General features: G+C 47.8%; 2 long non-coding RNA genes across 2 annotated transcripts; both read right to left on the reverse strand.

Annotated features, from left to right (window-relative positions):
• Positions 1 to 16,190: 16,190 nt before the first annotated feature.
• Positions 16,191 to 32,508, reverse strand: LOC130709423 (uncharacterized). The gene is made up of 4 exons (XR_009009977.1): positions 32,041 to 32,508; positions 24,612 to 24,750; positions 22,493 to 22,647; positions 16,191 to 16,466 (listed from the first exon to the last, which is right to left on the reverse strand). It is a non-coding gene; the product is annotated as an uncharacterized LOC130709423 (long non-coding RNA).
• A 14,241-nt stretch (positions 32,509 to 46,749) lies between these two features.
• LOC130709416 (uncharacterized) lies at positions 46,750 to 51,671 on the reverse strand. Its single transcript, XR_009009959.1, has 3 exons — positions 51,610 to 51,671; positions 51,322 to 51,442; positions 46,750 to 47,963 (listed from the first exon to the last, which is right to left on the reverse strand). It is a non-coding gene; the product is annotated as an uncharacterized LOC130709416 (long non-coding RNA).
• Positions 51,672 to 71,653: the final 19,982 nt, after the last annotated feature.

Raw genomic sequence — 71,653 nt, forward strand, 5'->3', positions numbered from 1 at the left:
AGAATTGCAGGTCTCTCAGGGTCACAATTCCCTGGCCCCAGAAAGGGAAATTCCCAACCAGTCCTCTGCCATAGAAAAAGCCAATGCAATAGGGAAGGATACCCTGGTGTTGTCAGAGACCAGAGATGTCTCAACCAGCCAACACAAGCACTGATATACACACAAAGACAAACAACAAATATGGTCCCACAAACAAAAGATAACACAAGGTGTAGCCCCAAGATTCCACTTTGACTCCAAGACGGAGGCTTCCAGAGTGTCTTGGCTCCTGAAAGAGAATGGGCCCAGAGTGACTTGCAATGAGCCCTGGATGGCTCACTCCCTGAAAGTGAAGTGAGCCCTAGATGGAGCAAGTAGAATTTTCCCATCCTGCGCAAGCCAGAGTGGCTCACCCCAAAATGATACACACAAAAACACAAACAACAAATAAGGTATGGCCATACAGAAAATCAGAGGAGGTGTAGTCTAAAAATTCCACTTCCACTCCCAGATGGAGGCCTCCAGATTGGCCCAGCTCTTGAAAGAGAATGAACCCAGAGTGGCTAGCCCAGAGTGGCTCACTTCCCACAAGAGTGAGCCCAGAAGGAGTGGAGAGAATTCCCAGCCTGCATGCAAACTGGAGCTACTCACCCCCAAGCGGCACCGAAAGTGAACTGTAGCTTAGGACGTTCCTTGAACTCCCTGATAGTTTCTGGGGAGAAGTTTTTATAGACAAAATTTGGGATGACAGTTGGCAGGGTGTGTGACTTTCTTCTGATTGGTTGGTGGTGAGGTAACAGGGTAATGCTCAGCCTGAAGTTGCCATCCTCCACCTCGGTGGGAGCCTTAGTTCCTACAGAAGAGCTCAAAGGTATTGTTATGTGTATCCCTTCAGGAGGAACCAGGATCCTGCCCCAGGGTTGCACTATTGTTTCTTGATTGCTCCTTCTTTGTTTCTGCATCCCTCCCCTTCCCTGATTAGCAACTGTTTGAATCTGCCCTTTGGAACTCAGGGAAGGTCCAGGAGGCTGAATGAAGCCTATTTCCTACAAACAAGAAATGGGGGACATGGAAAGGCTTTTGTGTCCAAGAGCCCCACAGGGTCCTGCTCAGTTTCCAGGATGTGGCCTCCTAGCGGCCACAAGCCCATGACGTTGGACCTTCGGCTTTCCAGCCCATCAAACCTTGGTGCTGAGCTTGGTACATCACGAGTGCTCTATACACCCTTTTCCAATAAATAGCAGAGCTCACAACTCGTAACCAGGCAGTAAGTGGTCAGTGCCACCTCTGCAGAAGCCCTGGTGCCAGAGGAACTCAGAGGAGGGACCCAGGCTTTTTTCCTATGACTCCTTCTCTAGTGACATGCAGTCCGGTCAGCCCATATCAACCACTGGAGGGGCCCACACGATTTGTCTGCACTTTCTCTGAGATATCCAACACTCCCACCAAATCCAGGCCCCTGCCATTTCCACCTATTTCTGGGGGGGAGTGACCCTGCCTTGAACTGGTGGCACTAGGCAAGGAGCAAGGTTTTGTGCTCAAAGTGGGGCTAAGTTTGCTTTGAGCGTCTTAATCACCCTTCTTGGGCCAGCAAGGATTATGAGTTATGGCAAAGGAGGGAGGGGGCCTATCACCTGCGAAGAAACTCTGGCTCCCAGCTAGCCTTCCAGACCACGTTCCGACTAGCAAGTACCTGCCACGGCCTGAGAGTACTTTGAAAGGTTACTGAGACAGCTGAGGCCTCATCGTGGGAAGGGGTGAGGGCAATGAAGAAGGCAATGGGGGGGGGAGGGCGGTGGGGATTTGGACTAATTTCCTTTGGAGTCACGTCCTCCTCTAGAACTGGGCTTACATAATTTGTTGCTTGAGAGCTTTTCAAGAGTTTAGAGTCATGGTTCTCAAAGGGCAGTCTCTGGGTCAGCTGTCTCCACGCCACCTGGGAACTTGTTTGAAATGCAAATTATCAGGCCACCCCAGACCTCTGGAGGTGGAAGCCAGCCCTCTGCGTTTTAAAAAGCCTTCTGGGTGACTGTGATGTAGGCTGAAGTTTGAGAAACTGTAGAAAGTGACTCCTTAAAAACATTCCCCACCAGCTCACTCCTGATCACCTCGTCTCTCTCTCACACACACGCACGCACGGACGCACCCGACTGGGAAAGAGCCAGAGCGTGCATCTGTGAGATGAGGAGCCCGGGTCGCTCCGAAGCTGACTTAAAGAATCGCAAGGCGTCCCTCCCCCTAGCTCGCCAACAGGAGCCCTTTGCTTCCGCCACGACTTTCACACACTCCGTATTCAACTCTTTGTGCCGACCTTGCTTTTGCATTCCAGCTGGGCACAAAGCTGAGGCCTGTTTTCCCATTGTCTGTCAGATGAATGCTTGGATTGGTGTCCGGCTGCCCGGTCGTGCTTGGTAATCCGAAACAGAGACCTGGAAGTCTCAGGGCCAATTCAGGCTTCCTGCCGGGGAGCCAGCTGGAAGCCTGTTGGAGAAGAAAGGACGTTGGTGCCACAGCGCCACCCTGTGGCGGGGAGGGAAAGAGCCACTCTGCCCGGCGGTCTGCATTGGGCTTGGAGTCTGCAGAGACCTTAAACCTCATCAAATCCAAACATAACAAAACGCCCATTTAAAGAGCATTTACTGTGTGTTAAGCACGGTTATCATCGCCTCAGAGTTTCCTACGCGGTAGATAAGGTCACACAGCTGCTAAAAGTGAGCCAGGCTATGAGTCCCCAAAAGTCTATAGAGAGGTGACACAACTAAGTACCAATCTGTCCTTTCATGCTCTTCCAAGTTCCAGTGGGGAATGCTCTTTATAGCCCTGCTTCTCAAACCCACAAGTGCAGGCAGCACCTGGGGATCTTGTTACAATGCAGATCCTGATTCAGCAGATCTGGGTAGGCACCCAAGATCCTGCATTTCTAAGGGCTCCCAAGTGATGCTGATGCTGGATCATGGACCACACTAAGAGGCAAGACCCAGAGCAGTGCTGTCCGGTAGAACACGGAAGGGTCTAACCGCGTGGTGTCCAACACATTGGCCACTAGCCACCTGTGGCCATCGAGCACTTGAAATATGGCTACTGCAACTGAGAAACTAAAATTTTCATCAATTTCAACTACTTTAAATGTAAATAGCCCCTCTGTGGCTAGTGTATCCCATACTGGACAGAGCAGGGTCCCTCATGAGGTGGGGCTTAGGCTAGCTTGTTATTGAAGAGCCAAAATTCCATGGCAGGTTAAAGCGGGATTATTGATTAACAGATTTTTAGAGCCATGGGAGATTAATAGACTCCAACCTTGAAGATGTGGTATATATATATAATGGAATATTATTCGATCAAAAAAAAAATGAAATAATGCCATATGCAGCAACATGGATGGACCTAGAGATTATCATACTAAGTAAAGCAAGCCAAAGACAAATATCATATGCTGTCGCTTATATGTGGAACCTAAAAAAATGCACAAATGAACTTATTTACAAAACAGAAATAGATTCACAGACAGAGAAAACAAGGTTACCAAAGGAGAAAGGAGGGAGGGATAAATTAGGACTTTGGTATTAAAATATACATACCACTATATATAAAATAGATAACCAACAAGGACTTACTGTATAGTACAGGGAACTCTACTCAATATCTTGTAATAACCTATAAGGGGAAAGATTCTGACAAAGAATATATATACTCTTCTTCAACATGGCTGTTGCCAGGAGGCCACAGGTGGGTCTCTCGATAGGGCTGCTCATGACAACATTGCCCCCAAGAGCAAATGATGAGAGAGCCAGAGAGAGTACCTAGGATGGAAGCTGCAGCCTTTCGTAACCTCAACATGATGTGCTATACCATCAATTCTGCTGCATTCTGTTGACCACAGAGTAACCCTGTTGCATTGTGGGAAAGGACTGCACAGGTGTGAGTACCAGGAGTACCAGGGCCACTGGGGGTCATTTTGGAGGCTGCTCATCACAAAAATGAAAATGAAGATAAAACTCACCTGAACCCTCACTCTCCATAAATGATCACTGTAGCACCGAGAGGTAATTCCTGTATGTCACATGTATATTTATATGTGTGTATATGGCAGATTTTTTTTCTGACTCTTAACTCATATATTAGTCTCTGTATTTTTCCTCCATTTCCCTTTCAGCTGGAAATCCAGGCTTTGTTTAACCTCCTTCCTGCATGGAAGATATGCACTCAATTTTTATTATTCTACTGGATACCCTAAATTTCGAACATGCTTATTTGATGCAACAAAATATAAAGTGAATCAATGTCTTTATTCTCCTCCTAAACAATTCAATGATATTAAAACATTAAATCAGATCATTACGCTCCCATTTTATAATTACTGTTGTCTAGTGTTTTAGTCCTATCTCATTTTTACATATCCTAAATTAGTTTTATAAATTATTATTATTGTTTTTAGATTTACCCCCTGGTTTACCTGTTTCTTTACTCACCAATGCTTCTTTCATCCCAAAGCAAGATGAAGTCTTGGCACCTGAAGGTTTCTTTATTTCTTCCTTTCTTTTTTTTTTCTTGAAAGCTCAGCATTTCTAGGAGTTTGTAATAGGAGAATTTTCAAATCATCTAATTCCCATGTTGCTGGTAATCCCTTTATTCAAGTATTGTAGCAGGGCTAATATACTTCTTCCTTTTGAAAAACTGAAACCCATTGAAGAGATTATGCGTCTGAAGGGGGCAGGCTGAGAGAAGACTTGAGGCAGCAGGGAGTTAGGGATGAAGGGAGAAAGGAAAGGCAGGTATTTGAGGAGGGAGGTGGCAAGACCTCAGAGGTGATACTTCAGAGGGTGGGTCTGAGGAAGCCAGTCTCCAGGCTTTCCAAGATTCCTGCACCCAGGCCAGGCACTAAAGCCCACGGGGACTGAGTGGACAGGGGAGGGAGAAGGCTGCAGTGGGATCTGTGCTTATATATGGTCAAAAATCACAGGAGCATACTGGTGTTTTGCTGCTGTGGACCAAGGACCCCAGCACAACTGTGGTGATGGGGAGACCTGAGAATCAGTGAAGGCAGATTCCCACCAGGACAAGTGAGGGTTAGGAAGCAGAATTAAATTGAGTAAAAGGAAATAAAGGACTTAAATATTTCTTGCTCATATAGTTTGCAGGCTGAGATTCGTACATGCTACACACACACACACACACACACACACACACACACACACACACAATTTAAACTGTAGTCTAGTTGTACTTTTGTATCCTGCTTTTTCACCTAGCTTATATTATGGACATGATGCAATGTGATTATCTACACTCCCCAACCATGTCCACAAAGTTTCCATGGAGAGAGCCAGACATCAGGGCATGTCCTGCTTCACTGGCTGTGAGGGCAAAGTGCAAGGTCACATTCCTTTCACTCTTCAAAGACCCCACGTCCCAGAGAATCTATCAGGAGAAGCCCTCTCTTCGCTCCCTGGGAGACCTTGGCCCTATTATAACCTACTATAACCCCAATCCCTCAACCCCGTGCCTCTCAGCCCAGCAGGCGAGGCCTGTTCTGGTGACTCTCACCTGGAGGCTGGGACACCTTCTCCTCCCCCGCTAGTAGGTGGCTGCTTCTTGGCTGTCACAAGATGTCACCAGCGACTTGGCAGGTGGACGCATTTCCTGTCCTTAAGGGTGGCAGCGACCCAGGCTATTTCCTCAACCCTGAAACGAAGCTATTAGTTACCATTACAGGTTTTATGTGAATTCAATGAAAAACAAAAGGTTAAAAGTACTGCGGTGATCACTAAGGCTGACACCCGTGCTCTCATTCTCCCCCTTCTGGAAATGTGGTGGAATTGCACTTCCTTACCCTCAGTGAGGCCTCTCTTGAGTTTTGGGAGCCAAAGAAAAGTGGGTGAGGGGCTTCCCTGGTGGCGCAGTGGTTCAGGGTCTGCCTGCCAATGCAGGGGACGCGGGTTCGAGACCTGGTCTGGGAGGATCCCACATGCCACGGAGCAACTGGGCCCATGAGCCACAACTACTGAGCCTGCGCGTCTGGAGCCTGTGCTCCGCAACGGGAGAGGCCGCGATGGTGAGAGGCCCGCGCACCGCGATGAAGAGTGGCCCCCACTTGCCGCAACTAGAGAAAGCCCTTGCACAGAAACAAAGACCCAACACAGCCAAAAATAAAATATAAGTAAATAAATAAATTTAAAAAAAAAAGTGGGTGAAAGTGACCCATGTCACTTTGACCCTATGAGCCAATCCATAACTTGTCACATTTTCCTTCTTCCTGCCACTGCTGCTGTCACCATTCCACACGGTGGCTACTCCATCAGCTGTGGTCCCTGAATGAGACCCATGGAGGAGAGGCCCCAGCCACCTCAAGATAGGCAGGTGGAATGAATATAAAATAAATCTTTGTTGTCCTGAGCACTGAGATCTGGACATCATTTGTTACCACAGCATAACCTAACCTACCCTAACTGGTTAAATTTTTTTAAAAGGATGAACCTACTCAAGGTTACAGAGGCTTAATATTAAAGCAGAAGAGAGGAGAGGATGCAGACAAGCCAGGCCATTTTAGGGCTCTTCCCCACTCCTCACTCACCGACAGGGGCTTACAGCTGCCTTGAGACGGGACAGCTTCAATGCCTGGACATTGCATAGAACGCTCTCCTTTCCATCCCTGGCTGAGTCCAGCTCATTATTTTGAGGACATCTCTGCCAGGCCTCCATCTTGCCTGTGAAATAGATGGCCCTGGTGGAGATCGAATTCCCATTCTGCCCTTGGGCTTTACGAGGGTCCTGACAGCCTGGGCACCACACCCGGGGCCTTGGTGTTGTTGACCTGCATCTTCTTTTGACCCTTGTTGTTGTGCTTCTTGGCAAAGTGCATGTTTCTGAGGAACTTGGGTCCATCCCCTTAAGAGATTCAGATCTTTTTGATCAGGGTTTCTTGATGCCATGTGTACATGGCGTGGTTCTTGGCCTCAGCCATGTCTGCAAGGAAGCCGAAGGCTCCTGAAGCACCTTGAACCAGAGGAGAAATGTAATTTCTTTTTTAAATTAGGAGGAAAAAAGTGAACTTTTAAGTTGGACAAAATGTTTTAATGTATAATATTAAAATGATCGCCTTTTGGGACTTCCCTGGTGGTCCAGCGGGTAAGACTCCATACTCCCAATGCAGGGAGTCTGGGTTCGATCCCTGGTCAGGGAACTAGATCCCGCATGCATGCCGCAACTAAGAGCCCACATGCCGCAACTAAAAGAAAAAAAAAGATCCTGCATGCCACAACTAAGACAGGGTGCAGCCAAAATAAATAAATAAATATTTTAAAATAAATAAATAAATAAAATGATCACCTTTATACCAACTCAGTAACCTCCTTCTTCTATAGTAATAGAACCTCTGTGTTTAGCTGGGTACCAGAATAATGGCTCCATTCCCCATCGTTCCTTGCAGCTAGGTGTGGCCGTGTTGCTAGTTCTGGGCCATTGGGATGTGAGTGGACGTTATACCCTTAGAAGGAAGGGCTTCCTGTCCTCCCTGACCCTCTTTCCCCATTCTGCCAGCAGGACTCTGCAGACAAGGGCCACACCCTGGGGACGGTGGAGGAAGGAGACCGGAGGGGTGGAGGTCCCGACACCGAGGTGCTGCCCCGCCGGCCCTGGGCTGCTCAGGCCTGGACGCTGACGTGACAGATGAGTAAACTCTCACCTTTGAAGCTTCCATAATTTGGGGTCTTCATAACAGTCAAGCCTACTTTCTTTTTTCTTTTCTTTTTTTTTTAAATAAATTTATTTATTTTATTTATTTTTATTTTTGGCTGCGTTGGGTCTTCGTTGCTGTGCACAGGCTTTCTCTAGTTGTGGCGAGCAGTGGCTACTCTTCGTTGCAGTGCGTGGGCTTCTCATTGCTGTGGCTTCTCTTGTTGCAGAGCATGGGCTCTAGGCTCGTGGGCTCAGTAGTTGTGGCACGTGGGCTCAGTAGTTGTGGCGCACGGGCTTAGTTGCTCTGTGGCATGTGGGATCTTCTCAAACCAGGGTTTGAACCCGTGTCCCCTGCATTGGCAGGCGGATTCTTAGCCACCGCACCACAAGGGAAGCCCCAAGCCTACTTTCTAATAATAAAGGGGGAAGAAGGTTCTTCACTTTTTTGTGTGTAATGAATTATGAATGCGTTCCAAGGTCAATCGGAAGAAACCAGGAGAAGGAGAGGTTGAAAGCAAAGAGTGATCCAGGATGATGGTTAAGTGCAAGGGTCCTGAGAAGGCAGGATGAAAGGGGGTGCAGAGCCCAGCTGGAGGGGCCTGGCCCTGATGGTGGGAGGGACACCACTCCACTCAGATTAAGGGGAATGGCAGATGAGGGGATCTGCGAGCAGGAGACCTGAGATTTGGGAGCAGGAGTTTGAGGCAGTCCCTTCCTTTTCTCAGGGAAGCAGGAGGGGAGAGAGAAGTAAGAGAGTCAAGCCGGGAGAGTTTATGTAAGTGTTCAGGGGTGGGAGAGTGGGCCATGCCTCCTCTCCATCGCTGCTGTGTTGTGTTCTCTAAAAGTACAAGAACTAAAAACCAGACACAATTTAACTCACTCTGTCAAGTACCACACAAGGCCATCCCTGAATAGGACTGGAGAAGAAAAAGTTTTTTCTATGATTCAATCATTAAAAACAAGAATATAGAACAGGTTGGTGGTCTATCCAAAATATTCAATTTATCCAAAAGTTTCAAGCCAAAATGTATTCACTGTCTGTAGTTATCAAATTAAAATAGATCCTTTTGATAAAAATATCAGGATAACTGAGACCCAAATAAAACACATAAGTGTGGCCATTTCAGCTGTGAATCAGGCATGGCCAGACACCACGCTAAGCTTCTCACATGGCTTAGCTCTCGATTCTGTGAAACAGGTATTTTTATCCTTGTTTTATAGATGAGAAAACTGAAGCCAGGAAAGATTAAATAACTGCCCTAAACCATACAGCTACCAAAAGAGGATGCCAGAATTTGAACCAAGATGGATCTGACTCAAAAACTCTGCTCTTAACCACTGCCCACTGCCTTCTCTTATCCCAGGAGGAGTGAGCCAGGACCTGTCAGTCCCAAAGTCTTGCTGCCCTTCTAGAAAGCTATGGAGACTTTATGGAAACAGAACTTCTGGAGGTTGGCCTGATAGCTCAGAGTAGCCAGTTGAGAAATCAGGTTAGACACACCCTCTACTCCCTCACCAGCCCAGCAACTGTGCTACAGTAAAAGTCATCTAGCTGGTCGGCAGCCTTGCACTTTCTTCTAGTGGATGTCATACCTGGTGGCCAAATGAACATTAATAAGTCATGGTTTTTGTCATGTCACTCTCCTACTCCCCACTGACCCACAGGATAAAGTCCAGACTCCTTGGCCTGGTACTCAGGGATTCCCCCCCCACCCCGCCCTTCCCCAATAATCTAGGCAGGCTACTGCAGTTAGGAACAAATTCAGCTGTATGTGATAGAAAACCCAAAATAACCATGATGTAAACAAGATAGAAGTTTCTCCCTAGTACCTAAATGAAAGTCAACAGATTGGCAGTCCAGGGATAGTACGGCAGCTCCACAGTTATAGGGGCTACAGTTTCATCACTACATCATCTCTAAAGTGTGGCCCTTGTAGTCGTTGTCTCAGATAATGCTAGAGGACCAGTCATCACATATATCTCCCAGACATCAAGATGGAGGAAGGGAGGAAGAAGGGTTAAAGAGGAACTTGTTCTATTTTAAGAGGTTTTCCCAGAAGTTTCTACAAAACATCTCTGCTTACATTTCATTGGCCCACACCAAGTCACATGAAAACACATAGCTGAAAGGGAGACTGGGGCAGGTAAGCATTACTGCGGGAAGGCTTTAACTAAGGAATAGGGTAGAACGGATATAGGGGTTGACCATAGCAGCCTCTGGCATTTCTAGAGCTGCCCCATCACTAGGTGCTACCTTGGGAACCCTCTCCAGCTGTCTGGTCCATTCCTGCCTCCTAAATATGAGCCATGCAGGGACTCCCTAGTCCTGTCCCCTGGGAGCATACCAATCCCTATTTCTGTGCTCAGGTCAAGACTTGATCTCTTTCTTAAGCCTTTCCTGGCCACCCTGACTTCCGGTGACCTCCCTTCTTCCTTCTACAGGACCTCTTGGGAAAGGAAGCAGAGCAGTGGAAAGTGCCCAGACTTTAGAGTCTCGTGGTGGCTCTTCTCTCACCCGCTGTGTGATCCTGGGCAGTTTATTCATCTTCCATGAGTCTCAACTATCTCTTCTTAACTTCAACAACCTGGAATAGGGAGCATAGTGAGGTAAGGTCTGAATTAATTTTTAAGTCACTGACTCCTTCTCTGTAGAGTTAGGAGAGAGTCATGTTGGATCAAGGCTTTTTATTATGAGAGGAGCTGCTATTTGCCCCTTTTAGTTAAAAAAATTTTTTTTGGCAAACAGCGCCTCCCCTGCCCTGGGTGTAAGATCTTTGTCTTTGACAATTAAAAGGAATAACAGGACTTTTTGCTTGATTTAGCAAGGCAACCCTTCGCTAAGACCCCTTGTTAGGCAGAGTTCTGAAAAGGGAGGGACACATTTGCAAAACCATCTCAGAGTCTTAAAGGAGGGAAGGAACGAAGACCCCTTTACCCCAAGCTCTCCGAGATTTAAACTTACAAAAGCTCGTTGGGATGTCATTGACCAAAGTCTGATAGCAGGAAAGGACACCCGGGGCCACAAAGGGGAAGTTTGAGGGAGGTTATGGGGATTCTGGGATGGTGACCTTCATACAAATACGTAATGGCAATCCAGAGGCAGCCACTCTGGCACAGGGTCAGGCTTTGGGAATACATACGTGTGCTCTTTCTTTTCCTTTGGCTGCACTGAGCAGCATGGGGGATCTTAATTCCCAGACCAGGGATTGAACCCCCGCCCTGTGCATTGGAAGCACAGACTCTTAACCACTGGACCGCCAGGGAAGTCCCACATATGTGTACTAATAAAAAGTATTGCCACCTTAAAAGCTGGAATGTGGCACTACCGTGGCTGGCAAGGGACCTGTACGGGCAAGGGCATCGCCAAAATCTAGAGCACGTGCTGTGCTGACCTACGCAAAACCAGTCTTCAACAGCGACACCTTGTGGCGGAAATCGAAACAACAGCACTGGTGAGCTGGTTTGGCTCATAATACTGACCTCTTCGACTAAAAATATAGGATTCTTGGAAAGTTTAAAGGGATGGCTCTCAATAGGTAGATGATTAGATTTTCCACTAATAAAAGTAGATGGGAGTTATTAATGGTAAAAATAAGAAATGTGACTATATTTGTACCCCAAAGGAGACATACATCATACTTGTGTAGAGTGTCACCCCTGGCTCTGTCCCCAGAACAGGAAACAGAACTTGGAAAGAAGGGTTTCAGCTGGCTGTCTCTCCTGGACTGCCTGCCTTGTTGTGTCCTGTCTCCCAGAACTTCTTCAGCTCCATTTACAGCCTGGCTTCTGGACCTTGTGATCCCAGCAGTGACAGGGCAGGGAGCATAGGACGGCCCCAGAAGGAGGAATCAGCCCCAGAAGCAGGCACTAAGTCTTCAACTAATGGAATCCTTTTCAGGGTAATGAAATTGCAGTTAATGCAACTTGCTGGCTAGTTCCTCTCAAACTGTGGCTTGGTCCGTTTGTGGCTTCTTGTCATAACCCTGGCAGGAAAGGCCGCTTCTCTGTAATCAGATTGTAGAGCCATGGGGCCTCTTCTAAAACAGGAAGCAAGCTCTTTTTAGAGTGTTCATTTTATTTGTTGTACATTTTAGCAGATTAAGCACTTAGGGTTGGGATTTTTAAAATATTTATTCTTTGGGCCAAAGGAGCATTTTAATAAAGCTAAGTTCTTTGTATAAAGCTTCTCCAAACACTGACTTATTAATTCCTAAAGAAGCAGCACGTGGTCCTCGATTACTGGCAGCCCCTCCTTCTACAGGAGAATACCAGGGAGAGTGCCAACAACAGCAAAGGGGCCCCGAACGGTGACCCTTGCACTGAACTGGCCCACCAGATGTGTTTTGTTCGGGACATTTCACATGAAAATCCAGATTTATTACTCCTTTTGGACAAATGGGCTTGAATTCTCAGAACGCAATAAAGAGCAGCTGCAGCCTTCCAAGGGGCGCGGTGGGTGTCCTGTTCTGCCAAAGCTGCCGACACCCTGATTGTCTTACACTTGCCCACGTACATGAACCTGCCTGGCTGCCGTGGGGATTTGCATTTGCTCCCCCTTGACTGGCGTGAGCTCTACACGAGCTTCTCTTGTACTGCTCAGCAGACAGCAAGAGCCTGGAAGACAGGAGGCGCGTCCATTTCTTTTCCTGCTCTATCACTAGCGCTGAGCGTGGATTCTCAGTAAATGTTGAATAAAAGAATAAAGGAGGGCTTCCCTGGTGGCGCAGTGGTTGGGAGTCTGCCTGCTAGTGCGGGGGACACGGGTTCGAGCCCTGGTCTGGGAGGATCCCACATGCCGCGGAGCGGCTGGGCCCGTGAGCCACACCTACTGAGCCTGCGCGTCTGGAGCCTGTGCTCCGCAACAAGAGGGGCCACGACGGTGGGAGGCCCGCGCACCGTGATGAGGAGTGGCCCCCGCTTGCCACAACTGGAGAAGGCCCTCGCACAGAAACGAGGACCCAACACAGCCAAAAATAAATAATAAATAAAAAAGATTTAAAAAAAAAAAAAAAAAAAAAGAATAAAGGAGTAAATGGGCAGATATCCCATGTGCCAGGTATGGAGCTAGGCACCAAAGGGCCACAAAGGTGTGATAAGCCATGATATCAAGGAGTTTATAGCATAAAGCGATAACAAGATTGTGTGTGTGGGGGGGTGTGTCTGGTATTTTAAACAAACACAATGCATAAGCAATCAAAAGGACAACTTTGCCAGCCCCTGGTGAAAACTCCAGCAGGCTGTGGATTGTCCTCCCACTCTAGGGAATTGGCAGTGTTACAGCCCCTAGCCCCTTTAAGGCCCAAGCACAGTCACCTGTGGGTAGAATGTTCATCCTATATAATCAAAACTCTGAACTTGATGTGGCCTTACATTTTCTTCCATCTCCCCGGCGACCTGAGAAGGGAGGTGGGGTGGCTTTTCTCCTCCCCGCCCCCTTTCCCACCAGCAGGCCAACAGGGTCCCTGCCCACAGGGAGAAAGGGCAGAATCCAAGATGGTACCCTTGTCTCCAGACCCCAGGGTCCTCTGAATGGCAGGTGGGTTAAGGTAACTCTTGAGCTCATGGGCGCTCTGGGGGTTCCTCAAAGATCCCCCAAACCAGGGCTTACCCGCAGTTCCCAGGACTCTGTCACTGCAGAACATGGAATCTGGAGGTTCCCACTTCCTTTTGGCTGCCCCCTACCATCCTGACCATATTGGATGGGATTTAAGATGTTCCCACAGTGGCTTCCTTGGACACTTTTCTTGGTCTACAAGGAAAACAACACTCCCCTTGCTGTTCCCTGGGTGGAGGGCAGTTCCTTCCCTCTCTATCCCTGGCCCCAGGCTGCTTCAGCTCTCTCAGGCAGGCATGAATCTGGCCCTGGTCCATAGAGGCCCCCAGCTGCAAAGACCCCACATTAAGCTCTCAAGCAACCACTGAAGCCCAATCTCTCTGGGCTTGAGGGGAAAGAAGTGACACTCCCATTTGGTCTCACCTTTCTCTCTCCAGGTTTACAACACAGCCCGCTCCTAAGAAATTCTAAAAAAAATCCTATCAACCATTTTATAGCCCCAAGGTAACCAGGGAAAGTCCAAAGGTCTTGAAACCTAAATTCTGCATTTAATGATCTCTCAAACTCACTTTAGGGTCTGATATCTCTTTAACAAAATTGTAAAAACCAAAGAAGAAAGAGTTCCATTTAACATCCCATTCTCATAAATAACAGGTGCCCTTAGAAGGCTCAGACAAACACTCCTATGAGAGTTTAAAGGAGCAGAAGGTTCCTTCCATATAGGGAAAGAACCAAGAAAGACTGCCTGGAGGAAGCAGCATCAGCATCAGAGAGAACTTGTAAGAAATGCAGATTCTCAGACAGCACTCAGAGCCTCTGAATCAGAAAAGAAACTCAGGGGTCAGTTAGCATTCTTTGTTTTAACACACCTTCCAGGTGATTCTCATCCACAGGGAAGTTTGAAAACCTCTGCCATGGAGAATTTCTGGAAGGATATGCAAAAAACTAATAAGAGGGGTTATTTCTAGGAAAAATAACGGGGTGCTGGAGCCCAAAGTTAGAGGGTGGGGGAGATTTCGTAATTGGGTCCCTTGTGCATGTATGACCTATTCAAATAATCCAAGAATCATGAGACTCCCGGCCCCCCCCATCTACTTCCCTCCCCCCATAGCTGTCCCAGCACCCCCCTCCTCACACTGCCTCTCCCCCAGGCAACCTGGCTTGCTTTTCTCCTCTCCCCATTCTTCTCTTGTTTGGTCTTTATTACTTCGTCTTCTAACCCTCATAAGGAGAGTTGAGGGAAGGAGTAGAGAAACTGGGCTAGCACTTACAGAATTCCCCTTGAGGAGTTGGAGGGGCAGGAAGTCTATGCACCCGAGCATGCTAATAATTTCTGCTGGGTCCCCCTCTACTAAGGAATTAAGAGAAAGCCTGTCTCCATCCTCTTTCCAGTAGTCAAATAGGCATTGTTTTCTTCTTCTGTTGTGCTTTTGTTTCTGTTCCACTCTCATCCTGACTCAGCCCTCAGAAGCCTGAACTCTCAGCCTAATTCCAGCCACACAGAAACCATGGAGAGGGTTGCTCAGCGTCTGGAAGACGTTTTGCAGCTGAAACATGTCGACCAAGAAACACAGAAGGCTGCGAATTAGAAGAGAGTTACTGTGGAATTAGGAATTGCAATTTGGGAGATACTGGTTCAGGTAAAACCGAAAGAGTGTTCCAGGGAAGAGAAAGAGTCAGGGGCTTATAAAGGTAAAAGCCACAAAGTTGTTGAGTTGTCTGGTAAGAACTAGGATTGACCCTGATGCAAGAAAGGAAATATTTGTCCTTAAGGGATAGGTTGTCATGGGTTATTTTAGGGTAAGGGTCTGATAAGTATCTTGAGTTTCTGGAACATGGGGCAGATGTTCTGGATGCCTGCATTAAGACAATAAGTGGTCAGAGCTCAGATTCCATCCAGGCTGAGGCGTGTGTAAATCATACTTCTTCCACGGTCTCTCAGCTCCATTTTAGAGAACGCTCTTAGCAACGCTGACTCCACGTTGACTTTCATCTCACAAACAGGAGCAAGAAGAACCTTCTAACAGGTCACCCACACCCCAAAGACAGCCACATGGAAATGGACGATGTTGCAAGAATATGTATCCAGGGAAGTAGGGCGAATGCCCATGGTGCCCAAACATCCCTGCTGATCCAGTGAGTGGCCCTTGGCTTGTGGTCTGGGACTGAGTTTACAGATACCACCTCCACCCCAGGAACTCAGTGCCTTCGATGCAGTGATAAGCTAGTAAGTTAACTTTTAAAAAAGTCCTGATTAATGGTGTTTGCCGATTCCCGTCGTGTAAATACTCATGCCCCAGCCAATTTCAAGTTACCAGTGTGAAGCGCTGGGAAGAGATCCACACAACAGAGGGTAGAGTTAGCGGGCTTCCCAGAGGGAGTGACTGAACCACATGCACCCCTGGGGGCACAGAACTCCACTGCTGGGCAGGACTGACGTGTATGGTGCCCAGTGCCTGTCCCCTAGGAAGAGGCCAACATCTCTGTGTTACCTTCCAGTGTGGCAGATAGCACACAGCAAGCCTTAAGAGTCTTTGACTGGGCTTCCCTGGTGGCGCAGTGGTTGAGAATCCGCCTGCTAATGCAGGGGACACGGGCTCGAGCCCTGGTCTGGGAAGATCCCACATGCCGCAGAGCAACTAGGCCCGTGAGCCACAACTACTGAGCCTGCACGTCTGGAGTCTGTGCTCCGCAACAAGAGAGGCCGCGATGGTGAGAGGCCCGCGCACCGCGATGAGGAGTGGCCCCCGCTTGCTGCAACTAGAGGAAGCCCTCGCACAGAAACGAAGACTCAACACAGCCCAAAAAATAAATAAATAAATAAATAAATAATAAATCCATATGTCTAAAAAAAAAAAAATCAATATTTCTAAAAAAAAAAAAAAGAGTCTTTGACTAACATTGTTGAAATGTTATATTCATTGGGACAGCTGATTTTACTGATTTTTTTCTGAGATCTATAAAAAAAAACAAGCATTAGTTATGGTTTCTCCCTTCTCCAGGATTAGTCATGCAGTGAAGGATCAGAAGAGGTGTCACTCATTACACATGTCCTAATATGAGTCGCGTGGGTACATTGTTATTAACGACACTCTTAACCATCAGTGTTGATAACAGGACTGCTTCCTGCCAGGCCCTGTGGTAAGTGTTTCACTCACGGTGTCCCAGCCGTTTGGTTCTCTCAACAGCTTCTCCCCGTGGGAAGTAGGTACCTGTATTTCACCAGCAATTGTCACCTGTGTCATAATTTTATGCTTGCCTAAAAAAGAAAAAAGAAAGCCAATTAATCGACACAAGAGTTTCTTAGTACTTACAAGTTTTATTTTGTACTTACTGAAAGAGCTCTTTGAGATTTATTTTAAGATATTTGCCATACATCACTCCTGTGCATAGATCAAAAGCAAAATACAAGTGAAATAAATTGGTTATGGTATTTCCAAACTTCCTCACACTTGGGGTCCACTCTTCTCATCACGCTTTGACTCAGAGTCATGGTGGCCTGTGTTTTTCCCCACATTGTTGTCCTGGGTGCCAAGAGCTTGGTGACACAGCATCATTAAAAGGAGGCTCCACTACTGTCTCTGGGGTTTTCTCCCTGGCAACTGACAGCTGGTCAGCAAGTTTTGATGTCCAGTGACACCAAGGCACTGACAACAAGGCAGTTGATGGCAGTGACAACAAGGTCCCGACTTCAGCCTGCCTGACATACAGGTTAAGACACATCCTGGGCTTCCCTGGTGGCGCAGTGGTTAAGAACCCACCTGTTAATGCAGGGGACATGGGTTCGAGCCCTGGTCCAGGAAGACCCACATGCCGTGGAGCAACCAAGCCCGTGTGCCACAACTACTGAGCCTGCGCTCTAGAGCCCGCGAGCCACAACTACTGAAGCCCACGTGTCACAACTACTGAAGCCTGTGCGCCTAGAGCCCGTGCTCCGCAACAAGAGAAGCCACCGCAATGAGAAGCCCGCGCACCACAACGAAGAGTAGACCCCGCTCGCCGCAACTAGAGAAAGCCCGCGTGCAGCAGCGAAGACCCAACGCAGCCAAAAATTAAATAAATGAATAAATTTTTTTAAAAAGGCACATCTTGATTTCAGAGATGGTAAGATGTGAAAGGGGTGTTTCTTAGAGTCCTTGAAAGACAGCGACTCTACTTAAATGACTCCCATCTAATAAATGAGGTGTAGGAAGGTTTAGTAACTTGCCCGGGGTCACCCTAGCTAAGATGTGGCAGAACCAGGATTGGGACTCCCATCCACTTGGCTCTTGCTCAGCACCTGCTGCGGTGTCCTGGGTCACGAGCGTCTCCAGGCCAGTTCCCGAAGGAGGGAACAGGAGAAGCAGAACCACAGACCATCTCCTGCTGGCCTAACGCAGAGAGAGTCTATGTGGTTCGCCACAAAGAGCAAAGACAAAGGGTGGCTATTTTCATGGTTAAAGGATGGATGAACCACAATGAAATACCTCTACTCACTTAAGGAGGGCTGTAATAAAAACTAACAGACAATAACAAGTGCTGGTGAGGATGTGGGAAAATTGAAAACCTCATACATTGCTTTTGGGAATATAAAATAGTTGCTGCTGCTGTGAAGAATAGCCTGGCAGCTTCTCAAAAGGTTAAACAAAGATCTGCCATATGACCCAGCGATTCCACTACCTGAAAGAACTGAAAACATAGATTCACACAAAAACTTGTACAGGAATGTTCATAGCAGCATTATTAATTATGGTTAAAAAATGGAAACAACCCAAATGTTCATCAACAGATGAATGGATAAACCAGAGTGGTATATCCAGACAACAGAGTATGATTTAGCCACAAAAAGGAATGAAGTCCTGATACGTACTCTAACACAGATGAACACTGAAGATATTCTAAGTAAAAGAAGCCTGTCACAAAAGGCCACATACTGTATGATTCCCTTTACATGAAATGTCCAGAATAGGCAAATCTATAGAGGCAGAAAGCAGATTAGTGGTTTCCAGGGGCTGGATCGGGGGCTGTGTGGGTGGGAATGGGAACTGATCGCTCACAGGCACGGGTTTCTATTGGGGATGATAAAAATGTCCTGGAATTAGGTAGTGGTGATGGTTGTACAACGTTATGAATATACTAAAAACCACTCATTTATACACTTTAAAGTGGTAATTTTACGTTATGAGAATTATATCACAATAAAAATATCGTTTTAATAAAAGAACTGATTTACTTCTCCACCTACACTCCTGTGGGATAATAAAAATGTAACCGGTTGCCCATCAAATGGAAAACACTGATGTGGACAAGACCCCTCGGGCAGGGGCGGTACAGAGGCTGAGCTTTTAAAATTCACACTCTGTGTGATCTCCAAGGACCTTATGAAAGTGGTGTTTGTTTCTATTTCCTTACCTCCAGTTACTTGCCATATTTTGATACTGCTCTAAATTACAGGACCCAGAACTGGTCTTTAATTACAGAGTGCTTTAATAGGGCTTTGCTGGCAAATACCATAGAATTAAAGGAGCCACTAATGAAATACAGCATCGTTTTATCTGTGCTCCGGTGGCCGCTTTTAAAACGCAATTAGTGCCATGCAAGATATTTATTTAGGATTTTATCTCATTTATTCATTCCATCTCCAAAGGAGCGTTGTGCTTGCAGCTGTTTTTTACTCCTTCACACGACTATTTTCTCATTTTCAATCCACTCCTTTCTTCCCTCTTAGACTCCAGGGAGCCAGAATGTCAGCGGCCTAGGGGGCTGATTAAGGGAAGCCAACATCTTAAAGATTTTCACCCATTCCGCCCCCTGCTCTTCCCTGGCATGGAGGGAGGGGAATCAAGCTAAAACACTTGCTGGGTGCCCAAACGTCACCTCCAGGAAAGCAGCACATCTCCTGGGCGAGGCATGACAAGGTCTGTCCAGCCTGGTCCTGCCCCTCCACCTCACCTCCAGGCACACTTGCCATGCCAAACACTCGCCACTCTCAGAGGGGACTAGGCACTTCCTCGCCTCTCAGTTATGCCTCAAATGCCCACGATAGTGTCATATCCTCTGTAAAGCCCTCTTGACTCACCTTCCCCCCCTAATCACTCAACCTACCTTCCCACCCTAATCACTCAACCTGCCTTCCCACCCCAAACAGAATCCATTCCTTCTGGGTCCCAGAGTCCATATCCAGTAATTCCCATTTTGGTCCCCTGATAGGCTGTCAGCAGTGTGTGTGTCTTCCCCTCCATGGTGGGACCCTCGAGGGCAGAGGAACGATTTCATCTTTGTATGCCCCAGTGCCACAGGCCACTTCATGCTGCACACAGGAAATGCCCAACAAATATTTGCTCTATGAAATCATTTCAGGTCTTTCCTGTGCACAGGAGCCCTCAATCAATCAGTGTCTCTTAAACCTCTCGTCCTCCTGAAGACCCTGGGTTGATTTGGCTATGGCCTGCGGCTAGGCTGCTTCGGAACAAGCAGGGTTGACCAGTTGCACAAGTGCCCACAGCGTTAGGTGCAGTGGACATCACAGAGACCAGGAAAACATGGCCCTGCTTGCAAGGAGTTCATAATCCAGCCGTGGGAGACAAGTATCCATACTGAGAATGACAACGGGGGAAAGCTGGCTATTTAGAACTCACCTGCCTTGTAAGGCGAGCAGACTGTGCCCGATGGGGGCCCTTTGTTCTTCCGAGCTCCCTGAAGAAGCCAGATGTGCGAGTTTGAGGGAAGGAGCTGGGAGAGCTGAATTTTTTCCACCATGAAGAGAGAAAAACTGGAGCTCCCCAAGGAACCCATGAGGGAGGGGATCAAGTACAGAGGTGGGAGGAGGAAAAGGAAAGCAATGAGACAAAGTGGTAGAAGACTGCAGTGTGAGCCCACCTCACCAGGACTGTCTACGTGAGGGGCTGTAGAAACCAACGAAGAACTGAGCTTCACACCAGCCATGACTTGGCAGAACAACTAAACTGCTCTTAGAGGTGGGAGCCCTTGAGGCAGAAATGTCCATGAGAAATGAAAACCTCTTCCCTGCTTCCCCAAATTTGTAGAAATGGGGTGGGGGCTTTGGATAGCCATGGACGTTGGAATCCATGTGTCTGTGTGTGTTTGGTGTTTCGGGGAGATCAATGTGATTTCATATAGAAAACTTCTTTAAAATCTCCCAGATCTGCTCCCCTCTCTCCTCCTCCATAACCTCTCACCAGAACTAGTCCACTAGCACCTCCATAACTCCAACCACCCCAGCTCCCCACTAACCCATTTCCACCTTGCAGCTAGAGTTCAGGGCAATCCTGTGATGCAGATCTGATCATGTCACCCTCTTCTTGGACTCTCTCTGCTTATACCTTGTAATGACTTTCCACTCTTCTTGGGTAAATTTGGTCCTGAGGGTCAGAAAGCCCTACCAAATCAGGCTTAAAATACAAGGCAATTTCTTGGCTTCCTAACAGGTAACTGGAGTAGAGTAAGCTTCAGGCACTGCACAATCAGGACACTAGCACCATATTCTGCTATTCTCTTAGCTCTGCCTTCCTCCCTAGGTGTCAGCTTTATCCACAGCCCAGCTTCCTTTCAATCAGCATCAAGTGGAACACCCCCAGGGAAAAAAAAAAAAAAAGAACATCTTGCCCGGCCACAAAATAAAATTCCTTCCCTTCAGCCTGAGTGAGCCAACTGAGACCATGTGCTCATTCCCGACCAAAAAAATTCCTAGTGATATGCCTATCCACTGAATCCTTTCCTTCCCTGCTCCTGGTGGGAAATGGGTCCTTTTGTATAAAAACACATTGAAATGATGCTAAAAGATACAATTGGTATTAAACCTAGAAAGTTTTACTTTAATGATGCTCAACTATGAAAAAAACGAAAGAACTAACTATCAACCTTGAAGTTCTCCACTGTCCTTGATGAAGGATCTGAGACCAGAAGTCCCCAGGGCCTTGACCTCAAGGTAGTGAGCCGTAAGGGCAGAGGGCTAGAGCCTGGAGGAGGGAAGACAACAGGGGACCAGGGGCTGCTGGCCTCATAAGAGATGGATTTTGAATGGATGGGATGGAAGAGATAAGAAAATGTTGCTGTAGCATCTTCTGCACCCTGGGTGGGATCTCATTCGGCTTAGTTTTTTCTTTCTGAAAATGAACTTAGCCAACAAAAGAATTGAAATTAGGGACTCAAACAGCCGCCGAAGTTCAGAACAACATTATCCACGGTAGCCAAAAGGTAGAAACAAACCAAATTTCCACTGATGGATGAATGGATACACAAAATGTGTAGATACATACAATGGAATATTATTCAGCTTTTAAAAGGAATGGAATTCTGACACATGGATGAACCTTAAAGATATGCTAAGTAAAATAAGCCAGATACAAAAGAAAATACTGATTCCACTTATATAAGATTCCTAGAATAACCAAATTCATAGAGACAGAAAGTAGAATAGTGGTTGCTAGGGGCTGGGGGGATGGGTACAGAATGGGGAGTTATGTGTAGAGTTTCAGAATATGGGAAGACGAACAAATTCTGAAGATGGACGGTGGTGACAGTTACACAACAATGTGAATGCATTTAATGGTACTGAGTTGTGCAGTTAAAAATGGGTTAAAATGGCAAATTTTATGTTATGTATATTTTACCACAATAAAAAAAAGGGACTTAGTTCACCTGTCCAGGCGTTGGGGGCACAACAAAGGGGTGACAGGAGATTCTCAAAGAATGACTGTTGGTTGATTGGGCTATCTGGATAAAAGACACATTGTTAGTGATACGCTTTCCTTTTGGTTCCATGATGCTGATTATGATGACCAAGATGATGATGAGAGGCGGGCCTCCCACAGAGGAAGCCTTGAGGCAGCCCAGAGTGAGAACGGGCTTCTCCCACCCCTGCACAGACTAATCCCTAGCACACCCAGTCTCTCTGAATCAGGGCAGGCTCTTTTTGAGATGGGTGTGTTTCCCACTTCTGTTCTCTGCAGGGAAGAGGCTGCAGGGTGGCGGGAGGGAGGAGAGGTGGTAGGGGGAATTTCCTTCTGTCGGGCAGGAAAATAGCGCAAGGAAACAGAGCTATCCCTACTCTTTGAATGGAAAATGTGTCTTTCAGACCTCCTTTTAGAGAGTCCCCTCCTGCCGTCTTACCAGAGGGATGATGGAACAGCTGTCACCAGTTGGGTCTGACTCATTCGTTGATCATCTCTTCCCACCCCTCTCCCTAACCCCCTCCCTCCAAACCCACCCACCCCGAAAATGCCTGAGCACAGTTGACTATTTTAAGAACTGAATTCCCTGTCGGCATGGCAACTTCGGCTGTACCTCTTGTCACTGCTGCCTGGATGGAAGAAAAGCCACCTTTCACCAGGATTCCTGCAGCCAACAGAAGAGATGGTTCACAGATCACACATGGCCACAGGGTGGACATCTAGTTTCTGTCGCATATTCTTCTTTGTGTGTTTGCTTGTTTTATAGCCCTTTAAGAATGTAAAAAAACATTCTTAGCTGACTGGCCATACAAAAACAGGCCCTGGGCCAGAAATGGCCCAAGGACTGTAGTTTACCCAACCTTTGTTTAGGACAAGAGCAGCAGGTGTTCGCACTGCCTGGGTTTCTCATTGTGGAAGTTTTAAAGGTTGTGAAGGGTGAGGGGGCTGCTGGGGAAAAGATGGGAAGGCGTTGTGGAAGGACAGCATGATTAATTGATTTTTTAAAATTTCCCCCTACTATCTATACTTTATTATACTTTAAAGGTTTATTTATATTCTTCTTGTGCTTCAAAGCTAAAATGTTAGGCTATGCCATTTTCACCATAGCCCTAATAAGGATTAAGGCTTACAATCTATGATTTCCTTTTGTAGATAATGGTGTTTATTTCATAACCTCTTATCATTCTTCACAAAGACCAGATTTTCTTCAAAAATGTTGAAAGAACATTTTGAATGTTTCTTTTCTGTTTGAAAATTTTTTAGAAAAAAATTTTTTTTAATTTTAATTTAAAATGAATTATTACACAAATAAGAATACTAAAATAAACTCCCATGTACCTGAAGGGCGTTTCTGCATAAATTAAAGAAACAGTTTCTACTTTCTTAAAACATGGATTGAAAGGGGGAAATGATACCTTTGCAAATAGTATTTGTATGGAATCCAGTTCTAGGTCATATCTGAAAGTGACTATTGGGGGGAGGGGTGGGAGAAACATCTGTGGGAATGAAAAGGGGATCATTCTTTGATGGTTACCATGGAAACCACTAGGTTAAGATGGTTGAGTTTGCTTATGGGGCAGTGAGGTTCCTGCTAATGGACTCTGGGTCAGAACTGTAGGAGAGCCCTTAGGCTGGTCCCCAAGGATACCTTGCTGTCTCTGAAGCTCCCTCCCAACCCCCAATAGTGTATGAGGATACTCTCATTCTGAATTTCTAGGGTTTGATGAAAAGAAAGACACTGTAGTGTTTCGTTCCTCAATTTTAGAGCTTTGTTTTGTATTGAGTAAGCTAGGGTCAAAGTGTTCATCTGCATACCCACTTTGAGGTGTTCTGGGATTTTATGATAGACCACTCCTGTCCTGTTTGTAATAGGAGGGCCCCTATGTCCCTGGAAAAAAGCCCTAGAAGGACTGGTGGGGGTCTTGTGGTATTGATGCCCACCTCAGAATGCGGAAAGTACGACCATGAGCCCCGGAGGAGCAAGGAATCCAACCTAAGCCAATGAGATTCAGAGGGTCCAGACGCACTTCCCCCTTCCTGAAAGAACTTGACCCCAACGTAGAATATCCCTCAGTCACCAATATCCAGAGCTGCTTTAGACATCAGATAATTTGCTCTTAGGCATATCAATAAGAAGTGGAACTTTGGCATCGGACTCCTTGAACTCGGATCCGTTATTTCTACCGTGGCGTACTCTGTCACCTGATGGCATTGGCGGTGGGGAAGGAATCCACAAGATGCCTAGCATCCATAAAGGGCAGGCACAGAGGCAGAAGCGGGCTGGACTTAGTCACCAAGGGGTAAACGTGCGCAGAGTGACAAACAAGAGGCCGCGGAGGACCGACGTAGATCCTAAGCGATGGGGCCATAGCGCGGCGATCCCCAGACTTGAGGATCTCTAGGGCACTCCTGCTGCTCCAGAAGGAAAAGGCTGCGCAGACGAGGCACGGCCACCAGGGGGCGCGCGGGCCCCGGGATCTCGGGAATCTGGGGCAGCGGGAGGGAAAGAAACTGGAAGGCTGGCGCAATACCTGCTTTCTCCCCAGGATGTAACTGGCAAACAGCAATGACAGGTATCTCCTGGGCAGCTGCTTGCCCGTCCGTATCTCCCACAAAATCAGAAGTCCCTCGAGGGCAGTGACTGTGTTTTCGTTCCCTTGCTGCCCCGACGGCACATGAGTTCCCTTGTCCCCATCCTAGGTTTGCTGAGTGTTAAAGGAACACGTTCTCACCGTGGAAGGTGGGAAGGGGGCACCTGGAGGAGGGATGCTTTGAGGCAGCTGTTTGAGACATGTCAGATGGTCACCACGGTGAACTCCAACAGTTGGCGCGGAAGGCGAGCTTGTACACTTGAAACTTTGGGGGCGGAGCCTAGGGGATGGGCAAGAAATAAGACAGTGGTTCTCAAACTTCTTAATCTCAGGACCCCTATATACTCTTAACATGATTGAGGGCCTCAAAGAGTGTTCTATTTACCATATTAGAAATTAAACTGAAATTTTAAAAATATTTATTTACTTAAAATTACAATAATAAATCCACTACATTAACATATATATATATATATATTTAAACCTATATTTTCCAAAACAAAAAAAGTTAGTGAGAAGTGTGACTCCATTTTACATTCCTGCAATTTTTAAAAATGTTTAGCTTAATAAAAGACAGATGGAGTCTCTTATCTGCTTCTGGACTCACTCACTATTGGAGTGAGTTTTTGCAAAGCACATAGCTTCATACATTCACGAGAAAATGAGAGTGAAAAAGGCAAATAACATCTTATTATGAAAACAGTTTTCATCTTGCAGACTTCCTCCCCATTTTGATGTTAAATAGAATATAAATTATATACAGTGTAATTTTTGGATAAGAATTGAGAGGCTTTTTGTAAAAGGAAGTTTGCCTGAGGTGAAGGCTGAGGGCTGAAGGCCAGATTGCCTTCAAGTTCACCCACTGGAAAGATGTGGCCTCCGTGGCCAGTGGTAACAGAAAACAGAGCCTCAGCTGGCGTAGACACATGCGTGTTGTGTGAGTGTCAGAACCCTGTTATAGCTGACTTTTCACTGTCTGCTGTTCTGAATTGCAGAGGGCAGAATGGTGGCCGGACTCCCTCTCTTGAGGCCAAAAGCATATGAGAAAGTTGATTCTCCTTGGGGACGAGCTTGTTTTCCTAATTCAGATACCCTGCTAACTTTGAACCTATTTGGGGGGTTTTTATCAATTCAAAAATATTTCAAAACAATGGTCCCCCTCACCTCACACCTGTTAGAACTGCTATCATCAAAAAGACAAGAGATAACAAGTGTTGGAAAGGATGTGGGAAAAAGGGAACACTTGTGCACTATGGGTGGGAATGTATTGAATAAATTGATACAGCCACTATGGAAAACAGTACGGAGGTTCCTGAAAAAATTAACAATACAACTACCATATGATCCAGCAATCCCACTTCTGGGTATATATCTAAAGAAAGTGAAAACAGGATCCTGAAGAAATGCCTGCACTGCCGTGTTCATTGTAGCATTGTTCACAACAGCCAAGATATGGAAACAACCTATGTGTTTGTCAACAGACAAATGAATAAAGAAGATGTGGTATATATAAACACAATGGAATATTATGCAGCCACGAGAAGGAAGGAAATCCTACCATTTGCAGCAAGATGGATGGACCTTGAGGGCATTATGCTAAGTGAAATAAGTCAGACAGAGAAAGACAAATACTGGATGTTATCACTTCTATATGTGGAATCTAAAAAAGCCAAATGCGGGCTTCCCTGGTGGCGCAGTGGTTGAGAATCTGCCTGCTAATGCAGGGGACACGGGTTCGAGCCCTGGTCTGGGAAGATCCCACATGCCACGGAGCAGCTGGGCCCGTGAGCCACAACTACTGAGCCTGCGCGTCTGGAGCCTGTGCCCCGCAACGGGAGGGGCCGCGATAGTGAAAGGCCCGCGCACCGCGATGAAGAGCGGTCCCTGCACCGCGATGAAGAGTGGCCCCCACTTGCCGTAACTAGAGGAAGCCCTCGCACGAACCGAAGACCCAACACAGCCAAAAATAAAGAAATAAATAAATAAAGTAGCTATAAAAAAAAAAAAAAAAAAAATTCTCCCTTAAAAAAAAATAAAATAAAATAAAATAAAAATAAAAATAAAAAAGCCAAATGCATAGAAACAAAGAGTAGAATGGTGGTTACCAGGGGCTGGGGTGGGAGGGTTGGGGGAAGATGGGGAGATATCGATCAAAGGGGACAAACTTCCAGTTATAAGATGAATTAGTTCTGGGGAACCTAATATATAGCATGTTGATTATAGTTAATGATACCATATTGTATACTTGAAAGCTGCTAAGAGAGTAGATCTTAAATGTTCTCACCACAAAAAAGAAATACTGATTATGAGATGTGATGGAAGTATTAGCTAATGCTTTGATGGTTAATCATTTTGCAATATGTAAGTATCAAATCAACGTGTCGTACACCTTAAACTTCCACGATGTTATACGTCAATTATATCTCAGTAAAGCTGGCGGGGGGCAGTGCGGAACGTCACCACAATGGCCCCAACATCTCCATGCCCTAGGCCTGCCCTGGGGTCTGTGCAGAAGGCCCCAGTCTCAATGAAGAGGCAATGTGGGGAGACTTCCAGAGTCAAGTAACAGATCAGGAAAGCTTCTTCCCAGTTAATTCCCTCCCGGGACACCTAACCTGAGTGATGATCACAGTCATCCTAGGAATGGCACAGGGCCCACCTCACATCCAGCAGGGGCAGAGCCTGGCTCTTAGAGCTCCAGGTGCATTCTTGAACCCCCGGGTTTGGGAGCGCTGGCCTCCTCTATCCCCATCTACCTATTCTACAAAGGCCCTCGGTCCTTAGGCACTTGGGGTCGCTAGGGGTATATATTTAAAATTTGGAGTTCCCTGGCCCAACCCCTAGAGAGCCCAGTAGCTGGAGATTAGATAGACCTGGGATGGGCCCTAGAACAAGTTCTAAACAAGCAGCCCACTTCCTGCTGCTATAAGTGGCCCAGGACCACCCTGTGCAAGGGTTTTTGCAGCCTGTGTGTTACAGTCTGAGTGTCACAAAGAGACTTGAGGGCCCAACTCAGAATCAGCGCAACCTTCGCCTTACATCCCTTATCCTTTGAACAATCAGACCCCTTCCTGGGAACTGAAATTTAAAATCCAGGGTTTAAGAGTCTCATTTGATGAAGGTGACAGTCTTCCCCCACAATCCCAGAATGATGTGTTCCAAGGAGATCCTCGTCTTCTCAACTCCAACCGGGCTCCAAGCACTGCCCACTCACCTTCTCCACACTTTACTACCACCCTTCTACTACGGCATGAGTCGATGTGTTTGTGGATGCAAACACATCCATCTTTCAAAAGAGCCAGGTTAAAGGTGCAGCAGGCAGGAAAAAAGGGGGGTGGCAGATTTATGAACTCAGCTTTCTTCGTACCAGGAGCCCCACTCCCACCTTCTCCTCCAATTCGGTAGAGGATATTTCAGTTTTGTCATCACAAAAGGAGCAGCTGCTCCCTCTCTGCCCACCCCCCTGCCCGGGCCACTGGTTAGAACAGCCACCTGCTTGATTGACTCACTGATTTCCTAACAGGACTCCTGGACTCTGGCTCCCTCAGGATAGTCCATGGCCCGGGATCTACTCTGCAGCCAGCCTCATCCTCATTCTCTCCCTCATTCTCTGCCTTTGTCCCTGGCTTTCACATTTACTCTGCCTGGCACACATTAGTGAATATTAACTCATTTCATGAATCGCTTAAAGCATCAAGTTGCAGTGAGTAGCTTTTTTTTTTTTTTTCCGATTGTGTCTAGGCACACACAAACACACACTTAGGAATGGAATTGGGTTTATGGTGTCCTCTTTAACCTCTGGGCAGCCTAATTCATTTTCTGCTGTGGTCTGAACTCTGTGCGAACCTTCAGCGGAATCTGGGGCTCTTCACCATCAGCTTGGGAAGACTGGATCCTGGGGGAGACTTGATGGAAATGATGAATGTGCACAAATCAGGGCTAACTCCCAGTTCTGGACACCAAGGCAGGTCCCATGCCAATTACACCTGCGTCCCTGGGTGGGCCTGGGCTTCCCCAGTGATTGCAACTGCCACCCAACTCCCAGTTCTTGGGAACATCTTCCCTTCTGCCCTAGTGGCTTGGAAGTCATCCCCAAAAAAGATGGCTTCACCAAGGAAAAGAAAAACTATCAGAAGTCCTTGAAGTGAAATTCCCACAGGAGTTCAGGACACCCCAAAATATGTCACTTTGTTATTCTGATTATTTTGAGCTGAAGGCAGTTAAAAACCAGCAAAGGTGGGGAGAGGCTTTCTCCAAACTCCTCTTATCTGCCTAAGACAGATCCTCCAAAAGGAATTCAATTGTCATAAAATCTCCTCGCTGGGAGTTTCACCAATCAGGGAAGATTGTCACAGGAGAGGACACTAGGAGTCCACACAACACCCTGACAAACTTTGTCACAAACTATCGTATCTCCCATCTGTTCTTCAAAGGGCCCATTCATCTTGCCCGTAAATTGCCCCTTCCCTGTAAAGATGGTAAATAAGCTCTCAAATCTCATCACCTTTCTGGGTACTCACGTTTTTTCCTGTGATGTCCCCGTCCATGTAACGTTAGACATCAACAAATGTGTATACCTTTTCTCCTGTTAATCTGCCTGTTGTAAGTTTATTTCAGAGACCCAGCTATCGAACCTAGCGGGGTAGAGGAAAAGTCTTTCCTCTCCTACATCCTCATCCATTCCTTCTTTTTTTCATCAGATATTTATTGAGCACCTACCATGCTAAGTTGTCTGCTAGGTATTAGAGATACTAAGTTGAAAACGGAACATGGGTCAGGCCTCAGGAGGTAGAGTGGAGGGACCAGACACTACACCAGCAGCTGCAGGGAGAGCTCAGCCTGCTCCCCAGGATCCTGGCCCATCGCAGAGGGAGGGAGGACGCTAGGAGTGACTAAGGATATTTCTGGGAAACAGGACTCATCCATGGCAACTTCTCAGCACCTACGGGAGGGGCAATTTCAGGCACAACACGGTTCTGTGTCCTGGGAGCGCCAGCATCTTTTAAACACAGGCTCTTAACGTTATTCATATTATGCCTTCTATGCTCTGTAGGAGGCGGTGCTGTTACCTCCATTGTACAGATGAAGAAACTGAGACTCAGCGAGATGAATCAGCTTGTCTAAATCTCTCAGGAAGAAGAGCTGCAAGCAAACCTCCAGTCTGACTTCAGAGCCCTTTTGTAACAGCTCTAGAGAGACGGGCTTCACTGAATGAGCTGGTAAAAACGGACAGGGCCAATTCCCTGGCATCTCAGTGCGGCCCTGGAAACACGAGGTGTCGTCAGCAGAGCTGGCAGCTGGGGGTGCCGGTGTCAGCAGTGTTGGGAGAGGGCTTTGGGGCAGCTGTGGAAGGTGGCGCTGGTGGCCTCAGCAATCCTGGTGGGCGGGCAGCCAGCCGTCCCCTCGCGGCACGATAGCTGATATTTATTGAACATCTACGGTGTGCCAGACACTGCGTAAGTACTTAACGTGGATTAACTTTTTTAATATTTACAACAACTCCCACTTTTACGGATTAGGAAACCGAGGCCCCAAGAGGTAAGGTAACTTCCCCTGGTCAGCATCTGATAAACGAGAAGCCAAGGTCTGAACCCAGGCACGCTGACTGCTGGGCTGGTGCGCTTCGGCGCTGCGCTCCGAATGTCCCAGGGGCGCCTTAGGGATCTAATATCTTGACATGTTGACTTATCAGTAGCGTGCCCGAGGGAGAAGAGGGCCAGCGTGTGGATCGCAAAAATGGGTACAATACTTTGCAGCTCCTTCCACCAGGAGTTGAAGTCCGTTTCCCATCTCTTGAGTTTGGCCCGGCTTGGCGACTGGCTTTGACCAAGAGAATGAGACGGGAGCGAGGGTGGCCGGTTCCCAGCCCAGGCCTCAAGAAGCCTTGTGGCTCTGCCCTCCCCATCCTTGGAACCCCGCCACTACAGCAAGCAGCCTGGGGTTGGCTCTCCTGCCTTATGAGAGGGACGTGGCCCGGTCGCCCTTTCACCCTAGCTGACAGCCTGCTAACCACCAGATGGGTGGGTGAAGCGGTCCTAACCCATCCAACGACCTGCCGGCTCACCACGGACACACACACAGGCCCCGCAAAGCCAGGCCAGCTGGACGCTGCCCCGCTGACACCCACAGAGTCAGGAGCCAATAAATACACGTTTCTTGTTTTAAGCCACCGGGTGGCTTGTTGTGTAGCAATAAACACAGCAGAAAACACCTCAGAGAGAAGGCAGGTACGAAGTTGGAGGCATTCCCACCAGACAGTATGAGTAAGTGGAAACCCTTCAGGCAGGGAAAAGAGATTCAGAGGAAAACAGTGAGGGCCGGGGGGGAGCACCTGCGGGGTTCCTCAGAAACCCAGCACGCTCACCCCTTCCGGCTTCCACCAGGCGGAGGAGGAGCCATACTCTTCCGAAGAGCAACTCCAGAGAGAGAGGAACCTGAAGCAGGAGTACTCTTGCTCCTGTAGGGAGGGTGTCCGCAGTCAGCCCAACATGGCTGCCTCTTTCCAGACACGCTGGCGCTGCATGTCGAGCAGAGAGAGAACCCTAGACGGTCCTGTGGACCTGGGATCCTGGGTGCCATGGAAGAGCTCCAGCTGATCCACTGGAGGAGCCCCGATCCAGACAGTAAGCTGTGTGAGCCTAAACTGAAGCAGCAGCTGTTAAGAATGAGGAGAAGCGGGAAAAGGGGAGAAACGTTGAGGATGTACAAGGAACAAGAAAACTTGGGGCAAAGTGAAACAGGGGGAATGGTCAGTGGGAGTGGGGCAGCCTAACATAACATTGCTGTTCAGAGTACCAAAGGATGCCCCGGGAGATAACAATAGGGGGGAAAAAAGATTCGATGATACTTATTAAATGTCATCACCATATAAAATTTATATATGATGGTATAATCATGCCTTTTGGTGCGGACATTGGTGATTTTTGGACATAGTCTGCCACCGGCCCTTGTTTTAAGGATTACCCCTCCTTGAGGCATTTGAATTTTAAAGAGAATCAAAGCCTTCAGGTAAGGGATGACGCTGTAGTCACAGAATTTCAGGCAGCCATTGAGCGTGGAACAAGGGTTTTTCTTTTATGTTGGCCCCTTCCCGGGGCTCTTGGCCTGGGCACTAGCCCCGGAACCACAAAAAGCATTTCCCAGGACCTTGGCGTCGCAACACCTTAAACTCCCTTCCTCCCAAGTTTTCCCAGTGTTTCTCAGACTTGGGGAAGCGACTCTCCCCGCTCCGGAACCTGGGGGAAGGGGCGGCCGATCCCCCGCGCGGCCGCCAGAGGGCGCTGCTCCGTCGCCGGGAGCGCCGCGGCCGCCTGGGCGTGTGGCCTGGGGTGGGCATTTTTGTGTTGTTTAAATGCCAGCATTGATTGCTCACTCCTTTCCCAAACATGTTTCTAATTTACCCGGTATCTCGTCTACGTGAAAAACTCAAGAACAACAACAACCAAAGAATGCATACTTAACTTTAGTTACCGGCTGAGCAAAAGGGGTTTGACACCAAATGCAGTTTTGTTCCAGAAACCTCTGGGACTGGGGCAGAGCAGCCAGCAAGGGCTCTCCAGAGGCTACTCACCGGTTAGGACAGAGGCACGTGGAAACAAACACACCGAACCTCGACCCTGGATAGGCTCTTGCTAGCAACCAACAAGCCGGCAGCTTTCCGCTCCAGAGGACTGGTTCGTTTCCGGCCAAGTTCAGGAGCTGGTGCCCGAAGAGGGTGCCGCGCGGGACCGCGGAGAAGCCACCCGCGGCCCTGGGCAGGCGGCGGGCTCCGGCTTCCCGCCTGGCCCCTGGCTGCGTGCGGCGCCCTGGGGAGCAGAGGCGCTCGGATGCGGATGGGGGGGAGGGACGGGGGGCGATCCGGGCGCTCGGGGCAGCAGTACCCGCACCGGGTGAAGGCGGGGAGGCAGGGGCAGGAGGACGAGGAGGGGAGCAGAGGGAGAGTCCTGTCGGATGGGGGTGGCGGGGACGGCCCCTCGGGCTTGGGTGAAAGCCTGACCGCCACAAATAGAAGTCATCAGCGAAGAGACCTAAGGATGCGTTTGGCTGCGGGGAGGTCTCTAGGAGACAAAGCTCCTAATCCCGGGGTGGGGGCTGGGATGGGAACCCGGGGCGGGGTGGGGGGGTGGGGGTGGGGAGGAGTGTCTGATTGACAGCTGGGTTCTGTTTTTCGGACCAGAAAAAAAAAAAAAAATCCCCTGGCCCCTGGGGAGATTGCTCAGTCACTTTTCTCCTGCAGGAAGCTGCTTCTTGTTGGAGCCTCCTGGGATTGGCAGAGTTAAAATCCTTTAACCCAAGATGCCTTGGGCCTTTTGTTCCGCTCTGACAATGGAATTGGGTGGAGGGGCTGGGAAGGCAAGGAGCTAGGTCTGGGGTGTATCCGTGGGGTGGGCGTCTGGTGAAGCTGTGTTCAGTCACAGGGTGAAAAAAAGCGATTTGGTCGTGTGTGTCTGTGAGTGTGTGTGTGTGTGTGTGTGTGTGTGTGTGCGCGCTCCCACGCGCGCACGCGTTGGGGGAAGGTGTAAGGAAGCCCAAGGCGCGGGCACCAGCTCGTTAACACGTGTATATGAGTACCTGCTGTGCAGCTCAGCAAACCTTTAATTACCCGGGGAGAACTTCCAAAGCTGAGAACTCAATATTGGTCCCTAAAAGGTTGGATAATGGGCTTTTCTTGCATCGCAATCCAAAGGGACAGATCTCCGACTCCCCTGGGCTCCCAGATTCTTCTAGATGTTTTGTCTTCTAAAATTCTGTGCTCCCATGGGACAGCACTTAGTTAAGGACCCTCAGAAATGTAAACCCTTCTGTCATATTAATCATCTTAAAATCTTTGCTTTGAACCTATCATGTCCTTGAGTCATAATCGTCAGCAGCAGCCACTCCAATTCAAAGGACTTGGAGTGACAGCCTTCAAGCCCTCTCACCATGCAGAACTTTCTCCTCCCACTCCCCATGTGCATCCTCCCCTGTAGCCAGCCTGGCCCCTCAGGGTCCCTTGGTATATCTTGAATTCTCCAGCCTCCCTATCTCTGGCCCTGCAGTTGCCTTCCTGGCCATCTAGCTGGTCACCTTCTCCATTCAGTTCTGGCCTCAGTCGGTCAACATGCATTCACTGAGAGCCCCCTATGTGCAAGGCATATATCCCCTGGGAATATATCAGAGACTAAGACAAATGCCTGCCCTTAAAAGATTTTTTTGCCTTAATGGGAGGGAATAAAGCCGGACAATTTCACATGTTGATAAGTAGCGAATCAATGTGATAGAGTTGTGGTGGGGTGGGGTTAGTGGGTGCTGCTTTATTTGGTTAGGAAAGGCCTCTTTGAGACCTTCTGGGCAGGAAGAATGCTCCAAGCAGAAGGGATAGCAAGTGCAAAAGCCCTGAGGCAGGAATGCACTCCGTTAAATTCAGGAGACACCATGAAGGCCATTGTCCCTGGAGCAATGTGAACAAGGAGATTTCAAGGGCTCTTGAGACATAGGCAAGGACTAGACCATCATGTCCTCACGGGTCAAAATAAGGAGTGTGGGTTTTATTTTGGTTGCAGTGGGAAACCTTGGAGGATTTTATGCCGGGAGAGAAGAGATTCCACTTACCCTTTAGAAAGATCACTCTGGCTGCTTGGCAGAGCAAGGAGTAGGAGCAGAGGAGAGCAGTGAAGATGCGGTTGCAGGCGTCCTGGCAAGAGGAGGTAGAGGCAGGGCTGTGGCTATGGAGATGGTCCTATGACAGAAGAGAAGAGTCAAGGATGACACCTCCATTTTTAGGATTACTGGGTGGACAGGATGCCCGTGTTAGGGGGGAAGGGTAGATCAGCCGTTCCGTTTTGGCCATACCAAGACCAGTCAGACGTCAGGTGGATATGTGTAGACAGGTTTGAGTCTGGAGTTCAGGGGCATCTCTCCTTCACATTTAAACTTGAGATCTAGCATATACATGGTATTCAAAGCCATGGGCCGTGCGACAATTCCACTTAGGGAAAAAGTAAAGCTAGAAGAGAGAGCAATGAGACTGAAGCCACTCTAACATTTAGAGGTCTGGTAGAGGAAAAGTGAGCAGGCGGGGCTGAGACAAACAACCTGTGAAGTTGGAAGGAAACCAAAAGATGGTGATTCTAAGGAAACTAAGCAAAGGTAGTATTTCAGGAAGGAGGATGCATCAGTTAGCTATTGCTAGGTAAAAAACAACCATAAAAATCTCAACGGCATATAACAGTAAATATTTATTTTACTCACGCATCTGGGAGTCGGCTGGAGGTCAGCTGGGTGAGGCTGACCTTGGCTGGGTCTGAGTCTGCTCTAGATACATGTCCCTCATCATCCTTGCACGGGTAGGCCAGTTAGGGCAGGTTATCCCCTGGTGATAACATTGGCACAAAGAGGCAGGTGGAAATGCCTCCTAAGGCCTAGGCTTAGAACTGTACCATGTCACTCCTCCTACATTCCATTGGCCAAAATGGGTCACGTAGCCATGTCCAAAGTCAAGGAGCAAGAACATATACTCCACCTCTAGTGCAAAGAAGGACTGCAAAGTCACATAGGATAAGAACACAGGGAGGAGTGACAAGAATTAGGACCAATAATTCAATCTACCATGGAGTGGTCAAACATGTTCAATGCCATTGGGAGACCAGAAGAAATTGGGACTGTAAACTGGCCACTAATCTAGTCAAGATGTCGGTCACTGGCATCCTCATAAGAGCGATTACAAGGGAATGGTAAGGATAAAAGCCCAGCTGGAGTGGGTGGAGGTGAGAGGAAGGTGAGGTAGGGAAGTGTGAGTATATAGACAACTCTCCCAGGACCATCTGCCCTGCAGAGGGGCAGAAAAATGGTGCAGTAGGAAACGGGCTAAGGCTAATATGTTTTTAGATTGAGGGATATTAAGTCCTGTTTGACTTCAGTGGGAAGGATAGAGTAAAGAGCCAGAAATTGATGGTGCCTGAAAAGAAGGGAATACTTGCGTTGGTGAAAGGGGAAGGGGCCCAGGGCACAGATGGAGGGATTGGCCACAGATGGGTGGAGGGAACACAGAGCTGCAGGCATTCTGGTGGCTTTGGTGGGAGGAAGAGCAGGCAGTCGGTCTGTTTATACCTATTTTCTCTGTGAAGGATAGTCCGAGGCCAGGCTGAGAGTGAAAGAGGAAGGGGCGTTGAAAATATGAGGAAGAGGAAAAAGTGTGAAATTGTTGCATGGTGGAGAGAGAAAAGGACTTTTCTAAGAAACAGTAGTGGGATTGTCCAGCAGTTCAAATGCCCATTGGAAATTTATGGTCATAAATCTGATGTGAGTCCATCCACAGTAACTGGGTAATTTTCTTTTTCTTTTTTTCTTTTTATAAATTTATTTATTTATTTATGGCTGTGTTGGGTCTTCATGGCTGTGCACAGGCCCTCTCCAGCTGCGGCAAGCAGGCTTCTCACTGAGGTGGCCTCTCCTGTTGCGGAGCACGGGCTCCAGACACGTGGGCTTCACTAGTTGTGGCACGCAGGCTCCAGTAGTTGTGTTTCGCAGATTCCAGAACTCAGGCTCAGCAGTCGTGGCCCATGGGCCCAGCTGCTCTGCAGCATGTGGGATCCTCCCGTGCCAGGGCTCGAACCTGTATCCCCTGCATTGGCAGGCGGATTCTCAACCACTGCGCCACCAGGGAAGCCCTAGCTGGGTAATTTTCGGTGTTCATCTAGTCGGTTGCAGGTGTGAAGTAACCAGTTTGATTTAACCACAGCTGGGTTTTCACCAGGTGAATACGATGGAGAGAGACTGGTGTAAGGAGTTAAGAGCGTTTGCAAGGGAGATTTCCCATGCCAGATCATGGACTCTCAGCTGGCTGATACGTGAAGACCTGAGGGGAGACAAATAGTGAAAAAACAGTAGAGCGATGGCCTGGAGGTCTCAGGTGGGAGAGCCAGTACACTGGAAGGACCAGAGTGAGTGAGCTGGTGGGCTGGCAGGTAGTGGGATCTTTGAATCTGAGATTTTAGACATGGTGTAGATATTCATGGTTCCCAGGTCTAGGGTATGACCAGGAGACGAGGGGTGGGACAGGAGATGTATCGCTAGGGCTAAGGTAGTCAAGCGACTTAGGGGCTAGGGTGTTGGGCGAGTCATCAGCATTGATGCTGAGGTCACCAAGAATGATGACAGCGGAGGAGAAAGAGCCCAGTGCTGAAATCATCAAGGGACAGAGGAAGTAACCAGAAGGATAATAAGGTGACCCTAATGAGAAGTGGTGGGTAGCAAGCTCTGCTGCCATGTATTCCATAGGAGCTGGGTTTTTGAAGGAAGAATAAGAGCCAGACTGGAAGCTTCAGTGGTGAGCGAGGAGACATCTCCAGGCCCTGAAGCACGGCCTGAGGAGCGAAGAGCCTCTGCTGGAGAGGGCTGTGGAGCAGCAGGGTCGTCAGGGGTCAGACGGGCTTCAGGAGGAAGGAAGTGAGGGTCCCAGCCTTGGCGGAGATGGCGAGTAGAGGCCGGGGGAGGGCGTGGGAAGGCAGGGAGGGCTGGGGATGGGGCCGAGGCCAGGGGCCCTGAGGCATGATAGGATGGCTCTCCCGGGCCATTGGTGGCCCCCGGGGAAGGTGTCGGCACAGCCACAACTGGCCCCTTTGGGGAAGCTTCCCAGATTGCCCTGGCCTGGAGGGGGACTTCCTTTTCCAGGAACCCCCATAACTTTGGTTGCTCATGTTTCTCAGGCCATATCATCTACTGCCTGGTGTCTTCATCGTTCTTCTTCCGTGTGGATTTCTTATTTCCTCAATTAGAGGCAAGTGTGGGCAGAACCCCAGCTATGCCATTTTTGCACGCGCTCCAGGCCAGCACAGCACCTGATACGTAACGGGCCTTCAGAAATGTTTGTTGCTGGAGTTGGATACAAATGCGGTAATGGTTTCCCTTTAAGGCCAAGAAAGGGGCCTGTCCCGGGGGTGGGGGGGAGGGTCCTTCTGCCCGATGCCCCGCCCCCGCCCCACCCCACCCCCACCCCCACCCCCACCCGGGCCAGCTGCAGCGGCCGCCCCTCCCCCCTCCCGCAGCCGCAGCCGCTGATCCGAGTAACCGGACGCCTGGGCCCGCTCCCCCTCCCGACCCAGGGCTCGGCGGCCAATGGCAGTGGCCCGAGCCTCCTCCGGGAGCCGTGGGGGCCCTCCCGGCGCCACCCGGCCAGGCTGGGGCACCCGGAGCGAAGGCCTGCCCGGCTGCGAGCCCGACCTCCAGCTCCCGCTCCCGGCCTGTGTTCTCCGTGCCCTGCGTGCTCTGCCGTCCGCCCGGCCCAGCCCAGACACACCCGATCTCTGCCCCGACCCGAGCCGGGGAGGTCAAGGCTGTGAAAGGGGACTGGGCGATCGGCGCAGAGCCGGCACCCAGAGGGCCAAGCCGGGACCCATCCCCAGCCCGGGGAGTCAGGACACTCGGGTTGTTGGGCGTCGGACAGGCTGAGAGACCTTGGGCAGTGGTGGAATCTCCGAGCCTCCATGTCCTCATCTGTGGGTGAGGCTAGTCCACCTCCTAGTGGGGCGGTGTGAGGACCTATCCAGGCGAAGGGTGTGCAAGTCCTCCTGTATTAGCCAGAGGACAGGCCGAACCCCAATCATTGGGACCTGTTCTCGCCGGCCCTGCAGCGGACGAAGACTGCAGCTCCTCCTCCCCACCATCCGGGTCCCACCCACCATCCAGGGAATTCCTGGGTTCAAGGGAAGAGCCTGACACAACTTTCCTTAACACCCCAGTCTGGGCGTTTCCTGCAGCTCCTCACTCCCAAGGCAGAAGTTGGATGGTGGAGTTTAGCAACCCCCAGGGAAGGGAGCGGGAAATAAATGCTGGGCTGGAAGGATGGAGCACAGGCCCCTTTCCAACTACCTATTTTATCTCCTGTGCTTACTAGAGTGGAAGACGTATAAAGAGGAAGCTCTTACCAACAATGCCTTTTTCCTCCTCCAGTGATTACAGCTACACACTCCTGCCTGTTACCTGCCACAGGCTACAAATACTCAAGTATTTATCTGTATACCTTTGCTCCTGGTACCTTAAAAAAAAACTAAGGAGAGCTCAGAAAATACATTATAGTCTGAAAGAAAAGGAAGAGAGGAAGTCTTTGTCAAGGATGCATTATTTTAACATTCGCAGCTTTCCCACATCATGGCAGGGTGTGGGTCACCTATGGTGATGAGGACACAACAGGGGTGCCCTGAATCTTTGCTTCCATGTCCAGTTCCTGAACAGGCTCCCAAGTAGGTTCTGGAACCTGCAGCCTTAGCTCACACCATTTCCCGCACTGGGCTGGCAACCCTCGGGCACCTTGCCAGGGCACAGTGTCACATGGTAAACTGCTCTCTCTTCCCTGGCACTTGGACTCCAGGGCCCTGCACCCCAACAGGCCCTCTGCCCCAGGCGAATCCAAAGGCAGGATGTGGTCAGGGAGTCTGAGAGGGGGTCCTTAAGCAGGGAGGGGTAGAGGCGCCCACCAGCCCAGGCCTGATGTTCTGCGGGCTTCTTGAATTCATTCGCTTCCAGACCTTTTCAGCCTTGCCAAGCCCTGTGTGAAAGATCAGAACAGCTGGAAATTTCTAGCAGGAGAGTGCCAGGTGCTGAACATGTCGCAGTCTGACTTAGAAACAGTCAGGGGCCGGGGCTGTTTGGGGTTGGCATTCTTGCCTTTGCCAGACAGGCAGGAACCGCTCTCTCTTGGAAGGCACTGCCACCCCCGAGCCTGGGCTGGAGCTGCAGTAAACCCAGGACACCGGGCTGGGGACGGAAACCAGGAGCCTCCTCCCTCCCAAGCCCCAGGAGGACACAAAGGGCCTCCTCTCCTGGCGAAGCAGAAGGGGACAGGCTGACCAGGGAGGGCCGGACCGTCACCCAGTCAAAGCCAGGCGGCTGCAAATGAAACACAGGCCTAGAAGGCTCCAACAGGCACTCTGTCTTTCCCAGAGCCAAGAAATCCTGGCTAGAAACTTGACTATGGAGTAAGGCAAGGCACCGGGAAATACTTGAAACGAGGCGAGACCCCTGGTAATGTTGGACTCCTGACAAACAAGGGGCTGAGCCAAATGCTTTTCCCCCACCTGGCCCAGACACAAAAGTTGAGCTGGCCAGAGAGGACCCAGGGGAGGTGGCAGAGGGGCCGGGGAGGGACCCAGCAGGAAGAGGAAACCTGGCAGCAGGGTCATTTTTACCCTGCTCAGACAGCAGAGCTCTCACACAGCAAGTCTGCAGAGGGGAGAGTTCCCACTTGGCTTCACACAAGGCCAAGGTCACTCAGGCCCTCTGGAGGCTCTCACGAGGGGCTCTGGAAACTGCAACGCAACACGCAGTGACCAGGACCAGGCTGCAGGAGCCAGCTCCCGTTTGGAGGAGGGGAGTTTGTAGGGGCCCAGCACCCCGCCCCCAGCCCCAGGCTGTGGCAGGACTGAGCTTCGCCCTCAGGACTAGCTCAATCCTTACATCGCAGGCTCAGCCTGCTTCATTTTATTTTATTTTATTTTGAAAATTTTATTTATTTATTGTTATTTTTAAGAATATTTATTTATTTGGCCACGCCGGGTCTCAGTTGCTGCACGCGGGATCTTCACTGACCCATGCGGGATCTTTAGTTGTGGCATGCGGGCTCTTAGTTGCGGCACGCAGGATCTAGTTCCCCGACGAGAGATCGAACCCGGGCCCCCTGCATTGGGAGCGTGGAGCCTTAACCACTGGAGCACCAGGGAAGTCCCAGCCTGCTTTATTTTAAATACATCTACATAGTAGCACATGTTATGGGTAAACTTTATAAACCTACTAAGGAATGTTCTTTTATTCATATTTCTCATAATACGTGAAGGGAGGGTTACTTTAAAAGTTCCAGAATTAAAGAGAAAAAGAGAAATCATCCTGTGTTGAGGATGGACTCGGGGTCTCAATTTTCTTTATCCTTTGCTGGATCTTGAAAAAAAAAAAAGAATAAAAAGAAGTGTTCCACAGCACGAAATCTTCTTAAAAAAAAAAAAAAAAGCTAGAACATGCTCTATAAAAAGAAATTCAGACAAAAAGTATAAAGAAAAGAGCAAGAAGTCACCTATTAATCCCACCCCCCAGTGATAGCCCTGATATCATTTTTGCGTATTTTTCCCAGACTATTTTCTATGCATGCAGATACATATTTTTACATGAGATACAATTATTAACATCAGAGTGTCTTCTCCTTCTTCCTCCCCATGCCCACTGCAGAAAATCCTGAACATGCCTATTTGGTTTCCCCTCACTTCTCTCTTCCAGAGAGAGGAAGAATTATCACTTGCTGAGAAGAGCTAAATTGATCTACATAATAACAGAATGCAGTGGGACGGACCGAGTTCCAGAGTAGGGAAAAGCCTTCTGGACTAGAGTTCAGTAGAGTGTTCAGATTGTAGCACGTTCGAGGCTCTGGAGCAGCTACAGGGTGTAGAGAATTGGCCTTGGAGGATGGGCTTCTGAGATGGGCTGATATGATTATGACCTGGAGCCCTTTTAATGTTCTTCCAGAGATGTAATTAAATAATGGAATTTATTTTGTATTAATTTTGGCTATTAAGCTATGCATTAAGTCCATATAGAGACTGACACTTATGGTCTCCCCTCTCATTTACAAGGGTTATGTTTTTTAAATATGGGGACGCACTATATTTCCTTTTTATATGCTTTTTTAAAAAATTAAGTTTCATGGTCGAGTCAATAAATGGAGATATTTGTTATCCTCTTAAACAGCTGTATGGCTGTCCTTCATTCATCTTCACCATAATTTATTTAACCCGTCCCCTGTTGATGATCATTTATGTTATTCCATGTTCACTGTTATCAACAATTACCCAGAGGCTATCCCTATGTGTATACATCTTGGCACTCTTGCTGAATTCTTCCTTAGGATGTATTCCTGAAAGTATAACTGCAGGGTCAAAAGAAAAGAACATTCAAATTTTAGTGCACAGTGCCAAGTTGCTCTCTGTAAAGACTGAACAAATTAAAACAACCACTTACAGGGGTGGATTCTGCTCTTGAGTGTAGTGCTGTTGGTAAGGGAAGTCCCAGTGGGCCAAGCAGCCAGAGATGCTCTGGGAAAGAGCCGAGCTGTGGCACAGGGTAGGGCGAAAAAGAAGGGTCTTCCAGGGAACATGGTAAGAAAGCCAGTGAAGGCTCTGTGGAAATTACTTTTGCTACCCAGCATCCCTTCCCTGGGGGAATCACCTTCCCCTCCACAGTACCCCATTCAGCCTATGAGCTTTGGGTGGTGCTGACCTCCCACCTTCTCCGAGACCCCCATCCTGGGCTGGCTGCAGAGGTGACCATATGATTGGAGCCAGATCAGTCAGAAGTCTCCATACCCTGATGGGGGTGATGGGTCCAAGCCAGGAAGAAGTCTTTCTTGCTCACTGAGCATGATGTGACACCAGAACTGGCAGTGACCCTCTCCTCCCATCCCATGCAGATCTGAGCGATGGAGACAAAACCTTGACAGCCTTGCAAAGCCCCAGGACATGTTTGAAGGCATGAGGCCCATCCCGGGCTTTTTGTGTACCACCAAAAGTCCTTTCTCCCCCTCAAATTGTCATGAGATTTTATTTTTTAAGCATTGGATTTTTTTTTTTAAATGAGGTAAATTTCACATAATATCAACCATTAACCATTTTAAAATGTGCAGTTCAGTGGCGTGAGTACATTCACAATGTTGTGCAACAGTTGCCTCTATCCAGTTCCAAAGACATTTTCATCACCACAAAAGGAAACTCCATACCCATCGAGCAATCACTTCCTATTCCCTCTTCCTCTCAGGAAGTTTCATATAAGTGGAATCATACAACACGTGATGTTTTGCATCTGGTTTCTTTCACTTAGCATGCTGTTTTCAAGGTTTACCCATATTGTAGAGTGTTTAAGTACTTCATTCCTTTTTAAGCCTGAATACTATTCCCCTGTAAGGAATATACCACATTTTGTTTGTCCATTCTGATGGCCATTTGATTTGTTTCTACATTTTGGCTACTATGATTAATGGTGCTATGAACATTCATGTGTTCGTATTTGTTTGAATGCCTGTTTTCAATTCTTTGGGGGATATACTTAGGAGTGGAATTGCTGGGTCACTTTGTAATTCTATGCCCATATATTCTACATTCTTTTTCTAGTTTAAGCCCACGTGAAGTGGGTTTCTTTCCTGGGCAGCCAAAGGAGTCCTGACTTACTCAGGCCTTGAAAGACGAACCAGCCTGGCCAAAGTGGAGAGCAGGAAGGAAAAGTGTTCACCCTGGAAAGCGTAGGCAAGCAGCAGCAGAGACATGGAAAGAGAGCAGGGAGGAAGTACATTCTCGAGTGGGAGTGCCACATGAGAAAGTCTTTTCCGGACACGTAGCCGGGCCACACTGTCTGGAAGACCCACAGAGAAGAGGAATCTTAGAGCAGTTGCTTTGGCAACCCAGTCTGTGAGAGGAAATGCCCTCCTTCCTCTTTTTCTTCCTCCCCCCACCCCTTCCTGCCAACGCCTGTGCAGGATGCACCAACGGGGAGTAGTCTGGGTGGGAAAGAACACATTTTCCTTTTTAAATGAGAAAGGTTTGTTTCACCCTGGGCCTCCCGCAACTCAGCCAGGGATCGATTTCTCCATGGCGGTGGGCCACAGGTTGGCCCTCAGGACCGCGTTTGAGAGGGCCAGCCACCTTCAAACCTGCCCACTCTGCCCGGGACTCCAGGCAGAGTGAAGCCCCTAATCCAGCTTAGAAAAGAAATCAGTGAGGTTTCTGCTCCTGTTCTTTCATTCCTACCACCCATCCCTCTCGGCACCCCGATGTCATCAGTCCCTTTGGGGGGACCGAACCAGGACAATGGAGATCTGTGTTTCTGCTCACTCTCATTGAAGTCCAATTGCTCACTCTAATTGAGATTCTCCTCAGAATCAGCATCTTCCCCCCCTGTGGAATGGACTACAGGTAGGAAGCAATTCTATTGACTCTCTTTGGTGTTGAACCCCTTCCGTGTGTGTCATGGTGGGCAAACTCCTGGGCAATGGAGGAAGAGGGGGGCTTTGGAAATATTAATAACCCAAGGCTCCTGACCCTGAGGCACATGCAGCTCAGTGGGGGAGATAGATGTGTACCCAGAGGAGACAGGGGGCAGCATAAAGCAGAGCAGACGATATTACAACGGTAGGGAAATTTGGTTTTAGATCCCTCCTAGGGAATATTTATTTACTTAGTTGACTACGTATTTTAAAAATTTAATCCAAGTAATACCTTCACATAGTTTAGGAGCTGAGACAGCAGCACCAAGTTGCCAGCCAAGTGAGGGAGCCGTCTTGGAAGTGGATCCTCCAGCCCCAGTCAGGCCCTCAGGTGACTGCATCCTCTGCTGACACTGTGACTAAAACCTTTCTGTAAGAGACCCTGTACTGCATCTGCCAAGCTAAGGAGAATTTCTGACCCACAGAAACTGTGTGAGGTAGTAAATGGTTATTGTTTGAAGCAGTTAAGTTTGGAGATAATTCATTACACGACAATGGAAAACTTATACATAATGTTTGCTATTATTATTTTCTTGGGCTAGAACAAGGACGCCTTTATTATTTTCTTGGGCTAGAACAAGGACACCTTGCTTGTAGGTTGTGTATTATGAAATGGGCTGAGGACTCTCCAGACAAGTTACAAAGCTTCATTTGAAATGGTAAGTCTCACACCAATCCGAAGTATACTTCAGAAGCCAGTGGTCTCAGGGAGGCGATGCCTGGGCTGACAGACCTCGTTCACAGATGACCTGAAGTGCTCAGGTGACAAACAAACATCCAAATGAGAGTTATGGGGCTATGGATCTAATGCAGTTCCCACGATTCGGAACTGATCGAGCACTTTCATTAGAAAAAAACAGTCCCAGCTGCAGGTTCATTTGAGTCTGGCCCTTGTTTCCAGCGTGTGGAAGCTCGGCCGTTCCCATGAAAACATGGTGAAAACCTCTGCAGTATTTCCCAGTGGAATTGTCTTCCTTCCCTGTCACCAGGAGCTGGACAGAGCTGTGGGCACATGAGCAGCATTTCATCAGTTAATGTGAGCTCATGTCCAAGAAGTCCCCACCCCTCTCCGCTCTCGGTACCTGAGATTCTGGGAAATCTGTTTTATTTTCAGCCTCTAGGTTTCCTTGTCATTATGAGAACTGAACTCCTCAGAAACAGGTGGCCACGGGGGAGCTGAAAAAAAGAGGAAGATGAAGCAAGACCCACACAGCCTGGCAAGGAGATAGTTCTCAGCCTGAAAACTCCAGAAACCTTTGTCAAAAACCCACTGTTTGGGGGAATACGTTTGGTAGGGCTTCTCTCAGTGACCAAATGGTCAGCCCATTTGAACCCCCTTCCTTGAAAGAAATTAGCTATAAAACATTTCAAAGAGTGTTTTAAACACTTCTTAATTTTTTTTGCTGCTTATTCCTTTCTTTTCCGGTTTTGCTGCTTGGAGACAGACCTTAGATCCAGCAGTCTCTCCCTCCCCATGGCTATAAGGAAAAGCAGTTGAGAAATGACCACTTTTCAATTTTTCCATGTCCCTTCGGAAAAAAGAACACAAAACTCAAGTTTGAACCTTCTAAGGACCAAGTCCTTATAAGTCTTTCCTCCTCCAGCAGAGATCCTGAGAAGGTAAAGGAAACAAATCCAGCGACTGGTTATTTAAAAGCCTTCGCTTAGCATTTGATGAAGGATGCCTTTCGGATTAACTATTAAAATTGACTTCCAGTTCCCAATGGAAATTGAACATGTCCAGGCACTTCCCAGAGGGTAAATGAAGAAACCAATGTCGAAAAAGTTAAGTCTGGGTTTCTTAGAAATAAACCCAGTTTGTGTGGATAAAGGGACTCTTCCACAGACCCCTTGGCCTCCACTCATGTCCTCCTCCAGTGGACAATATCATGCCATAGCTGAAGGGTAAATGGTGTCTGAATAAGGTATCTCTAGCAGCAACTTTAGACAAGGCTCACGATGAAAGAAAAGCAAAAATGAAATCAAAGTAAAACACTGCCAGTGCTTCTCTTGCAATTTGCATCATATTACCCATAATGACTTGTAATTTTACATTTAAAGCTATTATCTTTTGGCAGACACCTTGACTTTAAATAAGTGTCTGTTACCCCAAGGGGCTGCGACAAACTGTGCCTCGAATCCCACAGTAAGATCCAGAGTGAGGTTATCCACACGGGAGTACGGCCACCCGGGAAGGAACACCACCAGCCTGAGGCCATGCCTTACTCCTTGGCCTGAGGCTGTCCCCTACATTGGCACTTACCATGGTCACTGCTTTGGTGACTGTCATCCTGCCAAAGGGCTTTAAGTTACCACCATCCATCTACTCCCACTTCTTTCTGCATAGAAAGAATTGGGTAGCTTGCCTTCTTCCCTCGGTTTCCCTAGGACTGTCTGATAAGTGCACTAAAGGATCATCTCTTGGTCCCTGACATCTAGGAACCTACATATGCTTAAAAACAGCAAGAAGGTCCCCAAGGAGCTGCTGGCAGAATGAGACGTTGGATGGATTCCAACTGGAGTGCCATTCCATAACTCCACACGCCTTTAAGTGACAGGAGACTGAGGAACGAGAGGGGGTTATCGCAGAATATTCTGATCTTGTCAGAGCCTGAAAGCTCCTTGGAGCAAATAACTACACAGAAATTCAATCAGAATTTCATGCAGAAGCAAACTGAGGGGCTGGCTGGGGGCTGTTTCTTCCGAGAACACATATTCTACACATTGATAGGTACTGATATAGTTTAAAGAAATAGGACCATGACATAAAGTACACGGCCAGTGTCTGTCACACAGTAAGCCTATCAGTTCGCTCTTTCTGTTTAAACTAACCAGCCAAAACTTAGTGGCTTAAAACAACAACTATTACTTAGCTCACTGCTCTGATTACTGCTCTGCAGCTGGGCATATTAGGCTGGCTCACTCACACTTTGCTGTCTGCTGCCCCATCAGCTGGGGGCTGGCTGGTCTGCAGTGGCCTCAGCTGGGGCAGCTCCTCTACCTGTCATTCTCCAGCAGGCTAGCCCGGCCCGTTCACCTGAGTTCCCGAGAGAGAAGAAGCAGGCACCTTCTTTCGAGGCCTAGGCTCAGAACTGTACAAATAACACCCACTGCTTTCTTCTGGGCCAAGCGAGTCACTGGGCAGCCCGAATTCAAGGAGTGGAGAACTAGCCTGTGACTCTTGCTGGGAAGGGCTGCAAAGCCATCTTGCAGAGCAGTAAGCATAAGGAGTGGTGGAGGGTTGTCGCCATTTTTGCCATCTACCGCTGTAGGTAGCAACAAACTCTGTGAGTGTGTGTATAATTTTCAAGCATTTCCAAAAGGAATTACATTACTGTGTTAGTTGACAAGCTAGGGTGAAAAGATATATGGAAAAGCAAGACCATCAGACTGCTAAGGAGGTAAAGGGTGACACCTTTGTTAATGTACTTGCTCCCTTGACAGCCAACAACTCCCTCCCAGGGCCCTCCTCTGATCCAGCCCCTCTCCCCCTCCCCTTCATATGAGAACCCAGCTTGACCTTGCTCAAGACCAGAATCCTGTCCTCGGGACACTGGCATGTGGTTCAGGAGACTTTCTCCATCCTTTGGCTCCTCATCTAGCAATCCTCTTCACTTGTGAGTTACTCAACTTCTCAATGGGGTTTCAGTCTGTCCAGGAAGAACGGAAGCTCTGCTCCAAGACTTGAGGGTTCATTACCCTGATGTGGAATGTTTATTTCCCTCTCATTTGGACACTAGTAAGAGGTTAGTGACATATGGCCAGTGTCCATGAGACCATACTGTTCCTCGTTCTGGCTGGATATTTGGAGGCAAGTGTGAAGAAACCCAGCTTTGTCTCAATGTGTGTTGACTGGTTTCTGTCACATTTTCAGGTGGGACAAATCAGTTTAGCGATTTCCCTTCAGGGTAGTCATTGTATTCTCTCTTCCTTCTGATTCCCACCACCAGTGCCATTACACATATGTACATAATGCACTCATGAGAGCCGCATTGTTCTGTTTCCTCGGCAGAGCAGACGCTGTCGTAGGCAAAGTCAGCCAAATGAGACTTCTAGGAAAGCTTGTTTCCCTGACTTAAAAAAAAAAAAAAAAGAATGATGAACCCTTTGCCCTTCCTTCTTCTTCCTGTCTGGAACATGGATGTGAGACCAGGAAGTACAGCAGCCATCTTGTGACCGTGAGGACTAAAGTCATTAAAGTCATGAGCTGAGGATGGTAGAGCAAATGATAGAAGAAGCCTGGGTACGTGATGACTTATTTAAGCAGCTGCTCCAGCCCTAGGATTATGTATGTTAGTGTAAGTCACCATTGGTTGGATTTTCTCTTATTTGCAGCCAAATTCTTTACTGATAACAGGCAGGATCCTCACTGGCTTCAAAGGAAGGTGGATTCACAGAAGCATAACTGAGAGAGCTGAATATTTCTAAACAAGTCCCAGGAATAGATTAGTTAGAGAAATCCTTGTCGATTTCAGGCTTCAGGTCTCCACTGTAACTTGCTTGGAAGGAAAATAAATCAGTAACAAGGAGAGTTAGAATGCCATCACCTGAATCATATTACATTTTATTAAATCTCAGATGCCATCCACTGTAAGGTGCATCATTATTTTATGTATCACTATGAAAGAAAAAATGTTCTCGAGACATGCCACTGATTATAAGATGTATTTGCTCCAATTTCAGAGATTTTAAAATGCAGGGGTTGGGGGGAGGATCTTAGAATCAGTGAAATATGGCAAATATTGGGACTTCCCTGATGGTCCAGTGGTTAAGACTTCACCTTCCAATGCTGGGGGTGCAGGTTCGGTCCCTGGTCAGGGAGCTAAGATCCCACATGCCTCACGGCCAAAAAACCAAAACATAAAACAGAAGAAATATTGTAACAAATTCAATAAAGACTTTAAAAATAGTCCACATCAAAAAAGGAAAAAAAAAGAAATATGGCATATATTTGCTTCCTTGATTATTGCCTGCAGCCCTGTTAGGTCAGAGACCCTGCCTTGCTTTCTGCTGAGTCCTCCATACCTGGAATTGGGCCTGGCACAGAGCAGGTTCCACTGATACTTGTTACTGAATGAATCAGGGGTCTAGTCCCCGCCTTTGCAGTAACTTGCCGTACCACCCTGGCTGAGCAAAGCATTTACCTTTCTCTGTGCCTCTCTTCTCCATAATGTAGTTCAACTGAACCTCACCAGAACTGAAGAAATACGAAGCCCCACATAAATGCAAAGTGGACCCACACTCTGCATCACCATGGCGATGCCTCCCGGCGCCTCGGATGGATGCAGGAAAGCCTTATTCTCTACCATCCCTAGAAACCCATCTTTCCCCAGGGCCTAATTCCTTCCAAGGATCCAGGATTAACCCTTTCCAGCCAATTCTCTTCTGACACTTTGTCTGGGTTATTAAACGTACTCCTTGCAAATGGACAAGAGGTAAGGAAATATGCAAGATCCTTCCAGGAAAGAGATGGTATTTTGTAACTTTCCTGAATCTCTCCACGAAGATGACAGGCCAGCGTGCCATTGCCGCAAAATATTTTGAAGTAATATCAGCCTGCATGTCTCCGGGCAATAGTCTTTCCTAAACAAAATCTTGAGTTGTTGCAAGGCTCTGTGTGCCACCCTCCCGCTGAACACCTTAATTCAGAAATAATGAAGAAAATAATAATTCATACATGAGTAACAAACACTTTGCGTATGTTCCCTCATTTAAACTTCAGCAAAAATGTGTGGGATAGGAAGTATCATTATCCCCTTTTTACAGGTAGGGAAACTGAGGCATGAAGATGTTAAGTCACAGTAGGTTGCAGAGTCTGGCTTTGAATCCAGGTGGGTAGCACCAGTGCTTCACTGCCTTGCAACTACCTTACACTGAAAATCTAGTTGATGCCGGGCTCTGGGCTTAGTACAGACACAAATAAAGCCTAATCCCTGCCCTGAAAGAGCTCCTGCTCTGGTAGAGAAGACAGTCCTGCTGGCAGAGATGGGTAAACAAAGGATCACAGGAAAAGAAAGAAAAAAGGCCTGTGCCTGTGGATAATCAAGGAAGGCTTCACAGAGGAGGTGGCTTTGAGCAGGGCATTGAAGGGAAAGTAGGAGTTTGCTAGGTGGGCAAAGAGGGGGCAGGGCATCTCAGGGAGCAGAAGCTTCTTGGAGGCTGGATCTGGGGAAAGGGAGGAGGCAAAAGGCAGGGCTGAAAATAAAGGAAGTGGCCCCAGGGGGAGGGAGTCTCCCTGCCTTGGTCAGGGAGCCTGAAAAGGATTTACACAGCCAAGTGGTGGGCTAGCTTTGCATTTTAGAAAGAGCTCTCAGGTAGTTGCATAAGGGGTGATTGCGGTGGGAAAAGAGAGAACACAGTTCAGCACCGTAGGGGACATTGTGAAGTGGAGGAGAGAAGGGTAGACAGATATGTAGATCAACTTTGGCTTCGAGTGTAGGAGGGAATGGACAACCACGCCTACAAAACGCTCACAGTGACTGGCTAGGCCTTCTGCATGTTCTTGTGGGATGACAAGGGTCTCTGGCAAGGTCTCTACTCCCACTTCTAAAACACCATCTCTCTGGGAATTCCCTGGTGGTCCAGTGGTTAGGACTCCGTACTTTCACTGCCAAGGGCCCGGGTTCAATCCCTGGTTGGGGAACTAAGATCCCACAAGCTGCACGGAGTGGCCAAAAAAAAACAATACAAAAAAACCCACCATCTCTCTGAGGCCACCATTTCAGGGCAGCCATGGCGGGGCCACGCGCAAGCTGATGACTGAAAGCTGTCTGCTGAGAGAAAAGACTCAGGTAGACACAGGCAGTAGAGGTGAGAGACCAGGACACCCCAGAGAGTGAAAAAGAGTTGGAGGGCGGGTAATTACAAAAAAAAAAAGTTGAAGAGAACAGTTGCCTGAGAACTTTTCAGTTCCTTGAGGCCACACCACACTACCTGCAATCAAGTTTCATGCAGATTCCAGATTTCTAGTAAGTTTTTTTTCTTTCTTTCTTGTTTTCCTTTCCTTTTTTTTTTTTTTTTTTTTTTAACTTAAGCCAACTCGAGTGAGTTTCTATTTCTTGGAATTAACAGACCCCTAACACAACCTTACATACTGTCCTGTAATTTTCTTTTTCACTTTCTAGTTTCGCTTTTAAAATACAAATCCTCCTGTGGAAGTAATGCTTACATCACTAATACTTTAGGATAAATGCCTTTCGTCCTCTTCCTGAGTGAAGGAGGTAGCAGGCAGGTAACATGAGCTGCAGGGGAGAGGATGCGGATGGGGCGGACAGTGGCTATGAAACGTCAGAGACAGAGCTGGTGGCCCTTACCATTGTCCTTTGGCCCAGCCCAGCATGCAGAACACTCTCACTGCCTTTGGGTCTGCAGGGGCTGGCTATAAAACTCCTGGAGAGAGTTATTCCAAAGCACAGGGGTATATTATAAAATGTAAAGAATTAGCTGGAAGTCTGGTGTCTTCAGACTGGATCTGTGAGCCATTCCTAATTCTGCAAAAATTTAAGTTTCTTATATTTGCTCCATCTCAAAGAGTATGGCGTTTCTTCATTCTGCTGCACCAAAAACTTGTACACTTGAGTAGTTTCTTCCACCTTCTCACATCCCAGACAATAAACTGTTAATTCACGAGAAGAAAGGCAGCATTCTTAGTTACCTCCCCAAACACCTACACCCTCAAAGAGCCTACAACAGCAAGTGCCCAAGCCACATTCTTGTTTACTTGAACTTATTTATACCCTGTCTCATTCCACAAGGGATCTGAGGGGGCTGCCAACTTTCTGTGTCATCAGATCACTAAACCAAACATATTTCTAGAGGGCTGGAAATATAACAATGACTAACGAATAGAACACTCACTGCAGGCAAGACATTGTGCTAAGTGGTTCAAATGGATTCACTCATTCAGCCTGTGAGAGGTCCTACTGGGTCCCATTGAATCCACACCAGCCTCGATCGTGGGTTGCACCATTATGGACCACTAAGAAAGAAAGAAAAAAACCTGTCAACTGGAAGATGCGGTACCAGTCAAGATATGCTAGACTGTGCTATCAAAACATAGAATCCGAAAGTTCCATGGCTAAAGAAGGAAGGTTTATGCTCCTCTCTCCTTAAATGCCCGCTGGCTACGGCTTAGCTCCATATCACCTTCACTGCGAGATCCAGGCACACACAACAGCCTCCATCTGGAACTTTGCTGGCTGTTGAGGTGAACCTTCTAAAGTTTCAGCCTGGAAGTGACACATCACTCCCCTTCACACTCCATTGGCCAGAGCAAGTCACATGGCCACCCCTGGGCTCCTCCTGTAGGAGGGGGCACGGCAGCAACAGAAATACAATTTCCTACTGTTGAATTAATTGAAAGACATATCCTGGTCTCCGAGTCTAAAACGAGAGAAACAGCACATCCTGGAATTGATGAAATATGGAACTGGAGGCTTTGGTGGGTCTTACAATGTGCCTGAGACCTCAGAGTGGCAAAGCTGGGGCGTCAGCCCAGGTATCACCAACTCCACCTTTAATCTGGCCGGAATAAGCCCTTATGGAGGTGGTAGAAACTGTCAGGTCCTGGGGAAGCCTGGGGGGCCCCTAAATTACTCTCCATGTATTAATCTCTCTTTTTTAAAGACTCTTTTCTTTCAACACGTGTCGAGCCAGCACTGTGCTAGGTAGCACACTGAAGAATAAGTCTCTAGTTCCCTTCAACAAAACATCCCAGGTCAGTCAGGGTTCAAAAGGAAGATTCACAGAGGCTAGCATTTTAGCTGTGCAGAGGCAGGCGTGCCCTTGGAGGCTAAAATGCACGTGGCCCCTTCCCATACAGGGCTGGCTCTGGTCGTAAATCGTCCCACAGAGAGGACTATTTACTCTAGGCAGAGGCCTGTGCGTGGTGGTCGGGTGTCAGGAAGTGAGCTGGCCATTGGAATGGAGTGTGGGTGGGGTGAAGGGACGTGGTCACCGGCTTCCACTGAGTCACAGAGGGCTGAGGTGGGGAGGCTGGCGGGGCCCCGCCTTGGTGCAGCAGGAAGGACAAGGTCAGGAAGAGTCAGAGGTTGGGTGGAGCAGGGAGGAGGTGGAGGGCTGTCTCAGGCCCCAGCAGGTCCCCGAGGGGGCTGGCAAACAGGCCTTTGATGCAAACATTGCCCCGAGAATACCACCCAGGATCCAGCTGGCAATCCAGAAGGCTCCTTCTGGTATGTAAATCAGGGTTGCCATGAGAACATCCAGAACCTTGCCTTTGTCTGGTTTGAAATTCAGAAGCTGCTGGCTGGGGTGTCCAATACTTATTTTGAAAAGTCACATTTAGGGTCCTTTAGCTGTCACTCCTGCTGCCCAGGATGAAGCTCTCAATGGTGAGCAAATTTTCAGACATTTTAAAAATGGGAAATAAGAAAAGCTGAGGGTTAGACGGAAGTAGAAAGGATAGAATGGGTTGGAGGGGATGAGGACAAAATATGAATGTGAAATGAGGCCAGCTATAGGATGACATTGCTGGTTAGTCATGGTATATAATCTGAGTGTGTAGCCCCAGCTCTGCATTATAAAGGCAAAGGGATTACTGTGTGGGAAGAGTGTGCCAGGGGGGCCAGTCAAACAGCTGCTGGCCTCCTGCCGAGCTCTGAGGCCAGGCTGGCCGGTCAGGGTCCCGCCTCCCTCAGCAGAAGCTCAGGCTCCCCTCCAGGGATCCCTGAAGCAAGGGCTCACCCACACTCCCTGCCCAGCTGGGCCCTAGCCTCCACAGTCACCCTCTCAGACCCCCTGCTCTGGCCTTTCTGGCCACTGTCCCTGCTCATGCCTCCTCTCCCTCCTTCAGGGCTGACCCCTGGAATTACTCCAGCCCTCGCTGCACAGGTGCTGGGTGTTCATTCCTGGGGCTCCTCTGACGGCACAGCGTGGGGACCTGGCCTGCCCTGGCTTAAAGGAGAAAGTGGAGAATGTGTTGGCTCATGTAACTGCAGGGGTTGCAGAGGAGGAAACCATTTTTCTTGACCCTCTTAGGGTCCCTGGCTGGGTCTGCAAATTAAACTGAGACAGATTAACAGGAGAAAAGCATACAGATTTATTTAATCTAAGTTTTACATGACATGGGAGCCTTCATAAGGAAATGAAGACCCAAAGAAACAGTTGGAGCTGAGTATTTTCCGCTAGGTTTGATGAAGAGTGGGCAGTCATGGAGGAAGAGGACAGCTTAAGGAGTAGGAAGTAATGTAGGAAACTAGGGAACACTTAGCAAGGCCTGTTTATTAGGATGCTTCTTGGTGTCCTCTTGTCTTTGGAGATAAGGGTGCTCCTTTCCTCCAGATGTAGGGAGGGCGCCTCTCACATGAGGATTTTATGACTTTTTTCAGGGAAGAAGGGGCGGGGGTGGGGTCAGAGTGAACTTCCTGCTCTGCCATTTTCTCAAACTCCTTCAGCTTAAAATATTCAATATGCCAAGATGCCATAGTTTGGGGTAGGGTGTCCTGAACCCCATCACCACCAATCTGATGAAAGTTTCAAGCTGGCCCCAGCAGCCCTGGGGCGCCCTGGTCGACTAGGGACTTAAACTCCACCTGTCCGTCTATCCCTGCTTGGCGCTCCCTGGTGTGTTTTTCTCTTTAGGTTTGTTTCTTCCTCAAGTGGCTGCCCCCTAAGGCTAGAACATGGCCTTGCCGCTCCCTGTTTCTCCCCTTACAACCCTGTAACCAGGAGAAGCACCTCTTCCTCTCCCGGCTGGTGGCATCCACCCCAGCGGCGGGGGCCATGAAGTCTTTGAAGAGAATTTGGAGGCAGACGGTGCTGGGAAGACCAGGGCCGTCTGAGCCACACAGATCGTTACTGTCACATCATCTTCTCATTGTTGCGGGTGTTCATTAACCTCAAGGCCTCGACCACACCGTGAACTCCTCATAGGGGATCCTCTCCTATGCTTGTTCTGGGGTCCCCCAATAAGCAGGCTCTCGATAAATGCTTACTCACTGGTTAATTAACCCCCAAAACCAACGAGCCTGGCCAGGACCACTAATCACTAAAACGAGACCTAGCCACGAAGTTTAGAGTGGATCCACAGCCCTCGGGAACCTTCAGGCTCTTTGGAAATCCAAAATCAACAGGGGAAAGCCAGATCTCATCTTGCTGCTGCTGCTGCCTCAAGAATAAAAGGGTCCTCTCCACCCAGTGCTCTGCTACCCGCCCTCCTAATCTCCACCCCCCCACACACCCCAGCAGGGAAAGGCGGCTTTCGGGGAGGTCTCTGTGGGCCATTCCAAGGATGCGTGTTCATTTCTCTCCCACCAAAGATCCCGACCTTAATGGCTGGGATAAAAATGGCCAGTTTTGGGGTAGTAGCAGGTGCACTCATTTTAGCAGAGATGATACCAAAGTGTATCTCAGAAGACAGTTAAGGGTTATAATTTGTCGTTTAATGTGTCCGTTTGAGAAGTGATCATTTCCAGGCCTTTCAGCTTTGTAATCACCCTTGTTTCCCACCCTGACATCCCAGGGTTGCCCAGCAGTGCCTCCTTGGCTCACAGCCAGCCTATTCTCCCCACCTCCTCCACGCTCTCTCCTGAGAGCCCGTCTGCAGATTCAAAGGAGGGCAGGTTACACACACTCCTCAGTCTGTGAGCAGTTATTGATGAATCTGTCAGTTGATAAGTACTTACTGAGCACCTGTTGTGTGTACCAGCCATTGTGCTGGGGGCTAAGAGGACCCCTGAGAAGTATAAAACTGGACCCACTCTCCAGAAGCTATGTCTACACAGGGAGATCCCTGAAGACGGATGATGCCAGACTGGATGGTCTTGAAGGGTCTTCAGGGCACAAATACTATGTGGTTATAGACTAGGTGATTGGGTTTGGGCCAGGCCCTGACTGGTGGATACGGCCTGGCTATCTGCTAACAGGTGAGCGGGATGGGGGGATTATATTCCAAGGACTGGGAAAGGTGAGGAAGTAGGAAAATACTAGGTGTGTTCCAGGGTTAGGGGGTTGTCATGCTTTGGCCAGAGCAGAGGATTTTTAGGAAAAAATAATAGAAGGTTTACTGCAATATTTGTTAGAGCCAATGAGTATGTAATGTATCTCATAGGCAGAAGAGAACCAGTAAGAATTTGAGCAGATAAAAAACAAAGTTGAACTGAAGTTGAATATTCATCATAGCATTCATATCCCACTTGCCCACTGCTGCCTCTGTGATGGACACTGCTGGTTTTGCACTCAGCAACCAACCCCACTTCTTTCTTTTTTTTTTTTTACTTTATTTTTGGCTGCGTTGGGTCTTAGTTGCAGCATGCGTGATCTTTCATTGCGGCGCACAGGCTCTTCGTTCCAGTGCATGGGCTTTTCTCTAGTTGTGGCGTGCAGGCTCCAGAGCACGTGGGCTCAGTAGTTGTGGCACACAGCCTTAGTTGCCCCGCGGCATGTGAGATCTTAGTTCCCCAACCAGAGATTGAACCTGCATCCCCTACATTGGAGGGCGGATTCTTAACCACTGGCCCACCAGGGAAGTCCTCCCCACTTCTTTCTTTCTAACAGAACTCTAATTATGTTCAAGATCTACTCATTCCCCCATGCAGCCACGTGCCTCAAGGGAAGGTGGCATGCTCCAGAGTAAGTCTGATTCGCCTATCTTGCCAACAATTGGTTCTAGAATGAGCATGTGGCCCAGTCCTGGCCAATGAGAGGTGGAGGAAAGTCCACTAGGGGACCTCTGAGAAAAATATCCTTGTTTCTAAGAGAAACTCATAAGAAGAGATGGTCTTTCTTTTTACTCTGGACATTGTCATGTGTGGAGGTGGCCATTTTGCCTCTAGTCTGAGGATGAAGCCAACAATGAAGGTAGCAGGGCAGAGAGACGGAAAGAACTTGATTCTTTGATTACATCGTTGAGCCACTGAATCAACCACCCTGAATCCTGCCCTTCCTGTTATGTTACTTAATACATTTCCACATTAAGTTAGTTTGAGTCAGGTTTTTGTTACCTGCAGCCTGAAGCATTCTCACTTCCTCCTCTCAGCTCTTGAAATCCTTTTTGCCCATTTAGCCCACTCTCTGCTCTAATCAGGAACTCTAGTCTCATGACCCTTCCAGTTTCTCCAGTTCTATCTACTCTTCCCCTTCATTACCGTCTTTCGTGTCATCCCAGAATTATTGCATAATAGTTCACCTTCACCCTTCTCTGGCCAGCTCCCTCCAACCCTCACTCCTCACCAGCTCCTGCATACTTACCCACTAAGTCCCCAACCACAGGTCAATCCAACTCTATCACTGCTGCTCCCCCACCCCTGAGCTAGGAAAACAAATTGTAGTCCAGCTTTGCCTGAGACTGAGGGGCTTCCTGGGGTTCTAGACTTTAAGTGCTGAAACTAGAATTATCCTGGATAAATGGTTGGTGGGTGGCCCTAACAGTGACTGGTGAGGCCATTGGGGAAACTACCCAACAATGATCAGTGGCCATTCCCAATGCATTGTCTCCAATCTCCACCTTAGCTTATCCCTGCTTGGGAGTCCTACTGCACAGTCTGGCTAGCCTGACACCATCCACCCCTTTCATCGCAGTGCTGGTTTCAAATCTTCACTGTGGCTCTTAACCTGCCTACCCAGCTCCCGCCTTACTCCCTTTGCAGCTGACTTCCAATTTCACAGAGAAAAGAGAGACTATTGCCCGTAAAGCCCCTCATCTTCCTGCATTCTTGCTCAGAATGCATCTTCTTTCCTGCTTCTGGAGGAAGACTTTCTCCATCCCAGTGCATTCATCAGAAATCCAGAGGCCGCCCCTACTTTCCTCTGTACCCACCTCTAGCTATCACACTCTCTCCCTCCCTCCATGACAATACAAGTCTCACTTGCTGTCTGTTCCTAATTCTCCCTTCAACCTGGATTCTGCTCCACCACTGCTTTTGCCAAACTCTCCAAGGACCCACTACTGGACCTTGTCTCAAGCCACAGCTGGCTGCCCAGTGTGCCCCTATCGACCACCCCCTCCTTGAAGACTGGCCTCCTCTTTGGCCTCATCTCCTCCTACTTCTCTGGCTGTTCCTGCTCAGTCTCTGTCTAGGGCTTCTCTTTCTCTGTCTGCACTGTAAATGTTGGTGTTCCCTGCTCTCCTTCTCAACTGTATACACTTCTTTTGGATCATTCCATCTATAACCATGGTTTCAACTATTATCAAATTCCCACAACTCCTCAATCTGTAGCTCAGGCCAAGATCCTTCTTCTATGCTTTGATCTGCATGTGTTGTGAAGCCATCAGTGTGATCATTAAGGTCCATGGTTTTAGAGTCAGACAGATCCAGGTTTGAGTCCTGGCTCTACCACTTATTAGCTGTGTGACTTGGGTCAGGTATCTTAAGCTCTCTGTGCTTCATTTTCCTCAATTGTAAGCCAGAGATCATAATGTACTTACCTTATGGAGCTGCTGAGAAGATTAAATGAGATTATGTAGAATGCTTAGTATAATGTCTGGCTCATAGAAACAAGCAATGCAGTTATTTTTATAGCATTTAGTTGCCTAGCACTCATCTTTTTTTTCCCCCCCAAGCTTTTATTTCCTGAACTGTGAGGCACTAAGCAATTAAAATCATTTAATCATTAAAAACAAAAAATAAAAACCTCATAAAGTTGGTGTTGTATTCTCTCTCTTTGTCTCTCAGGCTCAGAGACAAAACATCTTATGCAAGGTCACAGCCTGGGAGTGGCCAAGCTGGGCTTTGAATAGACTCATGCCAAAGTCCTCCTCAGCCACTCCAGTTAACCCATCTCTCAACATATTCACATCAAAATTCATTCCCTTTTCTGTGCCCCACACTTGCTTGCCCTTCTGCTTAGAATCCCATTTTGCCAGAAGGCTGGCAACATTTACCTTGCCAGCAAAAATCAACCCTCCAGGGGCAAGAAGGGTGTGGAGGGAGAGCTGGTGCTAGTCTCTCCTCTACAGCCCCTACTCCATCCAACCCACCAGGAGGCCACATCCTCTTGTCTCCACCCACCCACTGCCCTTGCCTGCCTGCAGCCAATGGGGTTATTGCTGCAGCCCCTGCTGGGGTCAGCACCTATCAGGATATCCAAAAATAACGGTTAAGGACCCCTGGCTGACACTAGCCTTGGCCCCAAATCCACCCCTTGCTCCACTGGTAGGGTGACGCTGCTAACACCCAACTATGTTCACTTCATTCTCCTAAAGGTCCTCGATGCCCCCTCCCCGTCTGGTTTCCCCGGGACAAAGTGTTAGGGAGATTCATGCAAAAGAGCCGTCCTGTGTGAAAGGTTTGGGGGGCCGCTTGGAGGAAAGGGAATTGCCAAGGTCTGAGCTTCTGAATCTGTGGCCTGAAGTGTAGGTAGGATCCATTCTCCAACAGATGTCGGGTTTAAGAACCCAATAGTCGCACCCAGGTCTAATTTAACTGCCTCCCGGCCCTCCACTAGCTGTCCCCATGCCCCCAGGAGGGGTCAGTAGCGAGCAAAAGGTGTTGCCATGTTGCCATAGGATGGGGCTGGTGACCTTGCTTCTTGGCTTCTTATCCAGTTCCCTGGGCAGAAGTCCGAAGAAAACACTCCGGCCACACAATTGGTCTTTCATTAGCATCTTTCCTGGCGGGGAGAATTTAGGACTGAAGCAACTGGAAACTAGATTCTTCGCCCCCACCCCCCAGCCCCACCCCTGTTTGGCCCCTCCTACTCCCGCTCCTGGGGCCAGGAGCCTCCGTGCCAGGGGGAACCGGGTGCGAATTTGGTTTCCCGGGTGCTTTCCACCGCCGGCCGAGCCGCCAGCCTGCCCAGCCCCGGTCCCAGGCCCACGGGAGAGTGGTCACGTTAATTGCTCCCGGGGCCTCCAGCACCCCCCTCGCCCCGCCCCCAGGGTGACTCCCGCTTTTTCCTGGGCAGCGGAGGGGCCTGCTGGGCGCGCCCCTTAAGTGGCACGTGTCCCGGTCGTTCCTGGGGTGGTTCGTGGCTCCCCAGGGTGTGAAGTCCGAGCCTGTCTGAGGATTCTTCGGATGTTGTTTGGAGTTGTTTCGCAGGCCCGCTGCTGGAGGAAAACATCCAATCTGTACTGGAAAGAGAGATGGTCCAAAGAGCTGGCTCGCCCTCCAGCTACTCACTTCCTGGAAAACCACGTAAAAAGAGGAAAGAGATCTTCTCAGTCAATCAAAAAGACAGTACTGATCAGGGACCCAAACTGTTAGAGTGGTGGTGGGAGAGCGTGGGTAAGAATACCAAGCAAACAAAGGAAGAAGCCTACGGATAGTACCTTACTTACCGGGTAACCCCAGGGCAGTGACTGCCATGGTGGGCGGCACAAATCAATCAACCTGGGCTAGTTTAAGGTTTATGAACATCAACTTCTTATTCCCTGGAATTCTAGAACTTTACAGCTATAGAAACCTTAGAGAACACCCATAATCATTGGCCCTCAATTTAAGGCAGAGACCTAGAGATTTAGGTGACTTGAGTAAGGCCATGCTGTTCCTGCTGTTAGTTAATGATGAGTCACACCTGGAACCTAAGTCCTTAACTCTCCTTACACCTATTGTCAAATGAGCTTCTGCTCCCAGCCTCACCTGCCAGGTGGGGAGGCCATGAGTGTGGTGTAAGCTCAAAGGAGCTGGTGTTAGGGAAGCATTCACCAAGCGAAGGGGGTCTCCCTTACATTATGTAGAAACTTTATGTAGAAACAATTTTGTGTTTCTGCGGAAAACTAAATCATCTATATGTATCATGCACACCCTCGAAGGTTATGAGATTCAAGCTCTGTCCATTGTGTTTAAGCTATTTTTCAACTCTGTAAATTGTATGTAATTGATAGATATGTATATTGTATCCTATCTGGTAGAGATTTGACTTCTTCGACTTGTTCCCACCCCCACTGCATTGGCAGGAAAAAAACCACTTCTGTCTTCATTTGCAATTCACCTCAACATTAGAACTCCCTGTAAATTTGTGCTGTTTCTACTTTTCCTTTGAACCAGTTATGAAACTGAGCAGGCCACTGTGGGGCTCCTGGGCACAGAAGCCTTTCTGTGTCCCGCTTTTCTTGATTGTAGGGAATAGGCCTCATAAGTCTCCATGACCTTCCCTGAGTTCCAAAGGGTAGGTTCAAATGGTTGCTAAACAGGGAAGGGAGGGGATGCTGAGACAAGGGAGGAGTAGTCAAGAAACAATAGTGCAGCCTTGGGGCAGGGTCCTGGTTCTGCCTTAAGGGATACACGTAACAATATCTTTGCACTCTTCGGCAGAACTAAAACCCCCAACAAATGGAAGATGTTAACTACTTGATGAAGCATTCTTCATTCCAGAGAGAAGGTAACCTTGAGAACCACAGAAGCTCATCAGGAGACCACCTGAGGCCAGATTAAAGGAATGCAGGCCCTGCACACACCCTGATCCTTATCAGCAACCCCGCCCTTGAACCATTGCTATAAAACTCACCAAGTCCCCCTGGGACACACAGTTTTGAAGGCATTAGCTTGCTGTGTCCCCTTTTGCCCGGCAAAGCAATAAGGCTATCCTTTTCTACTGCACCCAAAACTGTATCCAAGATTCAATTTGGCACTGGTGCACAGAGGCTGAGTTTCGGCATCAGTCATAACATCTATCTGCCTGTTTCCATCATATCATTTGAGCAAAGCAAACTCTTTAACGTGTGTTCATTTTTTATATTTTTATGGAAATCATGATTTTACCTTATAACAAAGTCATACCTTGTCCCATTGTGTGGGGTGATGAGTAGCAGCTGGATGAGTCTTTCTGTGTCCAAATGAATCCAAGCAGAGCTACTCTTCTCTGGGTTTACAAGGGGGACAGTGTGTCCAGGGATGGCAGCTAGGGTGGCTGGCCTGGGCCCTGCATCCCCACTCACTGATTGGAAAGTTATTCAGGAAAACTGGACATGGTTTAGGGTGGCTCTGGCCTTCAAGTAAGGGAAGGGGGTTCTCTGTCATGGGCTGCCCTGCAGATGAACTCTGCACTCTCTTTTTCTGCCATTAAACAGCTACTTGAGTAGACATCACTTCATTTTTTCTTTCTTCACTGGTATTCATTAGATATTTTTAAATGTCTAATTGTGAGAACTTGTTCTAAGAAGCTTGAATTTTCATGCTGAGGCATGAAATTAGTGTCCAGTAACTCAAAGCCTGTCTGCTTCACTACTTAATTTAGAGATATGCTGGTTGGTGCAAGGCTTCTAGCGCCAAAAGACATCATTTCTGAAGCCTCTTAGCCAAGCACAATGAAAAATAGAACCATAAATACTCATTCCAATGACTCCCCAGGCCATAGTCACAAAGCTTTTACACTGCATTTACTCAGGGCTCCCCAGCCAAAATCATCTCACTCATTCTTCTCCAGGGTCTTTGGAAATGTCTGTGTCCTCCCACCATCTGCCTTACTGTGTACCCGCTTCCTTGCAGGCCATGTATCAAGGTGCCAGGTTTAAGCTGTGGGCCTTGATTTCCTGCAGTCGTAAGCCTCTGGCTCCCTGGCTTTCCACGAGGTGATGTTCTGGCCAGAGGCCCTGGGGGCTGAAGCCTTGGAATTTTGGCTTTTACTATAGGTGTTCCTTGCCACTGGGGTTCAGATGTCTAGGCAGAGCTGAAGAGTCTCTGGCAGTGGCCTGAAGGATGGACTTGCAAAGCTGACTTGCATGGTCTTAGAAGAATAGAGGGAGACAGGTGGGAGTTCACAAATTATAATGCTCCTCTCCCCCACCCCATGAGTTGCTCTCTAACCCCCGGACTTCACTTAGTCCACAGAGGCTAGTCCTGCTGCCAAAGGTCAGGCATAGACCACTCACTAGCCAGTCCCTACCAGGATATGCTGTGAGGCCCCTACTTGTGTTTCTTTTTTTTTTTTTTTTTTTTTTTTTTTTCTGTTTTATAGTCTATTACAAGGCAGTAATCAATGTGTAACCCAGCATCTGTGGTCCCATCTGAAGGCCCCATTGGAGACGCACAGGCTTCCAAGCACACTCAGGTAGCAGTTGGCGTGACTGAGTTCCTCAACGGCTGTTGGACAGAGAGTCTCAGTTTCTGATGGCAGTTGGCTGGAGACCTCCTTCAGTTTCTTGCCATGTGGACCTCTCCCTAATGATGTCTTGCTTTATCAAGGTGTACAAGTGAAAATTGCAATGAGGGGAGTCTACCATCAAGAAAGACATTATAATCTTTTGTAACCTAATCATGTGACATCTCATCACCTATATTGTACTCTATTGGTTACAAACAAGTCACTGGGTTTAGTCCACCCTCAAATGGAGGGATTCCACAAGGGGTGTTACTACCACAAGGAAGGGTTCATTGGAGGCTATCTTAGACATCTGCCAACCACAACCTCCATCATACTACTACACTGTCATTATTTTTTTTTTTTTTTTTGTAAATAACCTGCTCAATATTCACTGATAGAAGGTCTTTGTTACAGGGAACAGTAATAATTCAAACAAGCCTGTGACTACAGTGCTGGAGGTGAAATGGGTCGGCAGGTGGAGATTCCCTACTTGTGTTTCTTGAAGCTGGCTACAATATTAGAACTAACTGGGAAACTTTAGGAATACTGATGCCCAATCCCTGCCCCAGACCACTTAAATCTAGAGTTTTTGTTGGCCGTTGGTATTTTTTAATTGAGGTGTAATTTAGATATAACAAAGCACATGAATTGTAAATATACAGCTTGACGAATTTTTGCACCTGCGTAACTCCCACTGAGATCAGTATTCAAGATGTGGAAAGCTTCCAGTCCCTCTGAATTCTCCTTTCCGGCTTCTATCTACCTACCTATCTATCTATCTACCTATCTATCTATCTGTCTGTCTGTCTGTCTGTCTGTCTGTCTGTCTATCTATCTGTCTATCTATCTGTCTATCTACCTACCTATCTATCTATCTATCTGTCTACCTATCTATCTATCGTCTGTCTGTCTGTCTGTCTGTCTATCTGTCTGTCTATCTATCTATCTATCTATCTGTCTGTCTGTCTATCTCAAGGCCCATCAGATCAGAAGCAGGGGCAACCAGCTCTTTTGAACTTTTCTAGTCCTCCCAACTGCTGGAGTAGGAGAGGAAAAAAAATCGTCCTTCCCTCTATCCATCTTAGGTTCATTGGCTGGGGCTCTGTAAATTAGACTGAAAATGACAGAATAACAAGAGAAAAACCAACAAGTTTATTAACATGTGCATTGCACATACACTTGGAGCACACAGAGATGACAAAAGAACAAAAGATAAAATTTTAGAGAAGTCACCAGACAAAGGAAAAGGACTTTGAGGCAAAGGGCAAATAGTGGGAAGGCAAATATATGGGGAAACTACTGGAAGATAAGGATTAGTATTAGCAAGGTTTGTTTTGGAGATTCCTCTGGTGCTCAAGGTTGATAAGGGTTTAGAGTTGTCTCCAGTGATTAACTTCTGACCTTCCCGGAAGGGAAGGGAGGGGACATCTTTACAAATTTATATCCTACTGTTTTTAGGCAAATAGGGGGAGGGCAGAGAGCTTTTCTTGTATCTGCTTCATCTCAATTGCCTTTAGCTCAAAATAATTCTTATGCCAAAATGGCATATTTTGGGGTGGCATAGTGCGCAACCCTTCACAGGAAACCCATGTCAAGCACTCTGGGTCCACCTCTTGGGTCCCCTCACTTGGCTTGAGGGAGAGAGAAATGCCCAGGACTCCAAGACAACTTTCTCCCTAGTATCTTCACTACTAACATTTAGAACAAGTTGCTTGAAGATGAGTGCCTGATGGAATCAGAAGGACAGAACTTAACAGGTTTTCTGTTTGTTTGTTTGTTTATTTTTAAGGTTTCGGGCCTTGGTTGTTTTTGTTTTTCAATTTAAAAGCCCTGCCTAGAAGGTCCAGTACCTTTCTTTGAAAAGAGTCAGCCACTTTTTAAATATGGGGGCTTCAGCTGTGCTTAACAGAAGTAAAGTCCCATATGGCCTCCCTCATACTATTATGTGTGTGTGTGGTAAAATATACATAAGATAAAATTTATCATTTTAACCAGTTTTAAGCATACAGTTCAGTGGCATTAAGTATATTCACAATGTTGTGAAAACCATTACCACTATCAAACTTCTAGAACTTTTTCAGCATACCAAACTGAAATGGTACCCATCAAATTATAACTCCCCTTTCCCCCCTCCCCCAAGCCCCTGGTAACCACTATTCTACTTTCTGTCTCTATGAATTTGCCTATTCTAAGTACCTTTTATAAGTGGAATCATACAATATTTGTTCTTTTGTGTCTGGCTTATTTCACTCAGCATAATGCCCTCAAGGTTCATCCATGTTGTAGGCATGTGTCAGAATTTCATTCCCTTTTTTTTGGCCACACTACGTGGCTTCTGGGATTTTAGTTCCCCAGCCAGGGATCGAACCCACACCTTCGGCAATGAAAGCATGGAGTCTTAACCACTGGACCACCAGGGAATTCCCAGAATTTCATTCCTTTTTAAGGCTGAATAATATTCCACTGTATGGATGGATATACCACATCTTGTTCACCCATTCATGTGGGACATTGATTATTTCTACCTTTTGGTTATTGTGACTAATGCTGCTCTGAATGTTGGTGTACGAGCAGCAGTTCAAATGCTCTAGCATCCATATTGTTTTCAATGCTCCTTTGCTGATTCTAACATGCAGCAGGGTTGAGACTCCTGCATGGTTTGGGGGCTCCTGAGCTGGCCTTGTTCTCAAAGTCAGGCTTCCTCATAGGGCAGCTGGGGAAGCCATGAGGTGACAGAATCAGACAAGCCTTTGTTCCATCAGGGTTTCTTACTGATCCCAGGTCACGTTCAGTGCTGCCTCCGTGGAGGTGGCGTCCTGTTGGTGTTCCTGTCCTCCTTTCTAATCAGCTGCCTCAGTGACCCTGAGCTCCTGGGCCTTCTTGCAAATTGGTCCCCTTTTTTCCTAGAGATCAACTCCACATATGAAGGGGGGTGGGGTGGAGGCCTTTGTTTTCTACAAAAGTTCTTGCTGCACCCTTTCTTCCAGGGCAGGGAGCATCTCTTAGTTTTTACATTTGCATGACCAAGAGGAGACACTCCAAGTTATCTCCTTAGAACAAAGAAAATCTGCCCCAAGATGACTTCCTGCTTCTACCAAGCCTCAGAAGCAGCTGTCAGCCCTTAAATTGCTGCTTCAGGGACTAAAATAAATCAGTCCTGCTTAGCCAAACACCCCGTTATATTCACAGGCCTGCCAGGTGACAGGATCTGGCTTTGCGTCTGAAGTGCATGAAGCAGCCTGGCAGAGGTTACTTGGGTGTGCAGGGGCCACTTTGCCATGTGGGCTGGGGACAGGTCCCTTTCACTCTACCCCGAGGGGTCCACAGCGCGGCTCACAGGGTAGTAAGGATTTCAGGGGTTACCCTAGGGCTGAGACCTCAGGCTCTGGCAGGAGTGGCAGTGTCCATGCTCACCTTGGCTTTGAGGGCCAAGAGTGAGCTCACGTGCTCCTCTGGGGCCTCCAAAAATTGGCACTGGAGGAGGCCAACGTTCCGAGTTATTCAAGAGGCACCTGCACCAAGGATTTTTGAGTTTTGACTGCTCAGGGGGTCTTCTTAGAACCTCTGGTCTGAAGAGACCTTGGCAAACTCTGATTCACCCAGATAATTCTCAAAATCAATAAATAGTGAGACTGATTCTTACAAAAGTAGTTTCAAATCTTCCCATTTTCCAGAGTTACAGTTAGTTTGAGTTTCATGCTCCCCCACTCTTCCTGCTCTGAGGGTGCTGATAGAAAGTGAAATGGTCAGGATTCTGAAAGCAAGGCCAGCCTCTAGAGACAGTGTGTATGCAAATGGGAGCTGTAAGCCCCAGAACAAGGAGCTAGACTTCTCAGGACTTTCCAGCCTTCTGGTTTGCATAAAGCGGTTCTTGTCCTGAGGATGAATCTGTTAGGCAGCAAGAGCCAAGGAAACTAGCTCTGCCTGCTGGTGGCCGGGACTGGTCAGGCATTTCTGGGGCTAACATCTTCTCTAGAAGGTTTTCAAGGTCAAGGTCTTTCTAATGAGAGCCATCCAGCTATTCAGGAATAGCTGCCTTCTCTTCATCAAAACAGGAGCTGGAGCCCTGAAGAGGGAGGCAGGCACAGGGCCTGGTCTACCCTGGCTGAGAATGGGGTGCTGGAGACTCACAGCCCTTTACATTCATCTTCTCCATGCCAGGCTCTGTTCCCCAACAAACTTCAAGGGAGGACCTATTTTGTGCAAGTCACACTCCTGGGCCCTGAGGGACACAGAATGAGATAAAGCAATATGAAATTTACCATCTGGTAAAGGAGAGAGTCAGGCATACAAAGTAAGGAATCAATGCCCCGAAAGAAGTATAGGGGAGGAAAGACTTTCCCTGTACCCTCCTAGGTTCATTAGCTGGGTCTATGAAATAAACAGTAAATGGACAACAGGCAAATTAACAGGAGAAAAGATATACAAATACATTATTTTTTTGTGTTACATGGACGGGGCATGATAGGGGAAAAAGTGAATACCCAAAAAAGTGGTGGGATTTGAGACTTTATGTGTCCTCTTAATAGGGGAAGGGAAAGGGTGTACAGGTCCCTTAGGGGAAAGTAAATTATTTTAAGGAAAGATAAATAGGCCCTTAGAAGAACAGATGAGAGATAAGATAGTTTGTGACAAAGTTTGTCAGGGTGTGATGTGGACTTCCACTCTCCTTTCCTGTGGTGAGAGTTGATCTTCCTAGGTTAATGAAAATGCCTTCCTGGGGGAGGGGATTTATGACAATTGAGTTCTTTTTGGAGGATCTGTCTTTAGGCAGATAAGAGGAGTTCAGAGAAAGCCTCTCTCTGCATTTCAACTGGCTTCAACTCAAAATAATCAATATAAACTGTATATCTTGGGGTGGCATGTCCTGAACTCCTTCAAAAGCATGAGTAGAGAATGCAGAAGTAACCCTCCAGCTGTGTGGGAAGTTCTTCGGTTAAGACTGCTGCACTGTTTGATACAACTTTGGTATTCTTTTAAATAACAGCAGAAACTAACAACATAAAATTTTATTAGGGTCAAATGTGTGCTAAGCACTCTAAATGCATTAATCTGTTTAGTTGATATAACAACACTAAGAGGAAAGTATTATTATTATTATCTTTGTTTTACAGATGAGGTTAAATGCTGTTTAGAGATGTCAGATGCTATTCCTGAGAAGGTCCACCTGGTAAGAGAGAAGCCAGAATTTTAGTCCAGCTTGGTCCAGTTCTAAAGCTTGCCTTGTTAGTGTGATGCTTGCTAGACATCCAGATGCATCGACAGGCACGGTGAACAGAGCTCTGAAGAAGTGGGTGCTTCTGGTTTCAGTACTATCCAGTTTGTGGACTTTTGTCAGTACTTTGTCCCCAGGCCTTCGGTTTCCTCCTCACTTGTTTTAATGGTTAAACCAGATGACTACAAATGTGCGTCCCATTTCTAAAATTCTCTCAATCTAGGATTTTCAAGTTCCTGAAATGAAACCATCTTATGCTCACTCTTTTAAGTGCCTAAATCCCAAAGGACATTTAGGTGGCAAGTAAGCTGCTGTTGTGCTCATGCCTCTTGGACTTCTGGGAAGGATGCTAAAAATGTCTGAGTGCCATGACAGGGGACAAAGGCAGGGGTACAGAAGTAGGGGACCACAATCATGTTTGAAACGAACTCAACAAACTTACTCTTTTATACAGTGTGTATTAGGGTTGACCACTATGTCAAACAGCCCCATGTTTCAATGACTTAATCCGAGGAAAGTTTATTTCTCGCTTTGCAACAGTCCAAACCAAGTGTCCTAGTTCTATGGCTCTCCTCTAAAGGGCTTCTCAGGAATCCAGGCTCTTCCTGTTTGTGGCTCTGCCTGACTCCTAGGTCCTGAAAGTACTTTGCTTCCAGTTGTAGAGAATCACATGAGAGGCTTTTAGGGTGCAAGAAGTAGCATCTCTCACCTCTGCCCCATTCCACGGGCCAGAATTGGTCACATGATCCCACCTAACTTCCTAGGAGAAGTTAGGAAATATAGTCTCACTGTGTGCCCCAAAGGAAACTGATCTTGATGAATACATTGTAGTCTCTACAGAAGTCCATAAGTAGTCAAGTCAATCTTAAAAAAGAAAAGAGGGAACTTACCCTACCGGTCATGGAGATGCTCCACTGCTGTCCTCTTGGGCTGCCCATGTCTATTTTCCCACCATAACTGCTCATAGTATTAACCCGGTGTCCCTGGGTGGGAATAAAGAGAATCCCTTTCCTTCTTTTGTTCTCTAAGAGAACGTAATAGGACTTTCTTAGTATCTTGTCCTGGGATCAAAGGTAATAATAATAATGCTAACTAGCATTTATTGAGCACACCTCATATATCAGGAACTTACACACATTTTCTTAGAGTCGGGGCAAATCTCAAGGTCTGGATGACATATGCGGAATTGAATAATTCCATTTATTTTTTAAGTAAATTAATTGATTTATTTATTTGGCTGTGTCAGGTCTTAGTTGCGGCACATGAGATCTTCATTGCGGCATGTGCGACCTTTCGTTGCGGTGCTCGGTCTTAGTTGCCCCACGGCATGTGGGATCTTAGTCCCCTGACCAGGGATCGAACCTGCGTCCCCTGCATTGGAAGGTGGATTCTTAACCACTGGACCACAAGGGAAGTCCCATTGAATAATGCTATTTAATTTACCTTTTCTATAAATGGCTTTAATTTCCATTTTCAATGCCCATTCTGCTGGGTGGCAGAAACTTAATTTCACTTGATTTGGCCCTTGCTCTATCCCAGGTTTTGTCTACGTTCCCAGATGACGGGGAGTAGCTGGGATTCAACGTCCTGGCATCTACCATTACATCCTATCAAGTGACAAAAGTAAAATAATTCGAGTCTGATGTCCCTTACTCAAGGGAAACCAATCCACAGACTGGGAGAGTGCAGTGACTCACAAGCAGGGGAGCACTCTTGCGGAGGATGTTTGGACCAAAGCGAGTTTATAGAGCGTTAGAAGAGGCAGTGCAGAAACAGGGCATGATTGGTAAGGCGTCAGAGCTCTCCCTATAAGGCAAGCAGGTCTTGTTTTCTAGGGTGAGATGAGCTGGCTAAAGCCGAGCTGGAGGATTGTGATTGGTAGGTACTAGGATTCCCTGCGGGGACTTAGGTTTAGATTTGTGTCATGGGCGGGGCCCCTGGGGTGGCCTCCTTTCTGCAGGTCGTGATATGCAAATTAACTTTATCGATCCGAATTGCCAGACTTGACATTCCATCAGGCCTCGGCCTGCTTTGCCCCTTTGCTCCACACCTTAAAGCCATGGTTCTCTCTGGTGCCTCAGAACCACATCCCACTTCACCAAGAGAACCACACACCCCACCTTCCTGCCGGGTACTTCTGTCTGACAAATTCCTCAGCCCCTGAGTGGGGAGGACACCACCACCTCTCCTCCAGGCGGGTGAAGGGGAGAGGGAGGAAGCCCCTTTCTCAGGGACCTACTACCTATGTTTTGCCTCGCCTCTGCTTCTCTCCTCCCGTCCAGGGTTTTGATAATCCTTGTATGCCTAGTTCTCAGTTTTTCCATTTCTAATATTTATGGCGCAAACTTCATGCTTCAGTTATTCAAGGGTTAAATTTTTGCAGTTCAAAAGGCTTCATTCTTACCAGTCCTAAGTAGTTTTCTGGTTTTTCTGCCTTATCACTCTTCCCCTGAGGCAATAAATGCTACTGACTTCAAGGCGATAAGGAAAGACTACAGACAGAATCAGGAGTAGGGCAAGGGACACTAGGAAATAAACATAGGGGGGAAAATTGTCAATTTCTCAAAATATTTTTCTGTCCCAATCTCATTTAAGTCTCAGTGACCACCGTATGATACAGTGGTGATACACCCATTTCTATCTCTATTTGACAGATGAAGACACTAAGCTTTTTTCTTAAGATCTATTTTGCCAGGAGACTTTTTGGTGTATGGTGGGTGAAAAGTTTAAAGATCATTTTGAATTGGTAAAAAATTAGGTCTATTTGAAAGCTATGCAGCGTTATTGCTTTTAAGCGCCAACATAAACTAACCAGTATGAAATCTTGTCTAATGGAGACAAGTCTTAGACTTTCTTTAACAAATACCTAAGGCACACTTGAAATTTGTAAGATGCCTATTATTTGGAATGGATAAAACAAAAGGTTTGAGAACTATCTTCTTAACTGAGTTTAACTCCCTCTTGCAATCTCGTCTAATGATTAGCTTATTTTAAAAATCCTCTTATTTACGAACAGTATGAATGTAAAGTTCGCTTAATCATTCAATAAACATTGATTGAGACCATTTCCAGGCCCGTGTGTAAAGAGTAATTAGGTTTTTGGGTTTTTAAAAAAATAAATTTATTTATTTATTTATTTGGCTGTGTCCGGTCTTCGTTTCTGTGCGAAGGCTTTCTCTAGTTGCAGCCAGCGGGGGCCACTCTTCATCGCGGTGCACGGCTTCTCACTGTCGCGGCCTCTCTTGTTGCGGAGCACAGGCTCCAGACGCGCAGGCTCAGTAATTGTGGCTCACGGGCCCAGTTGCTCCGCGGCAAGTGTGATCTTCCCAGACCAGGGCTCGAACCCGTGTCCCCTGCATTGGCAGGCAGATTCTCAACCAATGCGCCACCAGGTAAGCCCCTGGTGTTTGTATTTTTTTTTTTTTAATTTTTATTTATTTATTTATTTATTTATGGCTCTGTTGGGTCTTCGTTTCTGTGCGAGGGCTTTCTCTAGTTGCGGCAAGCGGGGGCCACTCCTCATCGCGGTGCGCGGGCCTCTCACTATCGCGGCCTCTCTTGTTGCGGAGCACAGGCTCCAGACGCGCAGGCTCAGTAATTGTGGCTCACGGGCCTAGCTGCCCTGCGGCATGTGGGATCTTCCCAGACCAGGGCGCGAACCCGTGTCCCCTGCATTGGCAGGCAGATTCTCAACCACTGCGCCACCAGGGAAGCCCCTGGTGTTTTTAAAAATAAATTTATTTATTTATTTTTGGCTACGTTGAGTCTTTCGTTGCTGCACGTAGGCTTTCTCTTGTTGCGGCGAGTGGGGGCTACTCTTTGTTGCGGTGCCCGGGCTTCTCATTGCGGTGGCTTCTCTTGTTGTGGAGCACGGGCTCTAGGCACACGGGCTCAGAAGTTGTGGCTCCCGGGCTCTAGAGCGCAGGCTCAGTAGTTGTGGCACAAGGGCTTAGTTGCTCCGCGGCACGTGGGATCTTCCCAGACCAGGGCTCAAAC

The sequence above is a fragment of the Balaenoptera acutorostrata genome, chromosome 12, assembly GCF_949987535.1.
Source record: "Balaenoptera acutorostrata chromosome 12, mBalAcu1.1, whole genome shotgun sequence".
In the NCBI taxonomy this organism is placed as follows: domain Eukaryota; kingdom Metazoa; phylum Chordata; class Mammalia; order Artiodactyla; family Balaenopteridae; genus Balaenoptera; species Balaenoptera acutorostrata.